The sequence below is a fragment of the Panicum virgatum genome, chromosome 4K (genome assembly GCF_016808335.1).
Source record: "Panicum virgatum strain AP13 chromosome 4K, P.virgatum_v5, whole genome shotgun sequence".
NCBI classification, from domain to species: domain Eukaryota; kingdom Viridiplantae; phylum Streptophyta; class Magnoliopsida; order Poales; family Poaceae; genus Panicum; species Panicum virgatum.
Window position 1 is genome coordinate 29,853,221 of NC_053139.1, and position 69,709 is coordinate 29,922,929.

At 48.8% G+C, this 69,709-nt stretch overlaps 5 protein-coding genes and 2 long non-coding RNA genes across 20 annotated transcripts; 4 read left to right on the top strand and 3 right to left on the bottom strand.

The window, feature by feature from the left end:
- Window positions 1–5,556: 5,556 nt before the first annotated feature.
- Window positions 5,557–10,055, top strand: LOC120704747 (glucan endo-1,3-beta-glucosidase 14-like). Its single transcript, XM_039989256.1, has 5 exons — window positions 5,557–5,940; window positions 6,124–6,712; window positions 6,793–7,261; window positions 9,013–9,199; window positions 9,506–10,055. Exons 1-4 carry the CDS (start codon window positions 5,868–5,870, stop codon window positions 9,091–9,093), a joined length of 1,212 nt encoding a protein of 403 aa, XP_039845190.1. The 5' UTR covers window positions 5,557–5,867; the 3' UTR covers window positions 9,094–9,199; window positions 9,506–10,055.
- Window positions 7,961–8,851, bottom strand: LOC120704771. Its single transcript, XR_005687671.1, has 2 exons — window positions 8,275–8,851; window positions 7,961–8,200 (listed from the first exon to the last, which is right to left on the bottom strand). It is a non-coding gene; the product is annotated as an uncharacterized LOC120704771 (long non-coding RNA).
- Window positions 10,056–11,307: 1,252 nt separating the features above from the next.
- Window positions 11,308–17,004, bottom strand: LOC120704744 (protein DJ-1 homolog A-like). 2 transcript variants are annotated; one of them, XM_039989253.1, is made up of 8 exons: window positions 16,699–17,004; window positions 16,372–16,575; window positions 14,263–14,412; window positions 13,987–14,169; window positions 12,844–12,924; window positions 12,020–12,220; window positions 11,798–11,938; window positions 11,308–11,707 (listed from the first exon to the last, which is right to left on the bottom strand). In XM_039989253.1, exons 1-8 carry the CDS (start codon window positions 16,879–16,881, stop codon window positions 11,507–11,509), a joined length of 1,344 nt encoding a protein of 447 aa, XP_039845187.1. In that variant the 5' UTR covers window positions 16,882–17,004; the 3' UTR covers window positions 11,308–11,506. The 2 variants fall into 2 exon arrangements, with proteins under 2 accessions (XP_039845187.1, XP_039845186.1); XM_039989252.1 differs by having other exon boundaries at window positions 12,835–12,924; window positions 16,699–16,951.
- A 3-nt stretch (window positions 17,005–17,007) lies between these two features.
- On the top strand, window positions 17,008–21,237 carry LOC120704743 (protein FAR1-RELATED SEQUENCE 5-like). Of its 13 annotated transcripts, XM_039989247.1 has the most exons (8): window positions 17,008–17,437; window positions 17,576–17,689; window positions 18,142–18,254; window positions 18,397–18,471; window positions 18,538–18,613; window positions 19,216–19,288; window positions 20,692–20,755; window positions 20,846–21,237. In XM_039989247.1, exons 1-7 carry the CDS (start codon window positions 17,047–17,049, stop codon window positions 20,723–20,725), a joined length of 876 nt encoding a protein of 291 aa, XP_039845181.1. In that variant the 5' UTR covers window positions 17,008–17,046; the 3' UTR covers window positions 20,726–20,755; window positions 20,846–21,237. The 13 variants fall into 13 exon arrangements, 12 of the variants coding, with proteins under 12 accessions (XP_039845181.1, XP_039845183.1, XP_039845182.1 ...); XM_039989249.1 differs by lacking the exon at window positions 19,216–19,288; XM_039989248.1 differs by lacking the exon at window positions 19,216–19,288 and having other exon boundaries at window positions 18,404–18,471.
- A 16,917-nt stretch (window positions 21,238–38,154) lies between these two features.
- LOC120702100 lies at window positions 38,155–41,046 on the top strand. Its single transcript, XM_039985867.1, has 3 exons — window positions 38,155–39,313; window positions 39,355–40,178; window positions 40,291–41,046. Exons 1-3 carry the CDS (start codon window positions 38,155–38,157, stop codon window positions 41,044–41,046), a joined length of 2,739 nt encoding a protein of 912 aa, XP_039841801.1.
- Window positions 41,047–50,949: 9,903 nt separating this feature from the next.
- Window positions 50,950–52,210, bottom strand: LOC120704767. The gene is made up of 2 exons (XR_005687666.1): window positions 51,948–52,210; window positions 50,950–51,126 (listed from the first exon to the last, which is right to left on the bottom strand). It is a non-coding gene; the product is annotated as an uncharacterized LOC120704767 (long non-coding RNA).
- Window positions 52,211–55,470: 3,260 nt separating this feature from the next.
- Window positions 55,471–57,129, top strand: LOC120704745 (protein trichome birefringence-like 38). The gene is made up of 3 exons (XM_039989254.1): window positions 55,471–55,834; window positions 55,901–56,251; window positions 56,363–57,129. Exons 1-3 carry the CDS (start codon window positions 55,542–55,544, stop codon window positions 56,880–56,882), a joined length of 1,164 nt encoding a protein of 387 aa, XP_039845188.1. The 5' UTR covers window positions 55,471–55,541; the 3' UTR covers window positions 56,883–57,129.
- The last annotated feature ends 12,580 nt before the right edge of the window (window positions 57,130–69,709 follow it).

Consider the following 69,709-nt stretch of genomic DNA (forward strand, 5'->3'; position numbering starts at 1 on the left):
GGAATGGTACATGAGTGATTTTTCATGAGTAAGATATTGTACATAGGATCTCTCGATTGGTATATTCGGGTGAGCTCAGTCAAGCTGGCGGCAGATCCTAGCTCTATTATATGTTGCTTGGCTTAAACCTTAAGTGAAGTTTTCTTTATGAACTAACCTAGCCCTAAATACCCTGCGATCGTGGGCACCTCGGGCACATAGTTGTCCTAAACATTTTTAATATGGAAAGCAGCTATGCCCTAAAGAATCTAATCACTAAAATTCCTCCTAATCAAGCATCTAGCATCTATGAATGATGAATCTTTACATCTTTGCAAGATGCGATGCACATCTCAACTGGACCATATGCATGATCATCAGTTGCAAAGGTCAGTCTTTTGCAGCACAAAGTGATCGATTAAATTATAAATATCCAAAACAAATCCCAGCATTAATTAAGTGTACATATATAAAGCAAGAACACAAGACAGAAGGGGGGACATAAAGATCTTCGGAACGTGGCCATGCACTAACCAGGAGGTGCAGAAGCTCTTAGTTTTTCACTAACCAGGAGGTGCAGAAGCTTTTAGTTTATGACTGTTTGCGTGTGGTTTGCCCTTTTATATATTGATATATAAGGGCTCTGCGCAATACTTTCGAAATCAAAAAAACAGAGTGGATCTTGAGCTGTTCATGATATTCGTATGCACAGCGCGCTGCTCTGTTCAATTCCCCATGCATATGCAAACTTCAAGTGTTGGAAGGGTCAAGAACAAGAACCATTGGTGCAGCTTAATTAGGCGCTGCAAGCTGCCATTCATGTTTAATTAAAGCCAACCTGCGGAAAATTAAATCTTGTGCCACTATCAGTGAAATCAAAATAGCTGGTACCTTGTAGTATCAGTAGTACTCTTAAAACGGACCCAAATAGTCTGATTTAATTTTTAAGAAAAATTCTAAAATTCCTACGTTTTATTTTTTTTCATAAACTTACACAAAAGGTTGAGTAATATTTTAGATAATCCTCTATTTCGTTTGACCAAACAATGTAAGGCAGGTTGACCATTGCAACATGAACTGCCGTTGAATCACTGACCACTAAAAAGATGCTTATCAAAGTTACTAGAAATATCTTGTTTTGTTAAGTGCACAGTTTCAATACTTGTCCCCTAAGTATCTCTCTTTCAAACAAATCAGAAACTATCAACTAAAGATTGAAACATGATCCATCATCTGTCTTCCTTTAAGAGTAAAAAAACCACAGCAGTCAATTTTAGGTGCCATCCTAGTCAGCTTATCATCTAATGATGATCATGAAATCTACACAGTCCATTAGAGATTGACAAATTAAAAGGCAGCTAGCGGGACAGTGCAGTCGATGTGTCTCGATCGACCTTCAACTCGCAGTTGCAGTTATGTACATGGAGGCTGAGGCCATGTTTGCTTACACTCGCTAATCATAAAAGCGCAGCGAAATACTAGCTTTGGATAGGTATCAACTGATCGATCACTTTGTTTTCTTTATCCGTCAAAAGATCGGCAACGTAGTGCAGTCTTGATCATCTGGCAAAAGTGATGATGCAATTCGGCTGCGAAAGTCTTCGTCTCTTGCCGAAGTCACCACCAAAAATTTTCTTATATATTTTTCAACACTCGTGTCCCTGAACATTGAGTAAACCAATCTTATAGTTACTTTTGCAAGATCTTGCACATAGTTCTGGACTGTTTGCTCCACTTGTGATGAAATTCCTAGAAATTTCTTTGGTCATCGGCATGCATGAACATGCTTTTAGAAGCCTATCGATCTTATCGCTTAAAACAAAGCAAAAAGCAATATACGTTGACAATATGGATTGCAAAGTGGAAGTATGAAGGAAAGCAATTATAACATGCAAGTACCAGGCAGCATGCACATCCAGCACGGGGATATATATATATATATATATATATATATATATATATATATATATATATATATATATATATATATATATATATATATATATATATATATATATATATATATAATGATCATAATAACTTCACATCACAACACATCCTTTGTAATTAACGAAAAAATAGATGAGAGACCACTATTGCAACTTTTTATTATCTAAAGGGAAGGAGAGGGCTCAACATAAGAATACTTTACTAATTAAATATTGCGAGTAATTTATCACATAATTCCAATAATCCATATTCCTATGATCTTTATTTATTAGGTCATGTTTGACCTATTTCGGTCCTCCAAAAAAAAATATTTGACCTATTTCTGTCTGTGTGCTCCTGCGCCTCCACCGTACCCTCTCCGCACAGCATCCTCCTCCCTACACCATCCTCCTCCAGCTAGACGCTGGCCACCTCTCCTACACTAATGACCATGGGTCGCCAGTGATGTTTCGCCCCTCGTCCATATACCTTCTTCGGTTACAACCTCCGCAACCCACCTCCCACTAACCAGCACCGTGGTCTACGTGGCATAAGAATTCTCCTAGTTATCTTCTACTTTCTCCGTTCCAAATTCATGCAAATCTCGCTTCCTAAGGGATCAAACAATTTTAAATTTGACTAAATTTATAAAAAAGTTATTAACTTTTGTGTCTCCAAATAGATTTAGTATAAAAATATATTACATGATTAGACTAACGATACTTAGTTTATTATATAAATATTAATTTTATTTTTATATAAATATGATCCAACTTGAAATTATTTGACTCCTCGAGAGGCGAGAGTCGACCGAGGGAGTATAGTAGAATCAGCCGGATTACTATACTATTGAGAGTAGGGTAACGGACAAACTACTGTACTCTGATTAGACTGGCATATCTGAATTAGAAGAAAGGGAATACTGCTACAAAATAATTATCTACCAAGAGAGGAAAATCCTCTCAAAACCAATCACAGATGTCCTAAATCTCCTCATGGTGCCTCCAGGCTAGGAAAATTTGTACATTACAAAATTATAAAAAAACTTATTTTCTCTTACTGATTTTAAAGGAATATTGATATTAACTGCCATCTCCTTGTGTATTGGATATATAGTTGACCACATATTATGTATGAATTATGATTGTGGCGTTTGTATGAAAATAGAACTACAATATTTTCATCAACAATTACTAAAACTATTATATGCTACATATGTACATACATTATTCCTTTTTGGTGTATATATATAGCATATTAATTTAGATTGTATTGGAGAAATTTAGTAGTTACTAAGGGTAGTCACCAACCACAACTGGTAAGTACTGTGTGTTGATTCCTTCCAAAAAAAAGTATTGTATGTAGATAACAGCAATGATACAACTAAATCTGACCTTTGGACACGGCCGTGGAAATTGACAAGACAAGAATGAACGATAACCAAATCATAATATTCGGAGAAGCATCTGTTGCCCCCACAAAAAGGCAGATTAGTACATTGCACTTGCGTGCAAGGGCAAAGCTAGACGAAAGTGCCCTTTGGGTCTTAGCATATGACTGCCACTCCTTTCCACAAATTTTCGCTGTGGCTGAGTAGAAAAACCTTGTTGAACGACTGGAAATACACAGGGTCAATCAGGAATGTGCTGCCGCTGCTGCTGATGATGATGCTGAGCCGGTGGCTACAAATTAGTGCTGATGAGAAAATAATTAAATAAGAATCAGCAAGTAGAAGATAACCCTGGTCTACAAATAATCGCTTTTCTGACTACGTGGTCTAGTCCAATTCCCACGACAAAAAGGTGCACAATTAGCTAGTCATGTGGTTAGCAGATGCATCCTGTCTTGCTATGAAGTCTATAATAGCACGAGCTAGGTTGTGCAGCCGTGTCAAAGTTTTCTTCAGCAATCACGTCCTGGAATGCTCCTGGTAATTGAAGACTACTACTAACCAGTAACCACACCAACATAAACACGTAAGCCATGTATCTGCATCATGTGACTAACCACTAACTAAGGTGAATCGTAACTTCGTAAGTACCCTCTCCATTCCAAATGGTAGGTCGTTTTGGTAAATCTATCCATTCATAATTTTTGTCATGTATCTAGATATAGTATTTATCAAGATGCATAGCAAAATCTATATATCTGATTTGCCAAAACGATCAACAATTCAGAACGGAGGGAGTAGGAAATTAAGAAAGCAGTACTAAGGCACCACCATTTTTTGTAGCATACGGTCAAAGTTCCAATCTAACAATCTCACGATGCACAATGGTGAAAAGGATAATCCCGGCACGCGTGACATAATTTTTAACTGAATCCTGCAAGACTCTGCAGCAAGATACCACAACAAGCATATTAATTAGTGACCTTAAGGGAATCTACCCACTTTAGTTTAAAAGGTTTAATGACTCCGAGACATTCAAGTTGTATTTGAATTTTGTACTTAGTCTGCGAGAGGAATTAAGGGGGGAAAGGGTATATATACAAGAAGAATGTATGAATAATCCATGTACTTTTCTGCTAACATGAGGCAGACGTCGTCATTACGAATTTGATGAACCAGCTGGCAGCTGGTCCATGGATATGTGTAGCCAGGTAGGACAAAACAGGGCGTTATTGAAAAGCCCGGGAGGAGGCTCAAAGGGCAAAGGGAAACAAGTAGCATCATGATGATCATCAGTGAGCTTACAGTGTAGCCGCAGATGCGGAGCACATTGCATGGCATGGCATGGCATGGCACGGCACGGCGAGTATACAATCCAGGCAAAGCAGGCTAAGGAAACGAGCTGCCTGGCTAGGCGTAGCAGAGGAGCATGTAGTAGCCAGCACACTTTTCTTGTCGATGTGCTGCGGATGCAAAGGGCTTAGTCGGCGCAACTTTCAACTCATGGTTAAAAAGTGGACAGGTTCTTCGAGTTGGGACCGGGGGGGGGGGGGGGGGGGGGGGGGAATCGAAAGTGAAAGGAATTGAAGAACTAGAGTGATCCAGCAGTGGAGGGATGCATGTCAGTGTCAGTTTGGGTGTGGCCTTGTTGCGTGAAAGGGGAACTGCCCGAAAATCGGTATATATATGTATATATACATAGTCAATGAATTATGGAAGTTGTACTAATAGGTCTATAATGTTGTAACTGCAGAAAAATTACTATTGAAAATCAACGTAAGTAACCCCCCACCCTTTAAATTGTCATCAATTTTACACGGTTTCCTGATGATTTACCTGATACAAAAATCACACCAGTTGCATAATACTTTTTCCATTGTCAGATATATTATATTTTGTTCAAAACAAATTATTTTTTTTCAAATGTCTGATGTTTAATATATTACGGAGTCCTTCTATTTTGTAATAAAATATTTTTTGCCCATGGCACGTAAGATAACCTCTACTCTACGTATACAAACTTTCCAGGTTGCCACTTGCCGCTAGAAAATTCCCATAACCGGGCCGCCGGGGCATTCTCTTTTGGTGGGCTTCGTTACATGAAAACATTGGGGGGGAAAAACTTATCGAAGATTCCCTCAGGTTGTCACCACAGAACAGAACCTCCTGCAAATGATAGCTCGGCTGCTTTCACACACGTCCCAGTCGGTGAACTTGTTCCCCTCGAGCATCCGCCATTTTCCTTGCTCCAAAGGGCAACCACACAAATAAGCACGGCAACGACGGAACGGAGGAAGGCGGCAGAGGCAACTCGGCCGGCTAGCTCATCGGCTCCCATCCCATCCCACCCCGGCAACGCCCTCACCCACGTAAAGAAAAGAATTATCGCCCAATTAGCTTAACCCAACCCCTCACCTACCTCCTCCCAACCTAGCTGAATTTCCGCAAGCCTTCCTCTGCACTTTGCCCGGCCGCTTGCCTATAAGTAGCCGGCACCCTCCTGCCATCCTCCCTCCCCCTTCCCTCGTCTGCCCACTCGACCACGCCCAGCTTCGTTCTTCCCGCAGCAATGGCAGCTGCATTGCTGTCGAAATCGCCGAGGCTTGTGGTCTGCGCCGTCCTCTGCATCTTTCTATTTTCAGGTACTGTGTGTGCATGTTCTGCTGCGTTATGAATCCCGTCGCGATTCCGATTCTGGAGTAACTGCGGTCGTGAACCGAACAGCATTGTCTGCCTAGTGCTGACAGTACAGATTCTTATATAGAATAGAAAGAGAGATGGAGCGAGGCTTAATTTGGTAGTATGGTCTATTGGAATGCGTGCAGAGGTCGGCGTGCCGCGGCGGGCGGCGGCGCTGGGCATCAACTACGGGCAGGTGGGGAACAACCTGCCGTCGCCGCCGCAGGTGGTGCAGCTGCTGTCGTCGCTGCGGATCGGCAAGGTGCGCATCTACGACGTGAACCCGCAGGTGCTGTCGGCGTTCGCGGGCACGGGCATCGAGCTCATCGTCACGGTCCCCGACGACCTGGTCCTGGGCATGGCCGCCAGCGCGTCCCAGGCGCTGCAGTGGCTCGCCGCCGGCGTGCGCCCCTACTTCCCGGCGACGCGCGTGACGGGCATCGCCGTGGGCAACGAGGTGTTCACGGGCGGCGACGAGCAGCTCAAGGCCAGCCTCGTGCCCGCCATGCGCAACCTGCACGCGGCGCTCGCGCAGCTGGGCATGGACGCGTACGTGCGCGTGTCCACCGCCAACTCCCTCGCCGTGCTCGCCACCTCGTACCCGCCGTCGCAGGGTGTCTTCACGCAGGACGCCGCCCCCTACATGGCGCAGCTGCTGCGCTTCCTCGCCGACACCAGCGCGCCCTTCTGGATCAATGCTTACCCCTACTTTGCCTACAAGGATGACCCCACAAAGTAAGAGGCAGATTGTTTGGACTTCGAATTCCATTGATACATTGCACATTATTTGACATGCATGTATGTTCCTGCTGCAGGGTGTCCCTGGACTACGCGCTGTCCGACCCTAGCCACGTCGGCGCCGTGGACCCCGACACGCGCCTGCAGTACACGAGCATGCTGTACGCGCAGGTGGACGCGGTGACCTTCGCGGCGGCGCGGCTGGGCTACGGCAACGTGCCCGTGCACGTCTCGGAGACCGGGTGGCCGTCCAAGGGCGACGCCAACGAGGTCGGCGCCACCGTCGAGAACGCCCGCCAGTACAACCGCAACCTGCTCATGCGCCAAATCAGCGGCGAGGGCACGCCGCTGCGGCCCAAGCTCCGGCTCGAGGTCTACCTCTTCGCGCTCTTCAACGAGGACATGAAGCCCGGGCCGACGTCGGAGAGGAACTACGGGCTGTACCAGCCGGACATGAGCATGGTGTACAACGTCGGCCTCAACCAGCAGGCGACCACGTCGGCGGCGTCGCTCTCCTCCCTCGCCACGTCGCCGGCCAGCAGGACGGTGAGGACTACCTTCACACAAGTGCTGCTTCCTTCTAGCTTAATTAGTACAAGTTCTACATATTCAGATTGCAATGCAAAGAAAATTTAAACTCAAAATGCTAACTCCAGCTGGTTAAACCTTTCGGAGAAACGGCTATGAAAGTAGGCAATGAATGCAAGGCAATACCAACATTTTAGGAGCTAGCTAGCATGTTGCAAACCTTAATTATATTAATTGTGAACTAGCATTAGGAGTACAGATGTTGTCAGGACTGCAGATTCTAATCACATTAGACGTCTTCAAGAGTTGAAGTAAGATCGCAAATTATAGGATCTCTTGAGCATAAACATTGTAAAATAGTGTAATCAGGATAGAAAAAAACATGTAAGATAGAGCCGCACATAGATTTTTTTTTTTTGAGGCGACCGCACATAGATTTTGACAACTACGACACTACGACAGCGCGACCTTAGCAGCAGTAGTCAATGTTTGCATGCATGAAAGCTAAGCTTTCTCAGAAATGTGCGTGGTAGTAGGGTTCACAATCCCGGACGGGAAGTCCGGTTTCCGGGAAAATTTCTCTTTCCCGGAACTGTCTGGGACGCATTTCCCGGTCCGGGTTTTTGGCTTCCCGGATTCCAAATTCAAAAATCTAAAAGTCAAATTTTTTGGTCAAAAACGAATCCCGGAATCACTGTAGCGGTAATGTGAACCCTGACACAACAGGGCCACTTCATTTTTCAGCCAGATCACTCACAGTGATGTTTCCTTTTAAGATTAGCATCCTCCACCGAAAAACGTCACCCGAGAGACCACATGGGTGCACTACACATGTGGAGCACCGTTGGTCCAAGCTGGAACTGTTTTCTGCAACATCATAGCCCCAACACACAATCCAAAGTGGTCCACTTGATCGATCCGATCCGTCGATCCTTTTCATACGCATCCAAGATACAGCTTCAATTCGCAAGAAAGAAACAAGAGGGAGCACGCAGCCTGGATAGTGTCTTAGGCAGCAGTTTATCATTGACCTTGCCGCACAGTTATTCCTTCTCCATGTTATCACTCAAAGTGCACACATGGTGTCGAAAACCTGCAAGGACCATCAATAGATTGCTTTCCATCATGGGGAAAAAAAGGGCACAAAAGTGGCATAGCTTATAAAGGATACAATATCCAATGACAGGGAAAATATTGGCTTTTTACAGATGGTCGAGTTCACACCATATCTTCTTGGAACTTAGGGGAGGGTTAACTGCAATGTGACCTAGCTTGCACGAGTCAAATTTGTAACGCCGTATGTGCTATTTAAAATGTGATCATCATGGGGGAGCTAGCAAAGATTTCTATATATTCCTTGCGCATTTGCGCACACAAGAATAATTCCCAAGTGTGTGCGCTTTTCACACGGTTAGTGTGTTGAGGGGCAAACTTTCATGATTGAGCAATCGGTGTTAGGTGTCAATGGGATTCTTCCGGCGAAAGACATGCCGTAGTGGAGCAAAATGATGGTTGATAATCAACTATAGGAAAATCACCGAAAGTATCAACGATTTTTTTCCCTGGACAAAAGATAGGAGGTATTATTCTTCATTGGTCAATTTAGCACCCTGGAGTTTGATAGTGGAAATGCTTCTCTGTAGATTCCAGTAAAAAGAAACAATGAAAGATTTATTATATATTTATTTTAAAAAAAGATTTATATGTGTTCTCTCTAACATTATACCCTTTGGTGACATCTAACAATACGTCATTTATTTGTCACGCAGGATGTTAGGAAGGACTTTGCCGGCCTGTGTCTCGTCACATCCCTGGCCATCCTGCTTATCACCCAATCTTTGCTCTTGTGATAGCAAAAGGCACCCAATGCCGGCCGACTGCAAGGCCAGCAAAATGGCCTTGCTTTTGTGGACCAAAAGCCTCTCCAAGACCAAAGGGGAGATGCACCATTCCAAGGTATGGCCGTGGCCCCTCCCGCCACATTCATATGACCTTGCATGACACAACATTGCATTGCCCTTGCCCAACCTCCTTTAATCTGCAGCTTTATATCACCAAGCCCCAACCATCAAACAAGAAAGGCCTCTTTTTCTAGAACCTTTTCACATGCCTCACCCATGGGACACCCCAAAAACATATGCTCAATCACAGAGAAAAGAGGGCTCATATGTTGTGATCTTTATTATTTATGCACACTTGCATTGCATACATACAACTACTGAACTACCAGCTAATGAGGGTTCCTCTTTTGCCATTGAGCAGAGGAAAAGCTGGGAGGGGGCGAGGTGGAAGGCACTATCTTGAGGACGGCAACAGCGTGTGAATATACGAGGTCATTTTCTGGCGCGGCAACTTCATTCCTTGGTTGCTTACCGAGGAGGGAGAACGAAGGAAACAGATGGGTTCAGAGATTTATGTGACGAGGAGACGGTGGTGGTGGAGGGGAAGGGAAGGGAAGGGAGGGGTGGTATGCGTCGCTTGCTTGGGCGCTAGCTGGCGTCCCTTTCTGATGAAGGCTTTATTCTCTTTGCCTTACCCAACTGCGGGTTAGGCCTTTGCTGATGCAAATTTATGCGTACATATCATTGATTCATTTATTCAATGGTAACTCCAGTTAGGCGATCATTCTTACCTGGGTGACCGGTCGAGATTAGGCGGTGGATGTAAATAAATGGAAACTTGGGGCATGAGCAGCCTCTTACTGTAATCAGTTAAAACTATATAGATTGAGATAATAATGTTCTTATTCTTTCTATGAAACAAAAACCGGCCATACAGCTGCAAGTTCAATAATAGTTCTCTTCTGGTTCAATATTGCCTATGCTTAGGCCTAGAAAGTCTAAGCGCCGCACAAGATATTCACCACAAACTGAGTGAGGTTCCTAATGGTGTGTTTAGTTGTCTTGGCTAGCTTAGAACCTAAGCTAGGCCATCTCAAGCCAGACTTATGCAATGCAATTGCTTTGTGTTTGATTTGCTGTTCTAGCTCTATCCTACCTTATCTTGATCTTTTCTGGTTGGGTGGCTTGGCTTGTGTGTTTGGATGAGGTGAGTTTTCATTCTGTCGCCTCCAGTCATCGAGGTGGCCGGCCCGCCGACGTCCCACCGTGGCTCCTTATTCTCACATAGATAGGTCCTGCGCGTAGCAGCAGCCGGCTCCGGTAATGGAGAGAACCTCCGAGTCTCCAAGGTGGCCACATGTTCCGGCAACCCGCCAACCCGTTCCTCCATCGAGCAACTGAACTCCAAGAATCAAGTCGCCATCTTGCCTCTGAAATCTGAATCCAGGCCGCAATGGAAGCACAAACGTCCCCTCATTCCTGCAGATCGACAAGAGCTACCATACACAGCTCCTCTCCGGCTCTCCCGAATCAACAAACACAGCAGCCAGCAACTCAACTTGACTCCATCCCTCACAGCCTGACGCATCCAAATCTCCAACAGCTGCTCTTCTCTGTTTATCTACACAACCAAGCTATTGGTGCTGCTCTTCCTTCCTGACTTGCGTCCAGCTCCGCTGAGGTGTCCCTAGCCGCTACAGATATGGAGCTGAGGAAGTCCGCCTACCAGCTCTACGAGGAGACTGCTGCGGATAATCGGATATGGACTATGCAGTGGTCCCAATCACGATCGGACTACTGCGTTAGTAGGTGGCAAGACAAAGAGGTGAAGTGACTCACGGGACACTGACGCCTTGTACAAGTATGGCTAACATAATACGCGGCTCAACTCTAGCGTTCTAGCGGAGCCATGCCTGAGGGGCATGTTCTTTTTGCATTTAATTGGCCTGGCTAGGCAACCAAACGCCGAGAGACAGAGACTGCATTACCCAAGCCTGTCCAGGCCCTAAGCTAGGGAACCAAACAGTCCCAAAGCTAATATTGCAGCAAGAAAGCGGGCCAACCCTATTTCCAGCTCATCAAAACCATATATAAAGCTAACCAGGTAGTATACAATGTTAAACCGTACCAAACACCCAGCTAATGCATCCTCAGCAGTCAGCCACCCAGTTCACAGTTAAGTAAGCAAACCGAAGAGCAAAAACATTTTCTTACAAGGTGAGATTTTTATGATCAGGAAACATCTATATGCATGTTCGCATCAACTTTATTTGCATATTAAACTCATTACAAGGTGTCATGTTATTGTTGCTAAAAAGGGCCTTAAAGTACATTCGACACAAGGGGAAAACATAGCATGCCTCACATTCACAAAAAGTTGGTACTCCAGGGACCTAATACATACCAACTGAAGTTGCTGAACTCAAACGAAAACCATGGTTTTGGCAAGCTCACGGGCCTTCTCCCGGCCAAAGAGTTTCTCCACTATGGCAAGAGAGAATTCCATAGAAGTGCCTGGACCTTGGCTTGTGATCAGGTTGCCGTCGACGACAACTCTGTTCTTGCACTCACTTTGGTCCGCAAGTTTGTTCCACATAGCAGGATATGATGTAGCTTTCTTTCCCTGGCATAGTAATCAAGTGTCAAGTGCCAAAATATTTCTGCATGTTATCTGTGCTAGGATGGTAGGGCTTGTGTTTGTCTCGTACTATACCTTTAGGAGGCCATGTGGTTCAAGAGCGATTGCAGGAGATGCACATATAGCGCCATACAATTTGTTTGCCTCAGCTTGCTTCTTGATCAGACCCATCAGTTTATCAGATTTTGCATAGGCTTCAGCACCACCAAGACCACCCTATCAAAAATTATTTGAATGTCAGAACATTTTGGAAGTTGTAGGTTACTTGTTCAGGGAAAATTGATCTGTCCGACTTACAGGTAGCAGAATGAGATCATATTGCTGCTTAAGAGCATCGTCTAACATCACATCAGCAACCATCTTCACTTTCCGGGATGCAACAACCTCCAACTTGTCTTCCAACGAGGCAACCACAACATTTGCTTTCGCCCTGCACAGAATGTCAATGATCATAGTTGCCTCCATCTCCTCTGTCCCATTAGCAATTGGTACAAGAATCTGCATAGGCAATCACCAAAATTTTTGAACTGTGACATACAGCACCATATATTTGAACTTAGTTTCCATTGCAACAGCCAACAGCGAAGTAAAAGCAAACAAGCCACAAGGTTGAGTGTATAACAAAATGCCTATCACTGTGGAAAGTGTAATCAAATTTATAGATATTGGACGTATTTATAGATATTGGATTGGACGTATAATAAAATGAAGGGATCATAGTAATTTACAGAACTTCAATCGCTGGAAGTGGCTACCACAACACAATCTTTTTCAGGGCTAATATGATATAATTTTAATAATGCCCAAAATCCAAAATATGTAATCATTGGTTAATTAATCCAGCTCCTCTAAAAGCCCCTCCCTTCCCTCCTTACCATAAATGAGAAATCACAGAAAGGATCACAATATCCATGAAAAAGATTCTGTCCAAGGAAAAGCAAGTTACATACGGTGCAGCCATGTGCTGTTGTGCCACGTGCCAACATGGCACGAGTCCAAAAAAAATTACTGACTAACATTAGTTATCTAGTTTCACTAGGAATCACAAAACTGTACATGGCATAAAACATGAGCAAAGGAATGCCAACTCAAAGAAATAGGCCAACACTAACAATGCTTACACTAGGTGTTTCACCAACATTCCAACTAGTTGAATTCAGCTCTTTCGTAGAGAATTCCACACCATGCTGAGGGTGCATAACCTGAAAGGATGTAATAACTTAGTCCAATAGTAAACAACAGCAGCAACAATAACCAAAAAGAAAAATTAAAGCGAAAAGACGTTTCAAACTTTAACAGAAATAGCTATTGCATCAAAAGTATGTTGACATCATGTTAAAACAAAACTCAAAAATGGAGGTAGTCATAACTAAATAGACCACCACCAATAACAAAACCTTTTAATCCCAAGCAAATTGGGATAGGCTATCATAAATGTTAAGGATATAATAGACAGGGTACTATAGCCCTTTTTATATTCCTATTTTCCCTCCTCATGTACTCCTAAATACTGGCCCATAAGGCTATTTTCCCTCCTCATGTACTAATCTCTCTGGCTCTCAAGCATTAGCAACCAGTTTCAGCTAGGATGGTGAGTTCCCTAACCTCAAAATGGATAATTTTACCTAGTACAAGAATGATAGGTGTTGATCGATCTGTGGGGAAACCTGGACGGCCAACGTTCTGAAGTGCCTCCTATTCTCAAGGATATGAAGGAGCTTGCAGGAAGTTTACTGATTCTAATTTCGTTTTTACTAGTTGATTTTGTAATAGGGTGGTGCATAAGTGTGCCAAGCAGGTCTCTTGTAAAAAGATGTGTTGTGAGTGATGTCAATTAACAGAAGCTCTTTGGTTCTCAAAAAACAATATGGAGATCCAATGATATCAAATAATACTAACAAGGATGTGTTAATTGTTAAATGAAAATCCATTAAGAAGATTCATTGTGAATATTTGAATGCAACAAAATACAATAAATCTTTTTCCTACCAATTCAGCAGGGGAGTGTAAGTTATTAAAAAAGATGGTGAACAGGATGATCCAACTCTGTTATTTGTACTAGAAGTACAAAACAACTAGACAGTGTGATTCCAAAAGCAAACAAAATGAAATACTTTTTGTAAGGAAACAATAGAGCACTGTAACTACGCCTAGGACAGCACACAATGAAAATGTGAATTTTTCAGCAATGTAAATTCGATGCAATTGATAGCAAAGATAAGTAAGTCCCGACAAATATATGCAGTGTTGAAAGCAATTCCTACCATCGGCCCAGCAACTTCTTCAGCCTTTTCCTTCCCATATAGTTGCTCAACCAAAACAATAGAATACTCCATGGCTGTTCCTGGCCCACGGCTGGTAACACACTTCCCATCAATCTGCACCCTTGATTCCACAGCATGCACCTCTGAAGGAAGTTTATCCATGAACGAAGGATGACATGTTGCCTGTCAAAAAGTTAGAATAAGCTTTAACCATGTAGTAGGTGTTGACACACTACATCACAATACTGAAAAAAGGATGAAAATTGAAAAGATTACCTTTAAGCCATTGAGCAAACCCCAAGTTCCTAGAGCCACAGCTGGTGCAGCACATATCGCAGCACAAAGCTTGCCCTTCTCTACATGTTTTCTAACCACATTCTCCAAAAGTTTGCAATCTCTAAAATTGGAAGCCCCAGGCATCCCTCCCTGCATAAATACACCCCAAATAGCTCCAAAGGTCAGAATGTCAGATTATAGTGTTTGGACAAGAGGGTTATAGGAATTTATAGGATTTCATTTATCTTATGGGCTTGGATCCAAATACTCCCTGTACAAGCAAGCACTTAATTGGAAAAGTTCCATTAATTGCATCTAGAGAGAGATGTAATATAAATGCAATGTTCAAAAAGGCGCTACTAGGCGCTCGCCCAGGCGCGCTTATGCGCTAGGCGGAGGGGTGCCGCCTCGCCTAGGGGGGTAGGCGGAGGATAGGCGCCGCTGGGAGGAGGTGGGCTGCCGGCGCGGCCAGGAGGCAGCAGGAGGAGGCAGGGGTGGGCGGCGGCGGCGGAGGAAGCAGGGGATGGGCGCCGGTGGAGGAGGAAGCAGGGGACGGGCGGCGGCGGCGGAGGAGGAGGCAGGGGACGGGTCCTGGCGGAGGAGGAGGAGGCAGGGGACCGGCGGAGGAGGCAGGTGCGGGAGCGCGGCAGGGAGGAGGCAGGGGCGGGTGTGCGGTGGCGGTCTGGCGGAGGAGGCAGGGGCGGCGGCTTCGGTCGAGAGAGGTGTGAGGCGTCGGGAACGGGAGGAGTGAGGAGATAAAGGTGGGAGGTGGGCCGTTGGGCTGGTTTTGGGCTGGTTTGATGGGTTTTTTGGGCTTTCTTTTCGACTCAAGATTTACTGGTTCTCTCTTTTTCTTTTCTTTAAGAGATATATGATGTCTATTGCAAGATATATGTATGTATATAGCACCGCCTAGAAAAACGCCTTGAAACGCCTAGTCCCGCCTAATCCCGCTTAGGCTCTAGGCGGTGGGTCACCGCCTAGATAGCGCCTAGCGCCTTTTTGAACATTGTATAAATGTCAAGCATGATGCTAGGCAATTGCATACATATGCAACAGCAGATCTGTAGGTACTGTGCATGACGATTGAAAAATGATAGAAGACAGAACATGTTCTGCTTCAAACAGAATATACATTGTTCCAGAGAAGGTCTTAAACATCAGATAAGTTATGGATCTTATTTAATCAGATATCATCTTAGGTAAACCAGATCAACTCCCACAGTAAAATATGATGCTGCAATCAATAGATGCATCTTTTTGATGCAAGATTATAATCCATGTCTCCCTACCCTCTCAAATAAGGATAAGACTTTTATCAGTATATTAGAATCTGGTATTTATCAGATTTACTCATCTTGCTGAAGATCAACCTGGAACCAATCTTCACCATTTCCATCCTAGGAGAGTAGGAGGTCTATTTCACTACTTCCACATTTCTCATCCAGTTTAACCAAGCAAACTTGTTGCATCGCCACATATTCACCCACAGGTACATGATCCATTTGATGTGGCAGGAAATCAAGGTATTCTGAGGCTGTTCAATTTTTTAGAGCAGAGCACAAGTAACCAATATAACAAATAATACAAACATTAACAACAACCTTATGAGTGCAACTACAAAAGTTCTGGCGGCTGTACTCTCAATACATATTCACAGATTTATCATATTTTGTTGATAGGAAAAAGATTCAGTTTGAATACACATCTTAAAGGAGGCAGCAAATAATCTGTGCGTCCATGTTTAATATTAGCACTCCCTCTGTTTTAATATATATGAGATTTAGGACAATCTCGTTCAAAATTGAACTAATTAGCTTGTCCCAAACGTCAAACGAAGGGAACAGATTTAAAAGCAGCTACGCCCAGTTATGGTCTCTTTTCAGCTGTTGTTCTGGGAATACAGTTATACAAATATGGTCTGAATCCACAACCCATTCGATTCAATTTCCTCCTTAGCGAATTGACAGGAGTTTCGTTTGCATCATACGGGAAACAAAATTAAAATGCCCCAACCGAGCACAACCACCTCCGATTCACTTCCATTTTGCAAGGAACTAAACATAAGAGGGACCACAGCGGGCACAGGGAAGGCAGGATGTGACTCACGGGGAGAGAGATGAGGTCGAATTCGGCGTCGGCGATGTCGGCGAGGAGCGCGTCCGCGGCGAGCTTGACGCCCCACGCCGCCGCGACGGTCGCGGAGGCCGGCTCGACGGATGCGACGGCGACGTCGGCCCCCGAGCGCCGGAGCACGTCGATGGTGATGACCGCTTCCATCGGCTCCGTCCCGTTCGCGATGGGGACCAGCACCTGCGATGCGAGAGAAATCCGACCGTTCCCCCCGGCACCAGTCAGGACACGTCGCGGGGCACAGGAGGAGGAGGTACCGAGTCCGCGGAAGAGAGCGAGAGAGAGAGAGAGGGGGGAGCTTGCCTTCTTGGGGGCCGGGGCCGGGGCCGACGCCATGGCCTGGGGAGACGAGGACGCGAGCGCGCGGGCTAGGGTTTGGAGGCGGCGGACGAGGGCAGGTGGGGAGTGGTGGGAGCCGGAGGAGGAGGAGGGGGCGCGTGGGGTTTTGGAGAGGGTGAGCGCGGTGGCGAGTGGCCGCGTGGCCATTTCCTTCCCGGTGCCGTGCTTGCTTCGTATTCCTCCCTTCGCCGCGGTGTTCCAGAAGCGCGGACACCGTGGGGGGTTTCAGCCCATTCTGGTGGATGCGGGTGGGTGTCACGTAACCACGTGTGGTCGTGTGGATGAGTGGGTGGCCGCCGGAAAAGGGTCAGGATGGGGAGAGAGCCGGTGCAACTCAGGTGGGCAGAGAGCGGATCTAGTGTTACGGAGCGCACGGGTGCTACCGTGTTACGAAGGTACGGCAGCTGTTCGATCGATTTTGGACGGATAGGATCTATCCGGCCGCCTCCACCCTTACAAATTTATTTTAAACACCCTGGAAGAAGTGATCCCTTTCAAAGAGAGCCCTCATCTATGGTACATTTACAAGGACAACCCTACATTTGTTCACCTTCCCGTTGCAGATCCTTCCCCCAATTCGAGTTCCTTCTATCTGCTTCTCTCCTCTCAGAACTCACGGCGACTGAACAGAAGCACCCAAGCAACAAAAACGAGCACTCACTGGTAGAATCTGAGCAGTTCACTCCCGTATCAGTCCAAATAGGTGGTTCTTTCACCTTGATTTTTCAATTCTGCTCCTCACATGGTTCGATTTTCCATCTAGGGTTGGTAACACCTTCCATGCCGTTCCACTAAATACATATTGATGACATGGATTTCGAATCGAGATCTCCGTCAGCAGCTGCTCTCGCTGAAGTACCGGATCTTGAAGCTGCGCGGGTAGACCGGGACATTGCTGCTGCGCCGATGGAGTTCAGTGCTGATTGGGACTTGACAGGCTTCATCTCCTTTGAAGGTATTTTTCCAAGTTCTTTGTTTGCTTCTTGTTTTTCTCTAAGGTTGTACTAGAGGGTTTATTACTTACTAGTTTGGACTTTGGATTCTTGATCTGCATTGCATTATGTGCATCTAACCGAAGATGGATAAATGTTTGATCTATACTTCCTTTGGGCAGCGTATGAGTAGCATTTCAAGATGACATACATTTTTATCTAATGATATGGCCAACTAGTGACTCAATTGAAGGCCTCCAACTGAGATACCGTACCAACAACCTGATAACATGTACTAGAACATCTAGCGCAATAGTTTGACTTGCTAAAATATTCAGTCCTGTAGGTTCGCTTTTATTAGTGCTAGGTTATGCAGTAGGCATAATTAAGGTTGTTGTTTTCTTCAACACAAATAACGTCTAATATTTATCCTTTGTCGAGTCTCCTACAAGTGATGGTTATTTTTTCTCTTCAGCAAATGAAGGGTCTGTAGAACATATGGGAAGCGAACATATGGGAAGCCTTATGCAGAGCATTGGCTCAACAAATGCATCAGGGAATGAGGATGATGCTACTAGCACATTACCGGTAATTACTTTGAGGAACTTCAACAAATGCATCAGGGAATGAGGATGATGCTACTAGCACATTACCGGTAATTACTTTGAGGAACTTATTTATTCAATAATGTTTGACCATATCACTCTATTTATTATTGGTCATCTTGTAGAGTGCAGCGAGCTCTGAAGAACATGAAGGGGATGGTTATAAAACACCAGAGACGGGAAGTAATCTGCCATATTGTGTAAGTATTTTGGTGTTCAGTTTATAGTCTGTTTTTTCATACTCTAAAATGTGTTTATCCATCCAGGGGTCAATATATGAGCCTGAATGTGATGCCAGCTTGCAGCCCTATCTTGGCATGGAGTTTGATAGTTGGGAGCAAGGTGAGGTGTTCTACAAAAACTATGCTCACCATGTTGGTTTCTCGGTTTGGAAAGCACCACATCATAAAGGTGATGGTGGTGTGCTAGTGTGGAAGCGTTTTTTTGCTCAAGGCAAGGTTGGAGGCAGGAAAAAGAAAATGTAGATGGACAAGGTAAGAAGCGTAAAAGGAAAATCAAGCTTACCAGATGTGGTTGCGATGCCATGATTGGATTTATGAGAAAACCAGACGGCAAATATGTGGTTGCCCGGTTTGTAAAAGCACACACACATGAACTTTCTTCTCCAAGCAAGACGCATCTGCTTAGGTCAAATAGAGAAGTGAGTGATGAGGTGAGGAGCAAGCTATTTGCATGTCACAAGGCAATGACTGGAACCTCTGTAGCATATCGACTTTTAAGTGTGGAGATGGGGGGACATGAAAACATAGGATGCACAAAGAAGGATGCACAAAACTATGATCGAGATTGCAAAAAGGCATTTAGTCATGGGGATGAACAGATTTTGATTGATATCATGAAAGACAAGCAAAGGCTCAATCCATCCTTTATCTTTGATTACAAATTGGACAACAGAAATAGGCTAACCCATGTTTTTTGGGCAGATGGAACTAGCAGGAAGAATTATTCATTATTTGGTGATGTTATCTCCTTCGACTCTACATATCGCTCAAACAGGTATAACCTTGTATTTACCCCTTTCACAGGAGTCAACCATCATAAGTCCTGTGTTACTTTTGGTGCTGCATTTATACCAAACGAAAAGATTGAGTCGTACAAATGGGTATTCCGGACTTTCTTAAAGGCAATGGGAGGGGTTGCACCTAAACTTATTATAACTGATGAGGATCTTAGCATGAGGGCTGCTATTAAAGATATTTTCCCAGACACTAGGCATAGATTGTGCATGTGGCATATACTTAACAAACTCCCGGAAAGAGTTGGCCGGCCTTTAATTGAAGATGATGTTTTCCTCTCTGAGTTTGTGTCATGTGTGTGGGGTTCAGAGACTCCAAATGAATTTGAGGCAAGATGGATCTCAATAATTTCCAAGTATGGTCTAAAGAACAATTCATGGCTGAGTGACAAATATCAGATGCATCAATCATGGATCCTTGCTTATTTCATGGATTTGTCTCTGGGCGGAATACTTAGGACCACTTCAAGATCTGAGAATGAGAATGCATTTTTTAGACATTTTCTGAACCGATGACTCCGATTGCTTGAGTCTGCTTTGAGACTGCTTTGGAGGAACAACGACAATTGGAACTATTGAATGATAATGCCACACTTCATTCACTGCCCATGCTAGAAACACCATGGGGCATCGAGAGCCATGCCAGGGATGTTTACACACACACAATATTTAGCATTTTCCAAGATGAGGTGATTTGTGCTAGGGATAAGTGTGATACACAAACCATGGTTCAGGTTGGTGATGAACGGATAGCGAGAATAATGGATGGCGGCGAAAAAATTAGAGAGGTTCGCTATAATACCTGCACAAGGGTGGCACAATGTTCCTGCAAGTTGTTTGAATCCATTGGCATTCTCTGTTGTCATATCATTCTTGTCCTAAAGGGTGCAGGCTGCAATGAAATCCCTGAGCATTATTTACTGTGTAGGTGGACCAAAACAGCCACCAAAAATGCTGTTTTTGATGCAAATGGGAATGTAATTGAAGGATCATGCACATCCCTTCCTCCGAACATGAGGAGGTTATGTTCTGAGACATGGTCCAAGTTTAAATCAGGAATGCAGGCTGCCAAACAATGTGAGGAGAAAATGAAATATCTTCACAAGTGTATTAGTGATGCTGTTGAGCAAATGTCAAAGATGGGCCCAAACAGTGGAAAAAGTAAGGTTTCAGAGTTTGAATCCTTTGTTGGAACACAATTTCTAGTAGAAATTAGTATCCACCCACCTGAAGTGGTGCACACGAAGGGAAACGGGAGGAGATTTAAGCGGGGTTCGGAGCAGTCATCAACCAACCACAAAAGGAAGAGGTTCTGGTTGCGATACTTAGAACCTTGAAATTTGGGTAGTTGCACGATAATTAACGTGCTTTCGTGTTCTTGCAGGTCAAGAAGCATCAAGGAGGTTGTGCAGAATTAGTTGTTGTAAATTTTGTACCTTATGGATATGGTCAGTACTTATGTTTTATACGCATTTCTGGAGCTACCTCAACAAATATTCTAATATACCAGAATTGGAATTTTTTTCTCTCCCGTGCAGGGCAATGTGCTTTTACAATCACTATCTGCTGCTCTAGACCAACAACTTGATGGACTTGCATCAAGTATCGTCATGGCCATCTTCAGAGAGTCCTTGATTTGGTGTATTTTGTAATATATTATCAACCATCAACTTCTGTAGGTTAGGCTATGATGCCAACTCGTTGCACCTGTGTTAACTATGAGTGTAAACAATGTTTTTAAATCGCCTAGTCGTCTGATCGAACAATGGGTGGACCAGACGACTAATCGTGATTAGTCGTCGACTAGGGTCGACTAGTCGGGTCTGATCGACCCTAGGCGTCCACTAGTCGTCCAGGACATTTAGGATCCATATATATATATATATATATATATATATATATATATATATATATATATATATATTAGCTTCAACAAAGAAGGACAAAGGAAAGGAAGGAGACAATTTCTGAAAACTTACTAGGACTTTTTCTATCTCTATCTCTTATTGCTCCTTGCTTATCTGGAGCTCGCCGGACCAGTCACCCGTGCTCACGCTCGCGCGCCGGCAGAAGGAGGTTGCCAGTCGGGGTAGCTCACCGGAGAGAACAGAGGGAAGAAGGGAGCTCGCCGGAGGGAAAGGAGGGAAGGAGGTCGCGAAGGCCAGGAGATGAGGGGCCGGACAGCGGCCTGGAGAGGAGGGTTCGACAGCGGCAGCAACCTGTGCTCAAGAAAATCAATTAATACGCGCTAAGCTTTGAGGCTTTGTGCTAGGGAATTGGATGAGTGGCGAGAGCAGAGCGAGGCGCATTGGATTGTCCGGCTGATCTGAGCTAGAAGGTGAGGGAACGGCAGCGCGGGGTGGAGCTCCCCGTTGGCGAGCAGCGGGAGGTCGCAGGAGCCGCCCCCTGTCGAGACGAGTGGCTACCGACAACCCTAGACGCGGCCGTGCCCCTCCAGTTTTGTTTCTAACCAAGTGGGCTTGGGCCTCTCACTCTCCAGTCCAGCCCACAAGCAAACCAGCTACACAAACCTAGTCGAGATCACGCCTAGTCGGACGATTAATCACTTCTAGTTGCCGATTAGTCGGTCGACCGGTCGATCATGGTGCCTGATCGAGTCGTGGAGCCTAGTCGAGCACGCTGGACCGATAAGGTCGATTAATCGCGATTAATCGCGATTAGTCGCGCGATTTGAAAACATTGAGTGTAAATATATTTGACTGAGAATTGTTGCAAACTTAATGCTACGATTCAACGTGCATGTTCGGTACCAGATGCAGTAACACCTAAGAATATTCCTGAATTTGTTGAACATGAGTTCTAGAACATATTATATATATGTTCCAATTGGTGTGTTTAATGCTTCCTGAACGGAAGTTGAAATGATTCACATCTGAAAGTTACTAAATGCTCCATATCTGAAAAAATAGCACTTCACTTGAACACAAGAGTGCATGGATAAAAACATTGCCATTTCTGTCAGACATTATGTCCCTTTTCTGATAAGGATATAGAACAGAGAATGAAGTTGCAATAACAGTCATTGATGGTCATCGTTTGAAGCCCATTGTTGTTTTTAGATCAAGATAAGATCCATGCCTGTTACAATGTCACTGAAGTTTTCAGGTTATTACAATCTTTTTCAGGTTCAACACGAATTTCAATATCATTGTAACAAAATTACAATTGTCACATAAGTTGTCAACCAGGAACATACACTACAGGATTACTATTATCTTTTGTGTACTGAACATACGCAACTCGCAGGTTGCCAAAAAGCTCACCTATCCATCACAAGTTTGCAAACCAGATATGAACAAAGACTAACGACGTTACTGTTGACAGCCAAAATTGGCACCTGTCGAGGCCGACCGATTTGACCGGTCTGGGTCTGTGTAATCTGAGTAGAATTAGGGGTTTTGTAAAGAGTCCTTTTGTAATCCTACTCGTGAAGGGGTACGTCTTCCCCGGCCTATAAATATAAAGGCTAAGGCCGATTGAGGTTATTCCAAATCGAATCAATACAAAAATCACATTACTTTTTTATCTTTCAAACCCTAGCCTTTTCCAATCCTAGATTATTTTCTTCCTTCGTCTCGATGGTGTTTGAAGACATTCTGAGTGGCCTGCCGACCTCAGGACAACCCTACGCTCACGAGCTCTGACGGGGTCCCTCCCGAGCTCGCTGATCTAGGCCTTTGCGAGTTCCCTGCCTGCGCCGGTCAGACCGGTCGGTGAAACCGGTCAAACTGGTCCGCCCAGGGTTTTCGTTGTGTTGATTGTTTTGACGATCGTCGCGCGTTCTAGCGCATTGAGGTGTGTTTGGCGCGATTCTATGTCAACATACTTTTTGGCGACTCCGCTGGGGAAGAGATTAATCAGGTTGCCAAAACCGATCTAATCTAGTTTCTCCAACAAGATGGGTGACAAATCTGAAATCAGTGGAGCTAACGTCATCAAGGCGACCATGGAGGAGTTCACCGATGACGAGCGCCAAGCCTACCTCATCGCTGAAGAGCACCTGAAAGAGAACTTCCTTCAAGGATTCAAGAAGGAGCGAGGAGGCCTGTTCAAGAGGGTTGGGGAGTTCGTGATGCCATCCTTCTAGCTGAACAAAGACAAGATTGAGGTACTCCCTAATGACCCTTCTGAATTAGTTAAGCAATTTCTCTCATGGTATATTCGAAAATATCTGCTGCACAAGTAGCTGTGGGAGAGACTTTGCTGGGCTTAACGATGAAATCGCGGCACTAAAAAAGGGCAAAAGTGTTGAGGGTGGCACTTATTTTCCAGAAGCGAATTCGGCTGGCACATCTGCTACCCAAGCTCAGTTCCATGGGATGACGCCGAACTCGTTCCCAAGGCAAACACCGCCACCGTCTACTGTCCACACACCATCGGTCCAACTGGTCCCGCCGACCGGTCAGACCGGTGCAGGCGGTCAGATCGGTCCTATGACCGGTCAGACCAGTCTGACGGGGCAGTATTCGTCGCCCCCGGTACCGCACACTTCTATCCCTAGTTCAGCAGCCCCTAGCCAAACTAGTGAGATGGTGTTGCATACAGGACGTCATGGTACATCACAGCAGGGATCTGGACCTCACCAAGGACTGATTCCTAATACCAACATGGCTTACACCGGTCCTAGCACACAACGTGTTTCATCCTCTTTACATGGTTTGGCGAGTTGTACCTATCAGGCCGATTTCACTAGATTTAAGGATGATTTGGCCGGTGTACTTAAATCTAAATTTGGGATTGATTTGGGTGGTTCGCGTTTATATCAAAAACTGTATCCTCCCGAGTTTGATTTTGTTTCATATCCTGATGGTTGGCGTGTCCCCGAGTTCGTTAAATTTAATGGTGATGATTCTCGTACAACTTGGGAGCATGTTAGCCAGTATGTCTTGCAATTGGGAGAAGCGGGTCTTAATGATGCTTTGCGGGTTCGCCTATTTTTTTTATCTTTGACCGGGACCGCTTTCTCTTGGTTTTCCTCGCTTGCGCCGGGTTCGATTTTAAATTGGAATCAATTAGAGCGCAAATTTCATGATCACTTCTTTAGTGGGGAAACCGAAATTAGATTGCTAGACTTGACATCGGTTAAACAAAACCGAGATGAATCGATTTTAGGTTACTTCCAAAGGCTTAAAGCTTTGAAAAATCGATGCTTTAATTCATCTCTTTCGAAAAAGGATTTGGCGGATTTAGCATACAATGGCTTACGTTCTTATTTGAAAGAAAAACTTGAGGGTTTCGATTTCCTTACTGTTAATCATTTGCAAATGCATGCCATTGGTGTTGAATTTAAGTATAAAAATTTCAAAGATTCTTTGAAGCCTCATCGGTCCAACACACATGTTGTTGAGAATGATTCCGACTGTTCGGACGATGAGGAAAAGGGAGTGTATGCCACTGAATTTGTTTGGCCATCAAAGAACAAACCTTCTACATGTCCTTCGCTTAAGACGATTCAAAAGAATCGGCAGAATGAAATGAAATTTACTTTTGATGTTTCCAAGTGTGATAGAATTTTTTGATGAATTACTTAAGTATGGAAACATTCGTTTATCTCATGCTATACCGCCGCCGGAAGAACTAAAAAGACATGCAAATTATAAGTGGCATAATTCTTTCTCGCATGCTACTAATGATTGTAATGTTTTTCGTCGACAGATCCAATCGGCTGTAGATGAAAGATGATTGGTACTTTCTGAGATGCAAATGGACAAGACCCCCTTCCCTGTCCACACTTTGGAACTGAACAATCCAAAGGTTCTCCTTCGGCCGGAGCAAGTCGAAGGGGCTCAAGGGAAGAATGTTGTGATTGGAGATCCGAGGCTGATGAATGCAAATGACATGATTCTGGCCAGAGAAGTCGTTGCTGAGAAGATTCCTGATGGGAAGCCAACTTTGAGGATTTTTGTGAATGCTCCTAAGCCTGGGGGGCAAGCAAGTTCATCCAATCAGCCTGCTGTCCAGGCGCGACCGGTCAGACCGGTGGCATCGACCGGTCAGACCGGGTCCAATGACCGGTTAGACCAGCCCAGAGAGCAGCCCCGGACCTTCAAGCCAAAGCGTCTAGAAGAGGGTACTTGAAAAACAAATGTACTGAAGTTGCAAGGAAAGCGTACAAATCAGGGGCCTACCTTCGGACAGTTGCTGAACAAGTACACTAAGGCCGTTCAACAAGATCAGCCATTAAAAAAGAGACCTCGCTCACCACCGCGTCGGGGCAATGCTTCGCCTCCAAGGAGAGAGTTCATCAGGCGCAGGGGTGATCATCCGCAGTTCCCTCCGCAGAAGGTGTATGCTACCATGCCTTGGTCCCCACCGGCATCAAATGCAGTTAATACGGTGTGGGAGCATGAGGGAATTTGGCTCCAATGCTTTGCAATGCCATACCCACCACCACATCAGAGGGAGGAAGGATCCAGGATGCCAGTACACGACCGATCGGGGCCACGCCAATCTGGTCCGGTGCTGCAGCCCCAACCGGTCAAACCATTCGTCTATGACCGGTCAGACCAGTCTTAGCAGAGACCGGCGTGATTTGTTCCTCCGCGGGTTGAGTATCTGTTAATGCTCGCTAACGACTCATTTCAGACATCATCTTAAGCCTAAAATCATGAGGATAAAGTTCGGACAAGGACTTGATGGAAATTCGAACGCAGACTGGAGAAAATAAGGCACCGGATTTTAGAGTGGATAATGAGGGAACTTTATGGTATAAAAATAGGATTTCGGCCTACTCCATCCACCTAGGATTCACCAAGATGTACATGGACTTAAAACAAAAATATTGGTGGAAAGGAATGAAGGCGGACATTGCACGGTTTGTCGCCCATTGTGATACTTGCCAAAGGATCAATGCCGAACATCAGAAGCCAGCAGGATTGTTGCAACCCCTACCCATTCTGGTTTGGAAATGGGATGAGATAGGAATGGACTTTGTAGTGGGTTTGTCCAGAACACAGAAAGGACATGACTCCATATGGGTAATAGTGGACCGACTCACTAAAGCGGCTCATTTCATACCCGTACGGACCAATTACGGTGGAGAAAAGCTAGCAAAGCTTTATGTGGAAAACATAGTAAAGTTGCATGGTGTGCCTAGCAGAATTGTTTCAGATAGAGGGACCTAATTCACCTCTAGGTTTTGGAAAAGTTTGCATAAAGCCATGGGCACCAAATTGGATTTCAGCTCCGCTTATCACCCGCAAACGGATGGCCAGACAGAAAGGGTGAATCAGATCATGGAAGATATGTTGAGAGCATGTGTCCTTACCTATGGCAATGATTGGGAGCAAAGTTTACCCTATGTGGAATTTTCATACAACAACGGTTATCAAGCGAGTTTAGGCATGTCACCATTTGAAGCTCTTTATGGCAGAAAATGCAGAACTCCCCTGATGTGGTCAGACATTGGAGAACGTGACCTAGTCGGACCCGCACTCATAAAGGAAGTAGAAGAAAGAGTTGCCGAGATTAGAGAAAAGCTGAAAGCAGCCCAGTCTCGATAGAAGAGCTACGCGGACAAGAATAGACGGGAAATAAGTTTCAACCTAGGAGATTTCGTTTATCTCAAGGTTTCACCCATTCGAGGAACCCGAAGGTTTCAGGTACAAAGAAAGTTGGCCCCTCGGTACATTGGACCATACCGAGTTCTGAAGAAAGTCGGAGCCGTAGCATACCGACTGGAGTTACCAGAAGGAATGTCGGATCTACACCCAGTGTTCCATGTGTCCCAGCTAAGGAGATGCTTAAGAGTACCGGAGAAAGAGCATGTGCTGGAATAAGAGATAGATCTACAGACAGACCTTCGGTACCAGGAAATACCTGTCAAGATTTTGGACACTGTCACTAGGAGGACAAGAAACTCCGAGGTACGGATTTGCAGAGTTCAGTGGAGCAGACATAGAGTAGAAGAAGTTACATGGGAACGCGAAGATGTTTTGAAAAAGGAATTTCCCATATGTTTAGGAGCCAGCCGAATCTCGGGGACAAGATTCATTTTAAGTGGGGTGGTTTGTAACATCCCGAAAATTTACCAAATAAATCGCACGCTAAAAATAATTTTTCAAAATTCTTTTCGTCGTTGAGCTCAATCCTTCCAAAAAAAAATTCCCTGACCCGACACCCGATTCCGACCGCTATCCCGTCTCTCTTTTTCTCCTCGCTCCGCGTGCGTCGTCCGACCGGACATCGTGGCGCGCATGGCCGGCCAGGCCGCAGTGGCCGCCACGAATTCCGCTGGTGTGCGCTCGCTTTCTCTCCCTTTCTCTCCCTCTCTCTCTCTTCTTCTCTTTTTCTTTTTTTCTTTTGCTCTTTTTCCATTTTCCCTCTTTTTCTTTTTTTCCTTCTCCTCCTTCCTTCCTTCCTCTCTCTCCTTCCTTCCTCTCCTGTGCTGCACGCCCCGAGCGTCGCTCGGCTCACCGTCGCCCTTGCCTCATGCACCGCCGCGCACACCCCGCTCCTGTGCACGCGCGCGTGTGCGAACACCCCTGCACGCCAAGCTCCTCGCCACCTCGACGCACGCCCTGGCCGCGCATGTGCACGTCCACCGCATGCCCGCGCCACTCGCCGCGCTGCCCGTCGCTGACGGCCGCCCTGCTCGCCTGCCCACGCGCCGCGCGCGCGCAGCACGCGTTCCACGCGCCCCCGAGCTTCACCGGACCGCCACCGCCCTCCTGTGCCACCTCGCCACTCGCGCTCCCGCAGAGCACAGGGCCGCCGCCTCGCCGCTCACGCTGCTCGGCGACAAGCACAGCGTCCCCCCCCCGCATGTGCCACAATGCTCGGCGCACCGCTCGCCGTTGCCCGAGTGGTCTTGTCAGCCATGTGCCACCGCGAATCGAGCTGCCGCGGCGCCAATCGCCATTAATGGCGCCCGTGGAGCTCGCCGGCCGACCGCACCACGGCCACCGCCCCACGGCTCTCCCCGCCGCCTTATTTCGCCTATAAAAGGGGCCCTCGCGTCGTCCTTCACCTCCACGACCTCCACCGCCGCTCCAAGCCTCCTCCCGAGCTCCCAACGCCTCCGCCCACCATTGCCGCCGCCCCAGGACGCTGGCCACCGCGGAGCTCCCCTCCCCGCTGCACCCCAGCCCAAACCAAGGTAGCCAATAGAGCCCCCGAGGTTCCTTTCCCCTTTTCCCCTAGGTCCGGGCCACCGACGAGCTTTGCAGCGCCGCTCCCACGCTCTCCGCCGCCCGCTGCCCGCCGGCCACCATGGCCAGGCCACCCCGGACCACCTCTGGCTGAGCTGCGGCCGAGGATCGGCCCCACGGACCTCCCTGCTCCTTTTCCCCCTCCTCCCGTCCGCTATCGTGGCCCAGGGTCGCCGGCCAAGCGCCGCCGACGACCGCCCCCTCCATTCCTCTGTTTCCCGTGGAGGGAGGAGGAAGAAGATGGCATCCTTGGCAAAAACCCCCTCCCCTTCCCTCTATTTACTAAAGAACCCCCCTTGTAACCCTTTTTCCCAAAAAGGCCCTTCCTGTTTTCCTTTTTGCAAACAAACCCTCCCACCACATATACTTAATTTTAAATAAACTCCTACACCTTTTAGTATGTCCAGGATATTTCCAGAAATTACAATTAGGCCCTTCCACTCTCATAAATAATTACAAATGGGTCCCTGACTCCTTATTTAAACCCTAAACCTTTATATAATCTATCATTTTATGTGCCAAACAACCTCCGATCGATCTGAAACATTACCACACCATTTCTAGCATAGTTTTGGCCATGCCATTAGGAAATCGCCCAAAAATATTACTTCTATCTCCATACCTTATTTGTTTCCGAATCGAGCTCAACGATATAGCTTTTATTTCTTTTCTTGATTGTGTGCTTGTTTGTATACGTCGTAGATCACGGTGTGAACGAAGGAGAGCCCGTCGACGAGCAGTACTGCGAGCAAGCGAATGAGGACCAGTTCTGTGACCCCGAGCCCGAAGGACAGCACTTCAATCAGGAACCCCCGGAAGGATTTGTGGACGGCAAGTTCAATCCCACCCTTTGATGCATGTTTTGTCCTAGTTTTATAAACACAACCCATTGGCCTGTTTTATAAAATTGCATGTATTTTGCCTGTTGAAAACATGGTTGGATAGCCACCCCTTGATTTGTTATAACCATTCTTTGACCACCTAGATTAATGTCTGAATGTGTTTTGTTTGGATGTTAATCGCTGCTAGAAAGCTTAGGACCTTATACACAATACAACTTGTTTTACAAAGAAAAGGTGTGCGTGTGTGGGAAGGGAGAAAAGTGGAATTTGGAAAGATGAATTTAGACGAGATGGATGGCATTTCTGTGTGATTTGCCGACGGGTGTGCTCGTGCCTGTGTGGCAGAGCAAGGAAGGGAGATATCCATCTTGTCACAATTAAGGACCGAGTTGGTGTGTCATCTCACCTAACTCCACTATCGTGCAAACCACTCGACCGTTGAATGGGCAACGGCTTAGCATAAACCCCACTAGTTAGTCTGATAGCCATCAAGAGAGCTGAGAGCAACGGGTGATCAAGGAGAAGGGATTAGCTCTGTGTGACTTATGCCCCGGTTAAAACCTCTGTGATAGGTCAATGACCCCTTGGTGGATCCCGTGATGGCTAGTCAGGTCTAGCTATAGTGGGTAATGACTTTGTTGGGATCTACACCGACACTACAGTGTTCGAGCTGTGGTACCCCGCTTGTGGGTTGTTGACGCTCCTTAGCGCCCCCGATTTATATACCGCAAGCGCACGGTTTCGTGTAGCTTTTCCCTTAGAGTATTCCCCCAAGGTTTATTAATCCACGGAACCAAAGAAACAAGAAACAATCTACTAGCATAGAGATTCCTTTGTGTGAGATGGTGAAAACGAATCTAATCTACTAAAAACACGACAAACGCCGAAGGTAGCAAGAGAAAGTTAGAGATAACCAATCTAGATCACCTAGATCATGCATATATTGTAGTTCCAGCTAGATAAAGTGAAGTAAGATAGATGTGAATCTCAATGAAAAGCCTCTTTAAACCCAAAATCTCCAATCCGATCCCTCGATACCCCACCTACTAAGTGGCAACGGCCTGTCACGACGCCACCCCTTTCAACGAGATACCCTGAAGCAAGTCGAACCCCCTTTGGTAGTTCCGCCATGAACCTCTAGCCACCATGACTACAAGATCATGCTAAGTGATCTATCTCGATAATAGATCTAGGATGAAGCGAACCCAAAGAAAAGAACGAAATCGAAAGAGGAGAACATGGTCGCTAAACATTCGGAAACACAAATAACTTCACCATGAATGATAGTACATCACAAGATCACAACCGGGGCCCTACCTTGATCTTGATGATCCTAGCTCCAGAACTCCGACGTGGTCTTCCTTGCAAGGTTCCCACGTCAGCTAGGGCGAACCCTAGACAACTAGCACGACCCTCGGCTCTCCGAGAGGTGTCCCTCTATCTTCTCTGCTCCTTGGCGTCGTCTCCCGAATTGATCTCTGCGTGAACCTTGGGGAGGGGTCTTTAAATAGCCTCAGGGAACCCTCGGTCAAAGGGGAGGTCGAACCGACCTAAAAAAGGTCTGGGCCGGCCGGCCCAATGAGCCTAGGCCGGCAGGCCTGGGACTTTCCTTCGCCGGCTTGTGCTCAACTTTCTCCCCAAGTCTCCTGGAGTCTTCTAGAGTTTATGTCTGGGCCGGCCGGCCCAATGAGCCTAGGTTGGCATGAGTTGTTTTGGGAAAAGTGTCCGGCAGTTGTGCCGTGTGCTACGGTGGATGAGGAGTCCGGTAGCAGCTTAAAAATTGGGGTCTTGTGTGGGCCAACATTATGTGTTATTCGGTACAAAGAAAACTTGCTTTGAAAATCCTTTCTTTCAAATGAACCCATGCATAAAAGATTGCTTTCCGCAAATTAAACCCTAGCCTTATCCTTGTTTTGTCCTGTGCATTATATTTTGTTTATACCCCCTCCGTGGGTGTGGTTGGACTTGCTGAGTACGTTTGTACTCACCCCATTCTTAATTTTTTTAAGAGGAAGATCCAGACTACGTTCCCGAAGACGTCGAGTAGGGTACCGTCCTGCACCCAGCCTTGCCTGTGGATAGGGTCACCTGCACGAAGTTTTGTATGGTGCAGACTCTGATGACCCCCTCTTCATAGTTAATGTAGTTGTGTGGGTTTTAGTTGTAATCCTCGCGATAGTGGCGCTTCACTGCCCATTACCGCGTAGAGTTGTATGGTGATGAACCATCTGATGTTGGTATCACATTTAAGTCTTCTCTTACGAGAGGACGCTTCATGATGTTATCAAGAAAGAGCCAATTTCACGTTTCCTCTTAGAAATTTTACTATATCGGAATTCGGGCAGAAATGCAGGTAAAACAGGGTCCAAGCGTCAAGAGACAAACCCGACCATCAGAGCAAGCCATCAGTTCCTGCATGAGCATATGAAAGACGAGCATCAACACTAGTGGTAGGAGTTATTACTAATGAGTTCCACAAAGTGTTGGTGTACATTTATGTGCAGGTTGCTTATGCTTAGAAATGGGAGGAGAATGCACCCCGAAAGCAAGGTGACATGTCGTTGATCTGAGGCAACAACTTCTCGACAAATCAGACACGTTCACGAGGATCTACAGGCCCGCCAGAGCACCAAAACCAACTTAAGATAGGCCCTTACCCATATACATGACATGGGGGCCCACCTAGCAGCCATATGACCGAAGACCGGGCCAAACGGGCCCAGCCCACGGTCGGCCGACCTCCCAGGTCGGCCGACCTAGTGGTGGCAGCCCACAGGCCCCACAGACTTATAGAGGACACGTGGCGTCTTGTGGTTGCTGCTCCATGGTGGTTTGGGTCGATTCCCGGGCAAGATGAGGGTGGCTCCCTCCTATAAATGCAAGGGGAGGGGGTGAGAATTAGGACACACACTCACACATCACACCTTCTTCTCTTGAGTTCTCACTTGAGTGAGAGTTGTCTTAGGGAGTTAGGAGTAGAGGTACTTAGGAGGGGCACCGGTAATGGCGCTCTTCTCCAATTAGTACCACAACAAGAGAGTGAGGAGGAGTCGGGGATGTGCCGGGCTTGTCGGCGCTCTTCTCCGCTTGTACCTCGACGGATGCTTATTCGGTTGTAAGTGTTCGAGGCTTTCTTATTTAGAATTCGAGTTTAGATCGCAAGTTATCATCTCTGCCTTATATTAGTTGATGTGTATGCTTAGCGAGTAGCATTTGACTCTAGAGTTGGGCTCCGGATAGAAAAGGATAACCTTGTACGCCTCTAGAGTTAATAGAAATAGGCGTGGACGTGGTGTCTAGGCTGGACTATACCACTCAGTTGCCCGATAGTCCCACGGTTTGTAGAGGTAGCCGGCAGGTGGTGACAGCCCTGTTTGAGCCCTAGTAATCCTCCACGTTCGGATATCGGATAGAGCACTATTACTGGAGCTATCGGCTTGTTTAAGCCGGTCGAAACCGGTAGCTCGAAGTATAACGGCGACGTGATCTCTTCTTCTAGGCATATATTCTAAATTTTAGTCCTCTCTATCCTATCCTTCCCACACCAGTGTGTGTGTCCTTGGACTGTTCGAACCCGTAGATAGTGTACTCACGTTCCCCAGTGGATATGATACCCTGGAATACTCTTGGGTGAAAGCTACAACGGTATCCGTGCGCTTGCGGATTTTATTCGTTACGTTACAAAATACCAACAGTATCGCGTGAAGGAAAAGAAATCAGTGGTACAACCAGGAACTACTCCAGAGAAGGCCAAGGCCGATATTGTTGTTCAGATCGGTGAAATCAAAGTGGTTTTACAAGACAAGGGTAAGGAGCCGATGGTGATTGATAAATCAGCTACTTCTTCTGCTCCTCCTGTCCAGAAATCTTTTACTGCTAACAATCATGAAACTAGTGGCAGCAAGGTGGCGGACAAATACCATCAACCCCGTTGGTGTCCCGAGGGGTTGACGCATACCCAAAAAAGGAAGCTCCAATGCCTTCGCAATAAGGAGAAGAGGGAGCAGGAGGAAGAGAAGGCGAGGGACGAATGCTTCAACTAGTACAAGCCTATGATCCCTCAAGGCAAGGTGTGGCAGGTCAATACAGTTGACCAGCTAGCAGAAGGACCGGTTGGACCAACCCCGGCGACCGGTCAGACCGGTATTCCTGACCGGTCAGACCACCCTAAGCCACCGGTCAGACCGGTTGAGCCCAGTGCAGAGAGTACAGCCGAATCAGCGGTGCATGTTTCGGCTTCTCGTGTTGATGAAGTGGAACCAGCTCCTCCAGCAAAGGAAGATGAAGAACTGGTGGAATACGAGGCATCTTCGGAGTGCAACAATTTGGAAATAAATGTTGTGCATATGTCTTTGGATTACCTCATAATTCCTGAAGAGGTGGTGGCTCATCTTCAATTTAGGCCTCGTGATGCTGTATTCCAGAAGCCCAACGAATCGGACAACTACTTGAAAGCTCTCTACATGATAGGACATGTTAATGGAAAGCCGATTTCCTGCTCGTGGATGGTGGGGCTATTGTAAATCTTATACCCTACTCATTGTACAAGAAGCTTGGCGGGAAGGACGAGGAGCTGATCAAAACCAACATGACTGTTAGCGGCGTGGGTGGAGGTGATCCCACTGGTGCCAAGGGGGTTGCGTCCATGGAGTTGACCGTTGAAAGCAAGACGCTCGCCACAGCCTTCTTCGTCTCGGAGGTGCAAGGTAACTTCAGTTTAATACTTGGGCGTGTTTGGATTCATGCCAATCAATGTGTTCCGTCTACCTTGCATCAATTTCTTATTCAGTGGATTGGCGATGAGGTTGAGATAGTACATGGTGATACTTCTTCCTTCATTGCTACCGCCGATTCTAACTCCATTGGTGCCAATGACAACATCAAGTGCTTATCGGGCTTGGATCTGTCCGATTATGAGCTTATCAGTTGCACCAAGGAGGGTTTTGTTCCTGCTACTCTAAAGCCGATGGAGAATCGGCTCCAGCAGGTGACTCGGGCACAACCGGTCAGACTGGGTGACGGAGGTACACCCGGGTACCTCCCAGCCGATTAGTTGTCTCCCGACTGGGTACCTACTCGGCTAGGACTACTCTGCACGACTACCCGGCGGACAGGCACTCGGCTGGACGTCGGAAGGTTCCTCCGAGGATCAGGATCAAGGCGCGGATATGGATTCTGGATATCTAGGGATCTCAACCGACCTGATTCCATGTAACAACCCAAGTAGATATCCTCCCTTACTTGTAACCAACGACACCTGGCCTATAAAGGTGCCATGAGGAGACCCATAGAATGCATTAACTCATCTTTCATCGTCAAGCTCATACAATACACACAACATAGGACGTAGGGTATTACGCTCCCGAGCGGCCCGAACCTGTCTAAACCCTAGCGTCATCTCACAACCATCTAGCTCTTGGCTCCGGAATCCCCAATTCACCTACAAATCTACCGCCGGGCATACCCCTGGTGGACTTGCCGGATAAGCAATCCAACAGTTGGCGCGCCAGGTAGAGGAGATTTCTCAGGAGTCCTTACAGCGAGCTCAATGGCATCAAGATCCGGCATCTTCTTCTTCGCCAACGTCAGCATCCAGATAGAGGCCGCCGCCGGATTCGCCTTCACCTTCGGTAGTTTCCCTTAAAACTACGGTTCCCCGGAACCCACCCACCAGCCCCTCGAGCACCAACAGCGGCAATTCCATAAGCGTCAGATCCGATCTGACAGCGCAAAGCTCCATCATTCATCGAGTTTCTGAACTCGACATCAATGATCCTCTGATCGTTCGCCCCAGGGCAACGCATCGCCCTGTCATCTCCAATACCAATCTAATCTCCGGAATAGGTCGCATAACTAGATCCATCGCCGAGTGCATACAACTCGGCGAGAGCGTGCTGGGTCGTCCAGGTGACTCGGCCATTGTACCACACGAGCAACGCAACAACTCGGCGGTGTACTCGGATCAAGTACGAGTACGTATGGGCAACCTGTGCATCACTGAGTTGGATCAGTCCGACTCGGAGCAGATCTGATTTGATTCGCCCTCATCCCCCGAGGCTGACTATCAGGTCGCCATCTTCACCCTCCCGCCCAACCGCAACAACGCCGATGGCCGGTGCCAGATCTCGGTCGTCTCGCTGGACTCCAAGTCCCTCAGCGGCGAGGACGACCAACAGCGGGCAGAGCATCTTCACTCGCAATACCCTTCGTGCTAACCACCGGGCCAACGAGGAAGTCATCCGGCGTGGCGAAGAAGACCTCGAGAACGCTGAGCGCCGCAACCACCAAGGCCCAGGAACTTCGAACACGAGTTCGTCCTAGATTACGACGGCCATGAAGTCTTCGCCATGCCATCTGCAAACATGGCTGTTGTACTCCAGGTATTTGAGGGTCTCCCTCAAACTCCAGAGATTGCAAAAGCCCGTGCTCGTCTCCAGGTTGCAGCAACTCAGTCTCAAGGCCTGAGGAAGGAGTACTCCAACTATCGAGCGCAGTCGAGCTCCAACCGCTCGGTACGTCCTCATCGTCGCGAGGAGGAGGTCGACCAGCCAGATCTTCGTGCCCGCCTCGACCGCCGCAATCTTCGACCCTGCATCACCAACCGCCATCGCGAGCAGGACGACGCCGAGCAGGAATGACGTCGCCGCTACGACGAAGAGCATGGCGCACCTGGCGCCAACCACAACAACCATGATCATCAACTCCGTGGCAACAACTACGACCCTGCGAATGACCTCGATGGCTTCTCCGCCTTCTCCAACAGGTTGCGAGCCATCCAATGGCCTGCGAGCTTCAAGCCGATCGGCATCGAGAAATTCGACGGCGAATCCGACCCCAAAACATGGCTGCGCACCTACACCATCGCCGTTCGAGCTGCCATTGGCAACAACGACATCATGGCGGCCTACTTCCCAGCGATGATCACCTGCCAGGTGCTCAACTGGCTAGAATCCCTTCCTACCGGCTTGATCAATAGCTGGCAGGATCACTGCACCGCCTTCGTCTAGTACTACCAAGCAGCCTACCCGAGTCCCAAAACTAGATGGGATCTGGGCAGCATCACGCAGCTCCCCTCCGAGTCCCCGTGTGACTACATCAAAAGGTACATTGCTAACCGTAACACGATTACCGAGGTTGATGATAGGGATGTGATCTACCACTTCCACCAAGGCCTCCATAGTATCGAACTATGGAGGAAGATGTTCGAGAACAATCCCAAGACCGTCTCTAACATGATGGCCGTCATCAACAAACACGCCGACATGGAGGACGCCGAGCGCACACACCGTCGCCACAAGGACCGCTGCGACCCCGTCGACCGTCCTCGCCAAAGGGACGACGACTCAGCGCATCCAGGCGGCAATCGTCCTCCATGATATGGCAAGAACTGCGACCGCGCCGAGTCATCCAAGGCTTGCGAGCGCAAGCGCGGCCCCGACAACACCGTCGCAGTCGCCGATCGGCCCCAGCAGCACACCTCCCTCGACCAGGAGGAGCTCGACAGGCTCCTTGATGCCAAGTGCCCCTGGCACAAGGACGCCAACCACACGGTGCGCAAGTGCCACGCCCTCTCCAACAGTGTTGCCCCAGAAGAGCCGTAGCGACCCAGGGTCGATGATCGCGATAGGCCGGGTAGCTCCAGAAGCTCCCGTGGCTGTGGCCGCAGGAACCGCTCACCCAGGTGAGACGAGGACAATCAGCAAGGCAACAGATCACCCGGCACTTTCCAGGAGGAGCAACGGGTGGTCAACATCATCTTCAGAGGCTCCAGTGTGTTGTCCTGCCAGCGCAGCATCAAGCTGCACAACCGCGACATCAACTTAGTGTTCAGGCACCCGGTTGAGCCCCTCCTCTGGTCGGAGGTCCCGATCACCTTCGACCGACGCGACCACTGGGTACATCTACCCAGGACGGGTGCTTACCCCCTCGTGGTAAACTCGGTGATTCGCCAGATCCGTCTGGCCAGGGTGCTCATCGATGGAGGCAGCGCCCTCAACATCATCTTCGCCAGGACCCTGGAGGACATGGGCTTCGACATGACCAAACTGGTCCCCTCAGACTAGGCCTTCTACGGCATCATCCCGGGTGCCGGCTCGACTCTATTCGGCAAACTCACCCTCCCGGTTACCTTCGGCACTCGGGACAACTACCCCATGGAGTCCATCATCTTCGAGGTGGCGCCATTCGAGACCTCCTACCACGCCATACTTGGGAGACCAGATCTCGCCAAGTTTATGGCAATCCCAAATCACACGTATCTTCTCCGGAAGTTTCCCGCTCCGAACGGAGTCCTTTCCATCCGCGGCGACATCCAGACGTCTCACTCCTGTGAGATGAAGAACATCAACACCGCCGAAGCCATGGAAAGGAGCAGCAACCAGGCCTTGGTCGCCCAGGCGACAAAGGCCCTCGCGAAGGATCAACTCAAGATACCTTCCAATGACTCGGCATCAGGGCTGCAGCCACCCTGACAGCCAGACGAAGGCGATCGTCCTCAGTGACAACCACCGCGACAAGACCGCCTTGATCGGGGCCGTGCTCGACTTTGCATAGGAACTCGCGCTCACCTCCTTCCACTGCGCCAACTGGGACATCTTCGCATGGAAGCCCTCCGACATGCTAGGCGTACCGAGGGAGGAGGCTGAGCACTCGTTGGATCTCAACGAGAAGGCACGGCCCGTCAAGCAACGACTGCGTCGCTTTGCTCAAGATCGGAAGGAGGCTATTTGGGTAGAAGTAACCCGGCTCCTAGCCGCTAGTTTTATCCGAGAAGTCACAAATCCAGAATGGCTGGCAAACCCAGTCCTTGTAAAAAAGAAAAATGGCGAATGGATAATGTGTGTTGACTATACAGATCTCAACAAGCACTGCCCTAAAGATCCTTTTCCTCTCCCGCGCATTGACTGGGTTGTTGATTCTACAGCCGGGTGTGCACTCCTCTCTTTTCTTGATTGCTACTCAGGCTACCATCAGATCGCTTTGAAGAAGTCGGATCAAGAGAAGACCTCCTTCATTACGCCCTTTGGGGCGTACTTCTACAACGCCATGACATCCAGCCTCAATAACGTGGGTGCTACCTACCAGGAGGCCATCCAGAAATGCCTCCAGGGGCAGATCGGGTGCAACGCCGAGGCCTACATAGATGACATCATCATCAAAATAAGGTCCAATGATCAGTTCATTGCCGACCTCCAAGAAACATTTGAAAATCTCAGGAGATTCAAATTGAAGCTAAACCCCACCAAGTGCGTGTTTGGCGTCCCGTCCGAGAAGCTACTCAGCTTCATCGTAAGCAGCCGGGGCATCGAAGCTAACCCAACGAAGATCAACACTATCAGATTCATGAAGCCACCCAGGTGCAAGAAGGATCTGATGAAGCTTACAGGGTGCATGGCGGCCCTGAGCTGGTTCATCAGCCGGCTAGGCGACAAAGGCCTGCCCTTCTTCAAACTTCTCAGGAAGTCAGACAAGTTCGAGTGGAACGAGGAAGCTGCCGTAGCATTTCAGCAGCTCAAAAACTTCCTCACAACTCCACCCGTCCTCACAACTCTAGAAGATGGGGAGACGCTACTCCTCTACATCGCAGCAACCACGCACGTGGTCAGCACCGCCCTAGTCGTCGAACGAGACGAGCCAGGCCATGTCTACAAGGTACAGCGACCCGTCTACTTCATTAGTGAAGTACTCGGCGAGTCCAAGCTGCACTACCCCCAGGTGCAGAAACTCCTCTACGCGATACTCATCACGTCTAGGAAGTTGTGCCACTACTTCCAGGCGCATAATGTCAAGGTGGTCTCCTCCTTCCCACTCGGCGATATACTTCACAACAGAGACACCAACGGCTGGGTCATCAAGTGGTCGGTGGAGTTAGGGGCCCTATCCATCGAGTTCCTCTCTCGCTTCACCATCAAGTCACTGGCCCGGCCGACTTCATCGCTGAGTGGACATAGATCCAAGACCCACCACCCGATGAACGACCCGAGCATTGGATCATGTACTTCAACGGTGCCCTCAACCTCGAGGGCGCCGGTGCAGGCATCCTCTTCATCTCCCCGAGAAGTGAGCAGCTAAAGTATGTCCTACAGCTACTCTTCAAGGCCACCAACAACGCGGCCGAATACGAGGCTCATATCCACGGTCTCAGGATCACTACCTTCCTTGGCATTAAGAGGCTCCTCGCATACGGCGACTCCAATGTCATCATCCAGCAAGTTAACAAGGATTGGGACTGCACTGTGGAGAAGATGGACGACTACTGCAAGGAGATACGCAAGGTAGAGGCCTACTTCTACGGCCTGGAATTCCACCACGTCCTCCGGGACTACAATGTGGCAGCCGACATACTCTCCAAGCTTGGCTCCAAACGGGCACTCATCCCAGCCGGAGTTTTTGTACAGGCTCTCAACTTCCCCACTGTCAAGATCGAAGAAGAACCTCCCACTAAGCCTGACCTAGCACCAGCCCCAGGCCAGGAAGTACTGGTCACCGATCTAGATTGGCGAGCCCCGATACTCGACTTCATCATCAACAACAAGTCCTATCCGAAGTACAAGGAGCACGAGAGACTCGCCCGTCGAACCGCAAACTACGTCGTCATCGGAATCGAGTTGTTTAGGCACTCGGCCTCCTCGAGAACCCTTTCCAAGTGCATCTCCCAGCAAAATGGAGTTCGACTGCTCGGCGAGATCCACTCGGGAATCTGCGGAAACCACGCAGGAGCATCAACCCTGGTTGGCAAAGCTTTCAGATCGGGCTTCTACTGGCCGACGGCCCTGGCTGACGCCCAGGCCATCATCAGACAATGCCCAGGGTGCCAGTTCTTCTCTAAGCAGCAGCACGTCCCGACTCAGGCCCTGCAGGCTATCCCTCCATCCTGGCCATTCACCTGTTGGGGACTCGACTCGGTGGGACAACTCAGGACGGCACAAGGCGGCTATACTCATATTCATCGCCATCGACAAATTCACCAAGTGGATTGAGGTGAAGCCGGTCTCATCTACGTCAGCAGCCAAGGCAGCCGAGTTCATTGAAGAAATAACGCACAGGTTCGGAGTGCCCAACCGGATTATCACAGACTTGGGCTCCTCCTTCACCGAATCAGAATTATGGGACTTCTGCCAGAAGAGCTGCATAGATATATACTACGCCTCCGTGGCTCACCCACGATGCAATGGCCAGGTGGAACGGGCCAACAGCTTGATCCTTCAGGGGCTCAAAGCTAGGATCTTTGATCCGATCGAAAAATATGGCTCCAAATGGATCCAAGAACTACCCAAAGTAGTATGGGGGCTGCGCACGCAGAGAAGTCGGGCCACCGGCTACTCCCCCTTCTTCATGGTCTACGGTTCTGAGGCTATCCTCCTGACGGACATTGCCTTTGGTGCTCCGCACACCCAGAACTACGATGAAGGCGAGGCCAAAACAACTCGGCGAAGTGATCTCGACTCGGCCGAGGAGCACCGTCTAACGGCATCCATCCAGCATGCCCGGTATGAGCAGCAGCTCCATTGTTATCATGACAAAAACGTCCAACAGCGCGACTTCAACGTCGGCGACCTAGTACTCCGACCGGTCCAGTCCACTGGAGGCAAGCTAACTTCCCCATGGGAAGGCCCCTTCATCGTGAGCAGTGTAGTCATCCCAGGAACCTACAGGCTCCAGCGCAAAGATGGAGCGGACGTGGGCAACCCATGGAACATCGAGTACCTTCATCGCTTCTATCCATAGAAGAATGATAAATAAAGCTATGTACTCAACTCATCAGTTATTAATAAAGTTCAAAGTTTTTAGTTACTTGTACTTGTTTCATCTTTTTCTCCCCGACTTGTTCAACACACTCGGGGGCTGCACGTCGGTCAGCCCGACCCGCCTGCCACACTCGGGGGCTGGGCTCGGACAGCCCGATCCGCCCAAATCTGCTTAGCGTAGACACCCCCAACGCATCCAGCTGTTGCGAGCACAACCCTGCTAGTACTAGAACCACCCTGTGTCACCTCTTATTGCTCGCGCGCTTGATGACCAACTCTCAACCCGACAAGTAAAGGCACATCGCATGGTCGTCTTTCCTAACTACTCGGCCAACTCGGCAACTTCTCGGATTGCGGAATCAAACACAAACACAAACAAATTTATTTACATACAAAATAAATATTCTTCATTGGCCATCTGCTGACCATTTTCCTAGCTTCTACAGTTACAGGTTGAGGTCGGCCGCCATGCGCTCCGCGATCGGTCGGGCGTCGGTGAGGTAGTCGGACCAGGCAAGGTCCGAGGTGTCTGGCGCCATCCCGTCACCCACCGGCTCCAAGTTGGCCTCCGGGTAGTGGGACTTCACAAGTCCCAGGGTGTACTAGGATGCATCCTCGGCGACCTTACATGTTGAGGTCGGCCTCCAGCTCCTCCGCCGCGGCCGTGCCTTCCGGCTCAAAGGCGGCGAGGACGGCGTCCACCTTGCCAGTGAGCCGCCCCAGGGCTGCGAGCGCCTCAGCCAGCTGAGCATCCGCACCCGCCAGCAAGGTCTCACTTCAAATCCACGCGAGTTCATTCCAAAGGAAAACTAGGTAGTTTCCGAACCATACCTCCGCACGCTTGGCGCTCCAGGCGGAGTTTGCCCTCGGTGGCATCCTCCCTCGCCTCCGCGGCCTCCCGACCCTTCTTCAGATCGGTATTGGCCTTCTCACAGTCGCCAGGTCACGCTTCAGGGTGCAGACCTCCTTCTCCAGTCCTGAGAGGGTACCGACTAGCCTGAACACAAAGGAGTCGGAGTAAAGCGCGGCATATTCCTTACCCCGCTTCTCCTCCGTGAGCGCCCTCTCGGTCTCCGCCCGCTGCCTCTCCAGCTCGGCCAAGAAGTACAATAGTGATCACCATGTTTTTGTGACTGCTTGATAATATATTCTTCCCTAGCTCAGGAGGAGGAGCAAATCGTTGTCGTAGGACCTCCTTAATCTCATACCAAGAAGTACAATAGTGACCACCATGTTTCCGTCGCAAACTCCACAACCATAATGACACATTAGGAGAGAAACTTTGCTTTGCCAAATTTGCCAACTGGTCTAATGACAATTCACCAATCATATAACAATTGATAATAGCATCCTCCCACTTATAGTACTCAGATCGAGAAGTTGTTGAATATAGTGTGGGCACAAACGCAGCATATACGTCCAAATTATAAGAATCCATCACCTCAAACTAGCACAATGTACCGTGAGCAACCCAGCAAAACTGATACCACCTGATAAGGACACGGCTACGATGTCCAAATATTTTGTCCCAATCTTTCACGGTACAATATTTATATCGATTCGATATTTAGAATATCCACTAGCCCAAACACTAGAATAATCCCAGCTGTAATTAATCAATGTAATTGACGGCCCGCCACAATTACAAGAGCAGACACAACTCTCACGGTCAACGATAATCACACACCACCAAAACGGTTTCTCAATTGAACAGCTTATTATAGTATAACTTCAGGGGCAACCATCAATGGATCTCACGCATGTGCACAAGTAGTAGCCAATAGCAATTGAACTTCTTTTCCACAAAGAATAAAGTAAGATTCAAAAGGCTGGTAAGATATAGATGAATTCGGCTTACAGAGAGTTGCAAACCAAACCAATAAAATTCCTCCACCCGTGTTCTCAATCAACACGATCAGAAGAAAAGGATTTCCACAGGAAACCCAGACGAGCATAGATCGATGATCAACCTGCTCACGCCCTCCGCGATCCAGGACTGGATTAACTTCAATTCTTGATAGTAGACGGCATCGCCATCTAGGGTTCTGCCGCCACGGCTCGACAGAAGGAATAAAATCCACGATAAAAACTCCCGTACATGAGCGTCATGCCCAGCTATATGGCTCGCAGGCCAGCCATCAGGTTAGACATGACCCACTAATTAAAGGCCCATATGAATAAATAAAACAACTCTAGTTAAAGCCCAGATAATACACGCATGCATATATAATAAATAATCTAGCACCTGTGCTAATTCTATTCCAACACCACGTGATGAGATGATGCCTCTTATCTCATGGCGTCAATACAGGTGGAGCCCACCAATATTTTCTTGCATGAAATTTCCATATCTTCTTTATAATTTACCAGCATAGAACCAATATTGATATATTTATTTATCCCCTTATCTTCTTTCTTCAACAGATTAATTCCTTGGAACATTTTTTTTATCAGGCCTTTTAGGAATAACTTGAGGATCCATGGTCTCATCAACCTCCCTTTCTCGAGTCAAAGCCGTCCTTGGCTTTGGAATATTTTCAAACTTCTGCTGACAAGAGACAGGAAGTACCCAACTCATATTAGAGTCAATTCTTGTTTGATCCTTGTCCACAATATATTCTGGCTTCACAATATTAGATATAGAACCAAACTGAGCATGAGAATTATTTGGATCCATGTAGCTAATTTGAGACACAGTAGCAATATTGTGACAATTTAAAGCCGCATTACTTACCCTCCACTGTGGCGCGCGACGAAGGACATCTTCAACGGCGCGGCGGGCGGCTGTGACCGGGGCACGAGCAGAGGAGACCCGATGCCTCCCATGCGTGTTACCCCAGCGCCGTCTCTCCTTCCGCTCGGCCGGCGCCGGCACCGGCGCCTTCTCCAAACAATTCGGGGGCGTCCTCCGCCCCCGGCTCTTCGATGCGCAACCTCGAGGCGGCGGCGGGGCCCCCCTTGGGCAGGGAACCCCTCATGCCGGCCGTAGAGGCCGAGATCTTGCGGATGGCCCGCCTCCTCCTTCGCTGTCCCAGCGCGGACGAGTTAGGAGGGACAGTGGCCCCCACAACTTCAATATCCGACTCGCCCCCAACGGACAAGTCGGATGACGCTTCCAGACCGGCCGCCTCCGGCTCCTTCAGATTGGCCGGGGCGGCGGCGTCCTTCCCTGCATCCCCCTCTTGTAGGGGAGCGGGAGACCAGAACTCCTGAACTTTGGCCTGCAAGCAAGAAGACATTCCAAGTTCATTACAACCCAACGGGTGCGCTGCCTACGGAAAGCAGGGTGAAAACAGAACAACTCGGAACAAAAACATAACAACACGGAAAGGCGAAGAATACTTACGGCTCTGGTCGGCCGCTTCAAGCAATGTGCCTTCGGGCACCCTTTGTCGCGGATCGCCCCTTGCATCATGCAGGTGACCCGGTTCGAAGCTTCTTCCCTGGGGACCTTTCGGTTCTGCCCCCGGGTTGGGTCTTGGTGACCCCAGTACTCGAAGCCGGGGTGCACCCTGTCCTGAATCGGCTGCACCAGCCGCTTACTGAAGGACAGGGCCACCACAGCGCATGTCCGCCCCTGGGCCGACAGGCTGGTGATCTCGTCGAAGAGGAGATTCACTTGGATCATCTCCTCCTCACTCGGCAGCTCCTCATAGCACGCGCGGGACTCCGGTGCGCGGCGGTGCGAGTGGGCAGACAGGGAGCCGGGTTCGACACCACGAACCACTCCTTGTCCCACCCCTTGTTGCTATCATAGAGCTCAAGGGCCGAATACGATCGGCCTTGGCGCAGAGAGAAAGCGGCGCCGCCCACCACATTGCGGCAGGCGGCGGACGGGTGCCCCCTCAGATGGTACAGCGCCTGCCACAGGTTGAAGTGCGGGGCGATTCCTAGGAATGCCTCGCACAGGTGGATAAAGATCGCGATCAGCGCGATTGAGTTCGGCTTGAGATGCGTTACCTCAAGCCCGGTGAAGAAAAGGAGCCCGCGGAAGAAGGCCCCCGCGGGCAAGGTGAAGCCCTTCTCGTAGAAGGACCGGAAGACCACCATCTCCGTCCGGTCCTCCATCCGGAAGATGCACTTCCACCCCAAGATTGCCTTCTCGGGGAGGAGGCCGCGCTCCACCAGATCCTGAATATCCCCCTCACGGAGGGCGCTCGGCGCCCATGCTTCAGAAAGTGGCGGCACTTCACCGGCGCTCCCCGACACGGAGGAGGACGACTTCGGCGAGTCGCATGCCATTTCTGGTGGCGGCAAGAGGATTGGATCTACGAAGGCGCAGAGAGATGACTGACGGCGAGGTGGCAAGAAAGCGAGAACTGGAAGGCAAGGGAACGGGCAGCCCTCTGCGGGCTGGGTCCTTCCCCTTTTAAAGAGGATTAGACACGCGTGCAACGGCAACCCCGAAGATCGCGCGGAATTCAAATCGACTTTCCAGAAACTGCCCGAGTCGTACTTGACAAGGAGCGGGCCCCCAATAGTAACTTTCTGCCTGTTGCAGTAAACACCAACGGTAAAAATACAAACTACCTGGGCGCTGCAACTACTCGACGCCTCTCCGTGACTCCGCCCAGCCCCCGAGCAACTACTCGTCGTGTCTCCGCGACTCTGCCAGCCACCCTGCTCGGGGGCTAGGCGCCACAACTACTTGACATGTCTCCGCGACTCCGCCAGCCACCCTGCTCGGGGGCTGGGCGCCACAACTACTTGGCATGCCTCCACGACTCCGCCAGCCACCCTGCTCGGGGGCTGGGCACCACAACTACTCGGCATGTCTCCGCGACTCCGCCAGCCACCCTACTCGGGGATTGGGCGACGTGTGACTTCTGGGTCAAATGAACCTAGTCTGACGAACGACTGGGAAGACGATAAGGTGACAAGGCGATCTGAGTACTCAGGTAGCTCGGAGATCCAGGCGGACAGTATTTCTTCCGAGGCTCGGGGGCTGCACCCAACGGGTGCGGCTAGGGGCGCATCCCGTTGAAGACTAAAGGGAGACAAGATTCATCAATTGAGACTCGAAGAACTTCTCACAAGTCAACCATCAAGATTTGGCTCAAGCTCTTCAGCACTCGGGGGCTTGACGGAGGTACACCCGGGTACCTCCCAGCCGAGTAGTTATCTCCCGACTAGGTACCCTACTCGGCCAGGACTACTCTGCACGACTACCTGGCGGACAGGCACTCGGCTGGACGTCGGAAGGTTCCTCCGAGGATAAGGATCAAGGTGCGGATATGGTTTCCAGATATCTAGGGATCTCAACCGACCTAATTTCATGTAACAACCTGAGTAGATATCCTCCCTTACTTGTAACCCACGGCACCTAGCCTATAAAGGTGCCGTGAGGACACCCATAGAACGCATTAACTCATCTCTTGTCGTCAAGCTCATACAATACACACAACACAGGACGTAGGGTATTACGCTCCCGAGCGACCCGAACCTGTCTAAACATTAGCTCCGGAATCCCCTCTTCACCTACAAATCTACCGCCGGGCATACCCCTAGTGGACTTGCCAGATAAGCAATCCGACACTGGGTCCCGCAACCGGTCAGATCGGTCTTCTCCAAATCGGCCGCCAGAGCCGATCAGTCAAACCGGTGGGTCAGACCGGTGCAACGCAGAGTGGCTCCAGCAGCGCATTGAGCATTATCGGGCGCGTACGAATGATATGTGCGAAACTATTAAAGAGTCAGAAGACATGGAAAAGCTGGGCCAAGGTTTTACATCGGCTGATCCTTTAAAAAAGGTAGATCTAGGTGAAGGTACTATTCCTAGGCCGACTTTTTATCAAAAATTTATCGACTGAGTTTAAAGCCGATTTAATAAAGTTATTGAAAGAATATATCGATTGTTTTGCTTGGGAGTACTCTGAAATGCCGGGATTGAGTCGTGATCTTGTTGAGCATCGTTTACCAATCAAAGTCAGTTTTAAACCTTATAAACAACTGGCTAGACGTTTCAATCCTAGTATTTATGACCGAATTAAAGAGCAGATTAACTGATTATTAGATGCTGGTTTTATTCGGTCTTGTCGTTATGCGGATTGGATCTCTAATATTGTGCCCGTTGAAAAGAAGGATTCGGGCAAGATTCGTGTTTGCATTGATTTTAGAGATCTCAATAAAGCTAAAGATGAATATCCTATGCCTATAGCCGATATGTTGATTAATGAAGCATCGGGACATCGTGTTATTAGTTTTCTTGATGGTAACACGGGTTACAATCAAATATTCGTGGCCGAAGAAGACACGTCTAAAACGGCTTTTGTATGTCCCAGATTTGTTGGTTTGTTTGAGTGGGTGGTTATGACTTTTGGTTTGAAAAATGCCGGTGCAACTTATCAAAGAGCTATGAACTTAATCTTCCATGATTTGCTTGGCGTCATATTGGAAGTATATATTGATGATATTGATATTAAATCGGCCGGTCTAGATCATCATTTAGCCGATTTGAGACTTGCTCTTGAAAGGATGCGTCAGTATGGTTTAAAGATGAATCCACTCAAATATGCTTTTGGAGTATCGGCTGAAAAATTTCTTGGTTTCATTATTCATCAGAAGGGCATAGAGATTGATCCTAAAAGAATTGAGGCCATGAGGAAAGTTGAGGCCCTAACTTACAAAAAAGACTTGCAAAAGTTTCTAGGCAAGGTAAATTACTTGAAAAGATTTATTTCTAACTTGTCTGGAAAGATTGATGCTTTTACTCCTATTCTTCAGTTAAAGAATGAAGCCGAATCGACTTGGGGGGGGGCAAAATAGCAAGAGGCTTTTGAGAAGATTAAATATTACTTGTCTTCGCTGCCGGTTCTTCAAGCATCTAGGAGAGGTGTTCCTTTTAAACTTTATATAGAGGCTGAAGATAAAGTTATTAGAGCTGTTTTGACTCAAGAGACCGAAGGGAAGGAGTATGTTGTTACCTACATAGGCCGACAACTTATTGATGTAAAAATAAGGTATACTTTTATTGAAAAGTTGTGCTTATCTTTATATCATGCTTGTACTAAATTGCGACATTATCTACTATCTAGTACTTGCATAGTAGTATGTCAAACCGATGTGATAAAACATATGTTGCAAAAGCCGATTTTGAGTGGTAGAATCGACAAATGGGCATATGCTTTGATAGAGTATGATTTGGCTTGTGAACCTTTGAAATCTATGAAAGGCCAAATTATAGCGGATTTCATTGTTGAGCATCAGATTAATAATGAGCATGATTTAGAAATCGGCCATATTTTTTGCACACCATGGAAGCTTTATATTGGTGGATCGGTTTGTGGCGATGGGAGAGGAATTGGTGCTGTCCTTTTATCTCCGAGTGGTGCTGTTTTTGAATTCTCAAACCAATTAGAAGAATATTGCACAAATAACCAAGTTGAGTATGATGCATTATTATTTGGTTTGGAGATTTTACAATCCATAGGTGTGAAGCATGTTGAAGTTTTTGGTGATTCGCTTCTCGTTGTGCAGCAAGTATCCAAGGTATGCCAATGATATAATGGATCATTAAACGCATATCTTGATAAGTGCCTCAACATTATTTCTTCTTTTGATGAGTTTGTTATAAGACATTTGCTAAGAGAAGAAAATAGACAGGCTAACGCTCTGGCTCAGCAAGCATCTGGTTATAATGTTAGAAGAGGAAAATTTAACATTAGAAAGCCGATGCAAATTGAAACCAAGCTGTAGGTTCTGGACGAACCGGTCCGACCAGTTGACGCGACCGGTCTGACCGCCCAGTCGGCAGAGAATGCCGATTCGGCCGTGAAAAGGGCCGAAGATTAGGATTGGAGAGTTCCTATAATCTCCTATCTTAAAGATCCTGGTCGTGGTGCAGAGAGAAATATTCGGCGTGCAGCGTTCAACTATATTTTAATTGATAATGAACTTTATCGTCGAATCACCAAAGATTTGCTTCTCAAGTGTTTAGACTCGGATCGGGCCAAAGTTGTTATGGGGGAAGTTCATGAAGGCATCTATGGTACACATCAATCGGCTCCTAAAATGAAGTGGTTACTTAGGAGAGCCGGTTTTTATTGGCCTTCCATAATTTCGGATTGCTTTAAGTATTATAAAGGGTGCGAAGAGTGTCAACGGTTTGGAGATTTGCAATTGGTACCTGCTGCATCATTGCATCCTATCATTAAACTATGGCCGTTCCAAGGTTGGGGTTGGATTTTATTGGACAAATTAATCCTCCATCTTCAAAGGTTCTTCATTCGTATCAAAGATTTATAACTAAGTGGACCGAAGCAATTCCTTTGAAGAATATGACATATGGAGAGGTGATTGAGTTTATAACTGAGCATATTATTCATGGATTCCGTATTCCTCAAACTTTGACTATGAATCAAGGTTCTTCATTCGTATCAAAGAAGGTACGCGCATTTAACAAATCTTACAAGATCAAGTTGCTCAATTCATCTCCATATTATGCTCAGGCCAATGGGCAGGCAGAGTCAAGTAATAAGATTTTGATCAAGCTTATTAAGAAGAAAATAGAAGAAAATCCTAAGATGTGGCATGAAGTGTTATCCGAAACATTGTGAGCTCATCGTATATCTCATCATGGTGCTACTAAGATTACTCCTTTTGAGCTTGTGTATGGTCAAGATGCCATTTAACCCGTTGAGGTAAAGCTGGACGCTTATAGATTGACTAAGCAAAATGATCTTTCTGCCGTTGATTATTATAATTCAATGATGGATAATATTGAGGAGGGGACCGACAAGCGGATGAAGACTTTAAAAGAGATTGAAAAGGACAAGCTTCGGGTTGCTAGAGCTTACAACAAGAAGGTAAAAGATAAATCTTTTCAGAATGGAGATCTAGTTTAGAAGACAATATTACCTCTTGGGATGAAAAGCAATAAGTTTGGTAAGTTGTCACCAAGTTGGAAGGGCCCGTATAGAGTTGTTAAAGTTATCTTCGGGAATTCCTACATGATGGAGACGCTCTAAGGAGATCGACTACCTAGAGCTATCAATGGGAAGTACTTGAAGAAATTCTACCCCAGCGTGTGGCAAGATGCGTGAAGAAAATATGGCCGATTCATGAAAATCGTCCTCAGCAGTATTTTTTAGGCCCTAGTGTTACATAGAATACTTCTGTTTTTTGCTTTTTAGCTTGTAAACTCACTAAAAAGCAGGGGGACATATGTTGAATACCAAAATTGGCACCTGCCGAGGCCGACCGGTTTGGGTCTGTGTAATCTGAGTAGAATTGGGATTTTTTAAAGAGTCCTTTTGTAATCCTACTCGTGAAGGGGTATTTCTTTTTCGGCCTATAAATATAAAGGCTAAGGCCGATTGAGGTTATTCCCAATCCAATCAATACAAAAATTGCATTACTTTTTATCTTTCAAACCCTAGCCTTTTCCAACCCTAGATTGCTTTCTTCCTTCGTCTCGACAGTGTTTGAAGATGTTCTGAGTGGTCTGCCGACCTCAGAACAACCCTACACTCACGAGCTCCGATGGGGTCCCTCCCGAGCTCGCTGATCTAGGTCTTTGCGAGTTCCCTGCCTGTGCCGGTCAGACCGGTCGGAGAAACCGTCAAACTGGTCCGCCCAGGGTTGTCGTTGTGTTGATCGTTTTAACGATCGTCGCACGTTCTAGCGCATTCAGGTGTGTTTGACGCGATTCTGTGTCAACAGTTACTATCCCTGTTGGCCTTAGCCTCCCCTACTGACTCTATTCTCCAGACACAAACCATTTAGTTGTTGCTTTATGTTGAAGATCATCCATGGATCGCCATAATGCATCCGAGATGGCCCTATTGTTGGTGGAAATTCAGAGCAGGACCTGCAACATAGCTGCTCCTCCCTGCATCTGAGTCCACAAGCTTCTGTAGACCTGCCTAGTATTTCAAGTGCCTCCTTTTCAAAACACACTTTATTTCTCAATTTTCAGATTGCCCAGCAAACAGAAACTGGACCAGTTATATGTAACTGTACTCTGTTGGTACAGTCATATGCATCCAGGTACAGTATTGATCAATACAGTTAGGCAACTTGCACTAGCTAACTCTTGGCAATTTCCATGGTGCCTCCTGACCTGTAAGCACAAATTAGCAGATTCGTTGGTGTATCATAGAGTTAGAAATGCAGGCTCAAGCCTTCCACATTCTAGTTGGAAATGCATCAAAACAAGGCATCAAGGGTTCATGGCAGCTTGTGGATATTTCTAGCTGGAAAATGCATGCAACGGAAACATGATCTCATTGACAAATTTTCAGGTACGAGAGACATGCATCATTTGTTCTCCTGAAAAATTAACTTGCAAGGTCAAACAGACCTCAATGCCCAACTTACGATTGCCCAAGCTGACTGAATAACTACCTTATGGAACATATGGATTATAATATCAGGAAATATATGACTCAAGGGTGAGATGCCATAAAATTGCTTCCATTAACCATAATATGGACAACATTCCTTTTTTTTTCAAGCTAGTCTCGCCATGTAAATATGGGTATACAAGTGCAACAGATGACAACTTATTGCTCAAAACAAAAGGAACGTTTTGATAGCAACTGATATCCTGTTTTAATAGTTGACATAAAAGTGTGTGTTTTTCATCTCAACTCGCAAGAAATGCACTTGTTAGAGTGCTGAAATATTTTATATCTTCTTCTTGTCGATTAAATACAAGTACATTGAGCGGAAATTTGAATGATGCCTGAGGCTTATGGTAAGCCCAGGATGGTACACTGTAAATATGAACCGACCATCAACTGATAAGTCATAGTCTAAAGCAACATTTTAAGAGGAACTTGGTACTGAGAGAAACACATGGTTTTCATTCAAATCAAGCAACAAGCGGCCACGAACTGAAGAAGAAGATGAGATCGAGAACGGGGAAGGGGATTAACTCACTGGAGTTCGCTGGAGCCTGGATCTGCATCGCTCGTCGTTGGCGGCCCGCGAGCACGGACGGAGGCTCGTCGCCGGTCGGCGGCGGCTGGCGGCCGGCGAGCGGGGCTGCGGCGTCACGAGGTGGGGATGCGGCGCGAGCTACGGCCGTGCAGGGATGCGCAGGGACGTAGGCGTGCGGGATTACGGCGAGTCGAGTCGCCATGATTCGCCTGTTGAGAGAGAAATATCTGAGAGAAGAAGACACGGAGGTAAAATGAAATGTACATAAATCTAAGGGACTAAATGCAAAATGTACTCTTTGGAAGGATATAAATAAGAGGAATGGGTTCTTTTCAGGGGTGTATACATAAAATGGATTGCGAAACTGTTGCACGCCCGCATCTAAACGCTTCGCTTCCACACAAACGGTCACGATTCTCCGGTATCACGGTAACACCCATGCGGTCTGTAACAAGAGATATGTTCTCCCAGGTGCGCATTCGGTTCTTTGGTTCAGTTTCTCTATTTTTTAAGAAATTCGATTTCAAAAAGTAGAAACAGATCGATTTCAAAAAAATTCAAGAACCGAGTATTTTAGTTTTTGGTTCGGTTTCGATTCTAACCAAACTTTTTTACCGAAAGCTAAAATAACAAGAAAATCATACATGTCCTATAGCAATTTTAGATAATATTTCCTCTATTTTAGAGAATAATAATTAAGAAGGGAACAATAATGATATAGTAAAAGAAATACATATCAATTGAAGTATGAACATATAAACTAAATATACTCTTACAAAATACAAGGTTTATGTAATTTGATTCTTTCGGTTAATTCGGTTACTCGAGAGCAAGAACTGAACTTTTTTCAATTATTTTGGTTCCATGTTTTCTGGAACCGAATAGGAAACTGATTTTTTTTTCTTTTGTATTGGTTTGTTTTTCGGTTCTCGGTTAATTATGCTCCTGACGTGCAACTCAGTTGGGATTTAGGAATTTGGTATAAGGAGAGAGAAATGAGATAGGATAAAAAGAGGCGGGTATGCGATTTGGATAGCAGATTTTATACCCATACCTACGTAGGGCAAGGGCTATGCTTATTGCCAAACCGGTCTACAATGGTAGGTCCCATGTGAGTGGGTTACAGTCTATTTCATTTTCCACAATGAGAAGTCAATAAGCATGGGACCCACAAGATGGGAGTAAAGACTATTGCAGCAACAGGAGAGAGATAATATTATTTTTTATTCCATATGGCGAGCCCATAGCTCTATGGGTGCCTTTAGCCTCTGACACATATAAAGACCACTTTCATAGTTACCTACAAGAGCTTAAGGACTGCCCTTATTTCCACATTGTGATCACCATTATGTTTGCTATATATATGGATTGGGATAGTGATATAGGATAAAATTTAATTGATTAAAATGCCCTTTGCATGAAACTACCAAATGGATATGAAAGGTAGGGTAGAAGCTTTATGTGCAGAAAGGTCAAAGTAGTAATTTCATGTTATTTTGCAGCTATCCAACCCAAACCCGCCCCACCGGTGGGTTTTGAACGCTGGGATGAGGGGCCCTTCTATCCCAATCCACAAGCTCCTCCATATCTCTAATCTTGTACCCAAACAAAGGATCAATGTTATCCCAAACTATATCCCTATCCCACAATCCATTTTCAAGAATCCAAACGCCTTGGGGCATAAGAGAATCTATGGGCAATTAGAATCCTCATCACTTTTTCATGGCCACCTTTTATTTTACTATTATATTTATGTTTACTCATTTTTAATTAATTTTATCATTTCTTTCCATTTTCAATTATTTATGTTGTTCGCAACATAAATTATTTCATTCAATTATTTTTGCAACAAAGAAATCAAATGGTATTGAAACTATCTCTACAATGCATAATTTCATAACGTGGTTTCCATAGGCTCCAAATAGCATTTAGACTCAACAAGAGTTGGTATCTGTGTATACGTGATTTCATCTAGATGAAAATGATTTGCTCTCTCTATTTTTAATTTTGATGCCATATCATCAAGAAATTCTATATGACATGCTAATTAATGAAAATAAAATCTCATAAAACTTCCCATTAGAAATAGCCTCATGAACATCGTGAAAAACGCATTTCACCATATTTTACTGACTGCTAGGGGGCGGATCTAGAAGGTAGGCCATGTGGGTCCAGACCACCCTAAGGTTTTACCTGCGGAGCAAACCCACCCTTGGATTTGGCCCCTAACGAAGAAACTAGGGCCCTGTTTAGTTATTGATTTTGATACTGTAGCACATTTTGTTGTTACTTGACAAATAATGTCCAATTATGAACTAATTAGGTTTAAAAGATTCATCTCATGCTAATCAGTTAGACTGTGTAATTAGTTATTTTTTTCAGCTGCATTTAATGCTTTATGCATGTGTCCGAATATTCAATGTGACGGGTACTATAGAAAATTTTTTGGGAACTAAACAGGGCCTAGACTGCATAGTGCTCCTAAAAGCATGACCGCGCCCAATCTATCAGTGAATCGTGAAATCCAGCCAAATCTTGCAGTAAGTGATGTTGTGCTGCATGTTGTAGGCTTCTAGTTCTAGTTTCATATTGCAATTTGTAACTTCTTGCACTATTGTAGTGAGATTGTCGAAACATGAGTGGGTATGCTTGATTTCATGCCGATTTTTTTACTTAATTGTGGATTTACATACATTTGTAAAGGTGCTTTATCAATTATTTATAATATTTAAAAATTTCACTCGAGGGACCACCCTAATTGGCCACTCCTGAGTCCTGACTGCAAAGACACAATTGGTTCCTTGATTGCCAATGGCTGGTACCTGTGGGGGTAGACTAAAATACGTTGGTTTGGGGGCTACTTGTGGTCACACAGTGACCTAAAGTGGACCTGTCACAATAGCCCACCTCTTCACAGATTTGTGTTTTGAGTCTAAAACCGGCTCAACAAATAGATTCACTCGTGTTTTGATGTTGGAATAATTTTTTTCGTTGTCGTGATATTTTTTTATTATGTTTCAATTGTTCTAAAAATCTGTTCTGTAACAACAAATATTTCATCTTGTACGATGATTTGACTGTCACTCACATCTATAATTCCTAATATTTGTCCGTCGGTTCTCCTCGATTGCACGCTTCTAATCCACTCCACCAAGCACTTGAGATCCACGCTCGGCGAATTCTTTTGGCGGAAACTCCACGCTGGACGTTACCTCCACACGCAGCCGTTCACGTGGCTCGTCCGGATTAGCGGGGCCGTCGTCAACCCCCGGTCCACTCCCTTCTCCCTCGCTCGCTCACATGATCGACCTACAGGGCTACAGAGATTCACAATTCCCATATTTCGAGCTCTCATGATCAGTAACTTCCGTAGCACTCCAAGCAGATCTGTCCTACGCAACGTTCGACCGATCCAAGAGAATGCGTGCGCGCGCGCAGCAGTAGCCGCCTCGGAAAACAGCAGCGAGCTGAGCCATGCTTCGGAGCCAAGCGACCCATACATCCATACATGCTACCGCCCCGGCCGGTGCCCCCCATATATATGGCGCGCCAGCGCCGTCGTCTCGCCGCTCGACCGATCGGCGATCGCCATCCATGGCGCCGGAACGGTGGGCGCTGTGCCGCTGTGGCTGGGTGCTGATGACGACCATGGCCCTTGCCGCGGCCGCTCTCCCCGGCGCGAGAGGGAGCTCCTCGGGCTCGGCGGCCGCCACCGCCGCGGGCTGCGACCTGTTCCAGGGGAGGTGGGTGGCGGACAAGTCGTACCCGCTGTACGACGCGTCGGCGTGCCCGTTCGTGCCAGACGTCTTCGACTGCCGCCGCAACGGCCGCCCCGACAACGCGTACCTCAAGTTCCGGTGGAGCCCGGCCAACTGCCAGCTGCCCAGGTATTACGAGTCCTATAGCTCATGTCAACGGCCGGTCAGCGTAAACCAATCAATGTGATCGAGCAGGTTCGACGGCGCGGATTTCCTGCGGCGGTGGCGCGGGAAGACGGTGATGTTCGTGGGGGACTCGCTGAGCATGAACCAGTGGGTGTCCCTCGCCTGCCTGCTCCACGCCGCCGCGCCGGCTCCCGTCCGCGCCACCCTGACCGCCGGCGAGCCCGTCTCCTCCGTGCGCTTCGAGGACTACGACCTGCAGGTGGTGCTGTACCACACGGCGTTCCTGGTGGACGTGGTGCAGGAGGACGCCGGCCGGGTGCTCAAGCTCGACTCCATGCGCAACGCCACCGCCTGGCTCGCCGCGCACCTGCTCGTCTTCAACACCTGGCACTGGTGGACCTACAGGGGCGCCAGCCAAGTGTAATCAATTACGCTGCTGATCGAGAAATTAATTGCTTCTGCTTCAGTTCTTTTGGACGAATTAATTTCTCTTCTTAAGAAGAAGCCATTGCCGTGCTCGCGTACGTGCAGGTGGGACTTCGTGCAGGACGGGAACAGCACGTACCGGGACATGGACCGGCTCACGGCCTTCTCCAAGGGCCTCTCCACATGGGCGCACTGGGTGGACGCCAACGTCGACGCGTCCAGTACCAGGGTCTTCTTCCAGGGCATCTCCCCCAGCCACTACATGTCGAAGCAGCAGGAGGGCGAGGCCGGCGCGGCGGCGAGGGCGAGGACGGCGACCGGGGGAGGCGGCGGCGGCAGCTGCCTGAAGCAGACGCGGCCGCTGCAGGAGGCCACGGACGCCGCGGCGGGCGGGGGCACGGCGCCGGAGCAGGGCGTGGTGCGGGGCGTGATCGGCGCCATGGCGTCGCCGGTGGCGCTGCTGGACATCACGGCGCTGTCGCAGCTCAGGATCGACGCGCACCCGTCCGTGTACGCCGGGCCGGGGCGGGACGGCATGGACTGCACGCACTGGTGCATCGCGGGGCTCCCCGACGCGTGGAACCAGATCATGTACGCCATGCTCCTCCGGCAGCACCAGGGATGAGACAGATCAGACGACGACGCGCTTGATCGCGGATGGTGAATTGATTTCTGATTTATTATTTGTAACCCACTCGGCATTTGTTTAGGTGTTGCTAGTCTCTCACTCTCTGGGAGAACACTAATGTTGTGCGCAATTCTTCTAGCTAGGGTGATGGGAGTGGAACCTGAAACTGCAAATTGCAGTGTGGCGTGATGATAGGTTTAGCTGACGGGCTGTTTCAGACTTATAATAAATAAAAAAGGATTTGATTCTATTTCTAGTATCCTCCACTTGAAGACGGAGATCAATCTGAGATGCATCCACCCCTTTATGGCCACCAATTGGACCTAAAATTTTAAATTAATAGGGAGAGGTGGGCAAAATTCACTTACTGCCTCCATCCCATGAAAAGTGTAACCCAACATTCGAAAAAAAAGTCCCACAAAGAGTGCAATTCTAAAGATTAGAACTTAGTTACCTGCCTAATTAAGTGGTGAGGTTTGAATTACGTGCCAAAACTAATCGCATGTGGAAAATAAATAAGTACATGAGAGCTTTTTCACGCCACCACTAATCTGTCTCAAAAGAACATAGAGTTGTGCACTCTTCATAGGATGGAGGGAGTATACTTCAACAGTGAGAAACACAAGCGAAATATTGCCACTCGCAATCGAGTTGGGCCTCCCATTTGCATAAGTGATCATATTGGCCTTGAATAATGGGCATAATTTAAATGCTATAGATCGATCCAGACACTATGCGTATGGCTAAAATGTTTTTTTGTTGAATACCTCATATATAGTGCACTTGTGAAGTAAAAATAGCTGGCTTGCCAAACATTTAAAGGTTCACCGAGCTGCCACACTTCCGAATAATAAAATCGAAACGAATATACAGTCGACGAAATTTTGAAAGAACCTGCAGGCCCACCAGCTACTCTGCTCCCTGTTTCTGGGCGCTGATGGGCCTGGCCCGGCGCCCCAGCCTCTGTCGAGATTGCATGGCCAAGATCTGTCGAGCGCCACGCGGCCTGCGCTTCTTCCGGCCACCGGTCTGAGCCCACGCGGACTGCTTCCTCCCTCGCACTCCCTCGCTCGACCGTCTGTATATATGTCCAGAAAGCACAAGGCCTGATAGACCGACACGAGGCATGACTTTTTGGCTCGGTCCAAACACGACACGGCCGGATAACCTACGGGCTCAGGCCGGCACGGTTTACCGGGCCGTGCTTGGGTTGGCGTCTCAACCTGTCGGGCGGCACGAGCCCGGCTCGATTAAAAGAGCAGGTCGAACATGGCCCGTTAACTTCTCAAACAGACAACAACCCAAATAAAATCCCAGCCCACTAATCCACTAACCCACCCCTTGCCCTAACGCACGCACCCCACCCGAGACACCATGCCGCCACTCGCCTCCCCAGGTACCCCATCGCAGGCGCTCGGCTCTTCCGGCCTTCCCTCCCGATCCTCCCCCTCCCCTCCACTAAGAGATCTGGCAAGCAGAGCGGGTGGCGCTGGCCGGGGGCGCAGCAGGCGAGAGCGCGCGGGGGGGGGGGGGGGGTTGTAGCTTGCAGCGGGAGGCGCAGGGGCCGGCGCCGGCGCCGGCGGGAGTTGCAGCGGGAGGTGCGGGGGCGGCGTCAGCGGGCGCTGCAGCCTACAGCGGGAGGCGCACGCGGCCGTCGGGGGCGCGACGGCGGTGACGACAGCCTGCGGTGCAGCCGGCTCCATCGAGCTTGAGAGCGGCGGGCGGCACGGGCACGACGGGAGTTCCCGTGCTTTTCGGGCCAGCACGGCACGAAATCAGCCCGTGGGCTCGTGCTTGGGCCGAGGATGCGGCACGACAGGCGGCACGACCTAGCCCGTTAGTCTGGTCGTGCCGGGCCTGGCCAGATCAGTTCGGGCTCGGGCTAACCTAGGCTCGGGTCGGGCCGGGCCGGGCCGCCCGAATGGCCATCTATAGCTGTTTGCGACTCGGCAATGCCGAGATGACGACGACGCCACTAGCGCCGACGCTGTCGTCCCGACTGAGGCGCGACCACTATACCGGCGCGTGTCCATGCCACTGATCCCTGATGTCCCTGTTCCAGTGGAGGTTCAAGTAGGATAAGCATGGAAAAAGTGCTCACCGCGGTGATCCCGTGGATAGCCGCAGCGAACGAGGAGAAGAAAGTGATATGGGGCTGGAAGCCGATCCGGACGTTGCCGCACATCGGCAAGCACCGCGTGGGCTGCCTTTTCCCTCTCGAGGTGGTGGCGGGCTGGCGGCGCAGCAGGGCCTGGCCATGCCCATGAACAGGCTCCGCCAATTTTTTTATTTTTAACCTTTTTTTAAATAATATTTTATGTTTAACCCGTATCGGGTTTTATTTGCATGAAATAGCCTGTTTGATCGCGCCACTTGCGCGACAGATAGGCATTATCACGCCACATGCAATGGCGCGATAGGGTCACCACGCTGGCGTGCCGAGCCAGTGCTGCGCTAGACGGACGCTGACGTGGCCCATCCTGTCGCACCACGTGCAATGGCGCGGCAAGGTTGTCGCGCCATGCAGGATGACGCGGCAAGGTTGTCGCGCCATGCAGGATGGCGCGACAAGGCCAATGTCCTGGGCCCGCGCCAGCCCCTTCTCCCCCACCCTCCCACTGATTCCCTCCTCCTCCCTGACCCAAGCTCCGCCCAGTCGCTACCGCCGCCGCCCCCCAAATCCGGCGTTTTGGTGGGGGGAAACATTCTCCACCCTTCTCCGAAGGTATTGCTCCCATTTTCTCTTCCTCTAACCATGCACATTTGTAGTTATTAGTGGATTGTGGTGTTTAGGGTTTGATTTTTGATGTGAGAAATAGTGGTATTGTTGTTAGTGTAACCATGATTGGAGGTTTAGGTGATACACAGATGGTACTCTGCTTGCGATTTTGACGTGAGGAATTACTTGCATCACTCGATTAATATAATTTGTAGGATTGAGTAGTGGAAAGGATAATATGAGTTTGATTCAATTTTATTCCATAGTTTTACGAATGTACACAATATAGTTTTACGAATGTATATAGTTTGTTTTCTTGAGTATTTTGGTTATTTTACATGGCAATGGAATTTGTGTAGCTACAATGAACGATGCCCGGTACAAGTTGCTTGGTGGTGGGCAGTACCCATCCGAGTATGATGAGGATACCCCAGTCCCTCCTACCCTTCCAGTTCCAGTCTATTGTTGTGAACCGGGCAATCAACTAGCAGTAGTGAAGCAATCAAGGCATTCTACGACCGCCGGTAGAGCATTCTACATATGCAAGTGGAATGATCTATTGAATCCTTGCCACTGCTTTTTTTTTTGTGGATTGATGGTCCAGATAAGTTCGACCCTAGAATCTGGCTGTTCTCTTATTGTCCCCTTTGAGTCGTGGCCGTACAATGAGTTTAGACGATGGGTGCCTCCCCCACCAAATCCAGCACCTATGATAGAGGAAGAGAAGGAAGAAGCTGCCATATATCGTGTGAACAATCCTCCCAAATGTCATTGAGGTCGGCAATGCTGGAATGATTCAACACATTGGGGAAAACACCAGAACACCCTTTGTAAAACATGCTTGTACACTCCGTTGTGAGGGAGCATCATGTTTTCCGTGTATGTGAACCATCTAATGCCTGGATTGAAGAGGGACATGCCCGTCAAGACCCTTGGCACCCTAGCATATGACTCTAGCCAATCTTTCCACAATAGAGCTATAGCATGTTGTTTTGCACACCATGCTTTTGAGTACTTCACCCGGTAAGAACATATCGACTCCATAAGGGAAGGAACCGATGTGTCACTGTCCTTCTAGACAATACCAAGAATCCGATAAGGGAGGTAACGTGCGGTGCACTATGCATGAACTTGCTTCGACTTCAAGAATGCACATATGTGAGCCTGCCTTACATTGGTGATCTTCCACTGACCAGTGCCTCTAACAATATGTACCCAAACACCCAAAGGCATCCCTGCTTGCAGAGGACATCGTAGCATACCCTCTTATCCGAATGAACCACATTAAATGGCCGGTGGTGACGCACTGCATAATCAGCTAAGAAAAATTGTAACTCTAGAGAATTAAACTTCATGCCCCTGCGAATCTCTATACTGTCACTATCAATTACACACTCACTTTTAAAAATAGTTGAGTCACAAATGGCTCTATCGAGGCTGCTAAGGTCCCTAGCATTTGAAACCGCAGGGACTTCAACGTGGGCTAGCTTCAACACGCGCAACTCTTCGGCAGTATAACTAAACCGTTGATCATCATTATTAACAATCCTACCCATTAACCCATCCATGCACTCCTCATCTCCACCTCTTTCCTCATCAATTGCGTTGGATCCATAGCCGCCATTATTTTTCTGCTCTACTTGGCCTCAACAGCATTACCCTCCGATTCCTCTTCCTCGATGTCTTCACCAATGTCGTCGGCATCACTACTATCGTATTCACTATCCTCCAAACCTAAAAAAATTTCATCATCATCTGCACCATTCTTGTCATCCTGTGCCTCGAAGGTATCTGGACCGAAATGATCGGAAGCGACGGCCATATCGTAATCCGAAACAAAAGAAGCAGCACAAGTGGGATTTGGGACATCTTCTACAAAGGTTGACTCTTGAGTCATATTCTCAATACGAAATAGAATTTCATCTACTCTCCCAACTTGTCCTTGTGATCTTGTTCTACGGGTTATTTCAACAACCACCTCCCAACAACTTACATTTGCACGAGCTACTATATCTTTGTACTTTCTCCAATGCATCTCCGATTCCAATGTTAACAAAACATACTGTGCTCTAGCTATACCACAATCAAATCTGTCCCTCAGAGATATTTCATCAATTCCACATGAATATTTTGAAATCACCCGGTCTACCAAATCCTTAAACATTGGAGGACTATTAAACAGTTCAACATCCTCTATCATATTCTCAAACTCTCCATTTTTCTTAACCATACCACCGTGAAAAAACCGAACTAATTCGTCCATCTACAACAAAAACAAATCTTTTTACCTACATCACTTATACAAAGAAAGCTACTACACAAAGAAAATCACGGTGCCTATTATCCATGAATGAAACCCATATTAACATTCCCACTACTCAATCCTAAAATTCATATTAATCGATGCATGCACGTACTACCTCATGTCCAAATCGCGAGCAGAGTATCATCTACGTACCATCTAAGGCTCTAATCATGAGTACAATATCAACTACAACATCATTTCTCAAATCAAGAACCAAACCCTAATCACCAAGAATCACTAATAACTACTAATATACATGGTTAAAGGAAGAGAAAATAGAGGCAATACCTTCGGGGAAGGGTGGGGAACATTTCCCTCCACTCCCCCACTCCCAAAATGCCGGATTTGGGGGGTGGATCTGGGGGGCAGCGGCCGGCGGCGACGCCCTGGGCGGCGCTCGGGTTGGGGTGGGTGGGGGGAGTGAGGGAAAGAAAGAGAGAGTGGGGGAGAAGGGGCTGACGCGGGCCCAGGACACTGGCCTTGTCGCGCCAGTCCACATGGCGCGACAGGCTGGGCCACATTAGCGTCCCTCTGGCGCAACGCTGGCTCGGCCCGCCAGCGTGGCGACCCTGTCATGCCACATGCAGTGGCGCGACAGAGACTATCCGTCACGTAAGTACCGGTGGCGCGACCAAATAGGCTATGGGGTGCAAATAAAATCTGGTACGGTTTAAACTTAAAATATTAATTAAAAAAGGGTTAAAAATAAAAAAAAATTCCTCTGCCTCACGGTGGCCGTGCACAGGAAGGAGGCCTGCGACGGCTCCACGCGACCATGCATGCCGGCGCGCCTGCACAACGGCGCCGCCGACTTCGACGAGACGCTCTTCGTCCGGTGCCACCTCTACTGCAGTATAGTAACTTGTGCTGTTGTACCGTAAGTTGTTCAACCTTCAACGTATACACATTGATCAGGAAAAAGGGTCAACAATGTGTTTCCCAAAAAACAAATAATGCACAACTGAATTGAGTACATATACTAAATATACTAAAGGGCCAAGAATCGGCGCAACGCCGTGAGTGGTGGCCCACGTGGGGCCGTGCACTGTTCATGCGGATCCCACACACTATTCACGTGGGGCCCACGTGGCCCCACGTACTATTTAGGTGGGACCCACGCACTATTCAGGCGGGACTCACGTGGGGCTCACGATTCTATTAAGTTAGTCTCTTTATCTTAAAAAAATGTTTTCCTTCCATTATTTGACAATATAAAATATATTTAACTACTTCCTACATACAAAAAATAATAACTAAATTTTGTATACTACATTTACATGTGGTAGTTGTACTACTTCTTGGATTTTGATTTGCCTCCGTAAACCCAAAAATATAATTAAACTGTTCAATCATTTCTAATCTTACTTTTTTTCCTACAAAAGTAATTAAACTATACCTATTGACACAAAAAAAATTCTAAGGAAAAATTATCTGTACCTCTATACTACAATGCTTGAGATTGGCGCGCTCTCAGACACAAACTACTATACCACTTTACTGTAATTTTTAGATCTAACTCAATATATCAATACGATGTTGGTTCGAATATAGTAACAGATAATATCTTTTTATTAATATTTTAGATCCATGTTTTTGGTATAGGCCCGCTTAGCGCGTCAAGCTGACTAGTAAATATAATTTCTCAAGCCGTTGCAGAAATGCAATGCAATCCGCTCCGGCCTTGGACTCGAAACACGTTCGGATTCCGAAGTCGAATCCAGCTCGGGGTCGGCGGCGCGGTGCTCCCGTTCCGGCGATCCCAAATAGGAAGCGCGCGAGGGTCACACGCCGCTCTCGCCCTCTCGCGTCGTCCTCGATTTTTTTCGAAAGAAACAAGTGCCCCCCGGCCCTCACGCGCGCCGATGGCGGAGGAGAAGCCGGCGGCCCACCGGTGCGGCGGCTGCGCGGCGCCGCTGCCGTGGGCGGCGCTCGGGCGCGGGACCCTCATGTTCGAGACCGCGGAGACGAGGGGCCTCTGCGCGCGGTGCACCCTGGAGTACTACCGCAGAACCGGCGGCCTCGGCGCGGGCGGCAGGAGCACGGGCACAGCAGCTGGCCGCGCAACTTTCCCTTTCTCCTTCGCTGCCGGCGCGGCGCCACCGGCTGAGACGGCGGCGAAGAAGAAGCCCGGCAGGTGCGTGCGCCGCGTGCCGGAGGAAGGTGGGCCTCCTCGGGTTCGCGTGCCGGTGCGGCGGCACCTTCTGCCCGGCGCACCGCCACGCGGAGTCGCACGGCTGCGGCTTCGACTACCGGGGGCTCGGCCGGGACTGGATCGCCGGCGAGAACCCGCCCGTCGCGGCGCCGAAGGTCGCCAGGATTTAATTTGGTCGGAACGGGAAGGCGAACTGGACTAGTCGCGTGACTCGCGTCGCGTGCGTGCGCACACGTGCGGCATGCTTTGTTGGTTGGACGTGACGGGGTCAGTCAGCAGGAGGCAGGAGCTCGCCGTGGAAGCTGGACCTGGGTGAACGATTGGATCAAGCAGATGCAGCTAGGGGTGGTAATGGGTCATAGCCCTAATGGCCTCTTCACAGCCCAATAAAGCCCTTAAAATTTTTAGTTCAAAAATACATATGTTTAGAGCCCGGCCCTTTTAGGGCCCGATCCTTAGATTTTCTAGTTCAAAATGTTGGGCCCTTTACCACCCCTAGATGCAGCCCGTCCGAGGCTCGCTCGAGAATACTCGCGGTCTGCTGGTAATGCAATGCAGCCCACCGTAGGTGGTGAGTATAGATGTCCATTCGGGCGGCCCGGTCCGGCCCGAGCCCGGGTCCACCCTGGCCCGGTCATCTCCGGGCCGTGCCTGGCCCGGCCCTATCTCTTAGCGGGCCGTGCCGGGTCAGACCACGGGCTGGGGTGACGGCCCAGGCACGGGCCCACGGGCCTTTTTCGTGACGGGCCAGTCCGCGGAGCCCGGCCTGCTTGTCGGGCTCGGGCCAGTCCGCGGAGCCCGGCCTGCTTGTCGGGCTCGGGCCGCCCGCGGCCCACGATGGGGGCGTCGCGCCGCAGGAGGCGGCGAGCGTGTAGCTCGGAGCGGCGGACCTGCCAGCATGCGCCATCGCCGGATCCACTGCCGGGGAGGTCCAATCTGAGCCCGCCACCATGCGCCGCCGCCGGGGAGGTTGGATCCGCTGCGTCGCCGCCGGATCCGCTGCGGGGAGGTCCATGCGCCGCCAGCATGCGCCATCGCCGGATCCACTGCCGGGGAGGTCCAATCCGAGCCCGCCACCATGCGCCGCCGCCGGGGAGGTTGGATCCGCTGCGTCGCCGCCGGATCCGCTGCGGGGAGGTCCATGCGCCGCCAGCATGCGCCATCGCCGGATCCACTGCCGGGGAGGTCCAATCCGAGCCCGCCACCATGCGCCGCCGCCGGGGAGGTTGGATCCGCTGCGTCGCCGCCGGATCCGCTGCGGGGAGGTCCATGCGCCGCCGCCGTCGCTGGAGGAGCTCTGGCCTCTGGGCCGCTCGGCCGCCGCCGCGTACGCGGTCCGCCTCGGCGCGGCTCCGGCCTCCGGGCCGCTCGGCCGCCGCCGCGTACGCGGTCCGCCTCGGCGCGGCTCCGGCCTCCGGGCCGCTCGGCCGCCGCCGCCGCCGCGCCTGCTGGCCGCCGCCGCAGGTGAGCGAGACGACGGGGGAGCCGGGGGTTGGCCGGTTGGGGGCTTGCCGGCTTGGGGCGGGTGGGGAATTGGGGTCGGGGTCTGGTGATGACGGATGAGTTAGGGTTGGGCTGTGGGGGTCGGCCGGTCGGGGCAGTGTGTGTGGGGGGGGGCGCCGCGCTGTGTTCTGTGTGTGTGGGATGGGCTGTGGAAGTTACCGGGCCGCCTACGGGCCGGCCTATAACTTCCGTGCCGGGCCGTGCCGGCCCACGGGCGGGGGGTGCGGCCCAAGCCCGAGCACGGGGAGCGGGCCGGGCCAGCCCGGGCACGGTTTGGACCGGGCCGGGCCGTGCTTGGGCCGGGCCAAATTAGCCGTGCTTCGGGCGGGCTAACGGGCTGCGGGCTGCATGGACATCTATAGAGGTGAGGGTGACTGGGTGAGAATGAATGGCTGGATGGCTGATCCGGGCATCCGGCGGTTGTCGTTCGCCGAGTGCAGAGGTCACATTGCTTCGTGGTCGACGGATGGTGCTGCCGCCACGCAAGCTGGAGCCATACCTCCTGTCGTTGGAGTGCTTGTAAATGCGTGTGAAGAGTACACACTCCGTTTCAAGTTATTGGTCATCAGTAGACAAACCTTTGAGCTCTTTCTTCTAGAGCACTGTCGAAGATTGCGCGCCCAAACCATGAAGAGAAAATTCCTTGCAAGCCCCCAAACAAAATAGCTGTTCCTTCTATGGCCCTGAAAAAATAAAAGTTCCTTATATGACCCCATTCTATTTTCTATACTTTGTATGACCCTACCGTTAATTCGGTTAGCAACTTCCGTTAGCACTAGACATCCACCGTTGCTCACGGTGTGGCTCCTAGCTCATCCCGGCGCTCGGGCAGAAGGTGACCAGGTAGTCCGCGCCGTCGTTGCAGGTGAAGGTGCTGCTCCCATCGTGGGCATATCTATACGCCTGCGGGCACTGCACCTTGAACAGCCCCCAGTACCCGCTCGGCCTGCATGTCGCCGACGATGCGAACCGCCGGCGGCGGCAGTACTAGTCCGTTCCGAACACAAGGCACGCGCTCTTGCAGCCCACCACCGGGCCGCCGCCGTTCCTCGCCACCATCTCGCTCGAGCACACCCGGTTGATGTCTGCTGGGCACGACGTCCGCTGGACCGCCCGCCGGCGCCGGCCGCGGGCTCGATGTCCACGGGTAGGTTGAAGCCATCGACGTTGCGCACGTCGTAGAAGTCATTGGCGTCGCCGCCGAGTGTGAACTCGGCCAGCATCCATGGTGACTCTCCTAGACGAGGTGCTCGCTACCGTCCTGGGCCTGCTCCCGGCGCACAGCCTCGTGGTGTCGCGTTGCGTCCGCCAGGCATGGCGCGGCCTTGTGGCACCGGCGCGGCCTTGTCGACGAGCGATAGCTGCTCCTCCTGCACCTCCTGCCGCACGCGGTGTGCGCCATCTTCATCAACTACGCCGACCATAGCCGGTCGCACTTCTTCGCCAGCCTGACGCCGGCCGGCTGCCGGATTGACGGGAGCGAGTCGAGTGAGAAGAAGAGCTGCGGCTGGGAGAGGAAGCGCACGTGATGCGGCGACCTCGGTGTGGGGATCTGGGCATTGTAGGGCGACGGGAGGCGTGTGCCAGCGGGCGGAGCGAGGGTGAGAGGCGGCGGTATCCGGCGGCCGCGGCGGAGGCCAGGTCGAGCGGGTCCGGGGAGCGCGCGCGGCACTGGTGGCTGTGGTCTGGTGACCGGCTGTGGCGAGAGGTGGTGGCGCGCGGCGGGGTTGGCGGCGCCTGGGTCGTCCATGGGGGGGGGGTCGCGAGCTCCTAGAAGGCCCAACCCGGGGAGAGCAGGAGCGGCCGGTGCGGTGAGCGGCGCGGCCGGCAGGGGCGGCGGGTGACAGAAGGCGTGCGTGTTGAAGCTGACTGGAGGAGTTTTTTTTTTTTGAACTCTGCTGACCGGAGGAGTTGGTGGGTGATACGGGGATGAACCTGTGAGGCAGAGCAGAGCGAGCGCGGAAGGCACGGAGCAACGGTGGATATCTGGTGATAACAGAAGTTGCTAACAGAATTAACGGTAGGATCATACAAGGTATAGAAAATAGAATGGAGGTCGTATAGGGAACTTTTATTTTTCCAGGGCCATAGAAGGAACAGCTATTTTGTCTAGGGCCTTCCAAGAAATTTTCTCAACCATGAAACGATACCTCTTCTTTTTCGTTTTAGACCAGTCCCAACTTTCCTACTAGAATAGTTTCTATAGCATTAATGAGGATGCCGCATAATCAATTTGGTGACGTGACAAGTGAGTTAATGAAAGAAAAGATAGATATAATTTCTCATGCAAGACACCATGTCTACACAAGAACAAGAAAGAGAGAAGAGTGATTGGATGAGGCAAGGAGAGAGAAAAAAGAGGATTGGATGTGATTTATTTTCTTCATTTGTTATAGAAACTATGCATTGTGGAGGTAGTGTCTATTAGTAGTTTTTTACTTTTTTTCAATAGACACTAACTATAGACACTATGAATTGGAGATGGCCTTATCGGGCCGACAGAAAGAAGGAAAGAACTGCGTGCCTGTGCTGCCTTTGCAGCCAAACGCTTGCAATTCAGGAACTTGGTGCTCACCCAGTTGCTCTCCTTTTCCTCCAGGGCACACACTTGGTCTTGTTTAGTTCGTGAAATTTTTTGAATTTTGACACTGTAGTACTTTCATTGTTATTTAGTAATTAATGTCTAATTATAGATTAATTAGGTCTAAAAGATTTGTATCATACTAATCAGTTAGACTGTGTAATTAGTTATCTTTTTTCAACTATATTTAATACTTCATGCATGTGTTCAAAAATTCGATGTGACCAGTACTGTTGAAGATTTTTTGGAAACTAAACAGGTCCTAAGCCTACTCCTTTTCCTTTCCTTTTTATCGATATGCTAATGTACTTCATTTCGTTCCCCTTGACAATTGTCACAGGGGCGGGCCCCGGATTTGAAGTGTGGGTATTCAAATTTTCCTATGGTATAATTTTTTTTAACATACTAGCTTACAGATTCATGACCCAAAAATCAAATGGTAACACAATTATTCATGACACCGTAATAAAATCCTCTCTCGTGTTTCCGGCTTCGCACGCCTCTGCCGCTCTACGATCTGTGCCTCTGCGGACTTGCGGAGGCCGGAGAGGAGTGGCCGAGTGGGCCAGTGGGGACAGGAGCCACGATGATGGGCTGGGCTGGGGCCTGGGGACGGGAAACTTGGTCCAGGTATCGATTTAGGCCTGTCTATTTTGCTTATTTCATATATATGCATGGTATATAGTATGTATACAAAATTTTCTTCCTAAAATAATGGGTATTCAGCTGAATACCCATGAATACATGTGGGCCCGCCCCTGAATTGTCAGCACTACAACTCCCACACACGTATAGGCGCAGTACGTAAGACCGGCGAAAAGATGACACTATGTTTCATTTCCATTTTTTCCCTTTCTTTTTCCTTCCTAAATATTTCCTTTCTAAAAATAATATAATTGAAATCATCAGTACTATAATTCGCAAAAAATAAATAATCAGTACTATAAAAATAGCGACTTTCCTGGCTGAATAATGGGATGCCGATACCTAAGGTGACTAAATAGTATTAAGAGCATCTCCAAAAACTTAGCTAAAAGCCCTAGCTAAATGAAGAGGCAAAAGCATGTGTAAAAAAGTAAATAGCTTCTCAAGGGGTAGGAAAACCAACAATTTATTCAAACTATTCTGCAAATCACCTCCCTCCCGTCCCCCTCCCTCCCGCGGGGCCGAGCTCCGCCGCCGGCGGGTAGGGGTGGTAAAGAACCCAAGATTTTAAACTAGAAAGTCTAAGGGCCGGCCTCTAAAAGGGTCAGACTCTAATCTTATACAATTTTGAGTTAAATAATTTAAAGACTTTGTTGGGTTGTGAAGAGGCCACTAGGGCCATGACCCATTATCACCCCTACCGCCAGGGCATCGTGGGGCCGAGCTCCGCCGCCGGTTCGGGCGCGAGCTCCACCGACGGCGCGAGCTCCGCCGCCGGCGGCGCGCGAGCTCCCCCGCAGCGGGTCCGAGCTCCCGCCGCGAGTGTGCGCTCCGCCGCCGGGCCGAGTCCGAGCTCCCATCGCGAGCGCGAGCTCTGCCGCCGGCGGGCGCGAGCTCCCCCACCGGCGGGTCCGAGCTC

Bases quoted from the DNA above. Each gene is read 5' to 3' on its own strand.
- LOC120704743 (XM_039989238.1), top strand. From the start codon at position 17,248: ATGGTACATTTACAAGGACAACCCTACATTTGTTCACCTTCCCGTTGC. The intron at 17,690-18,141 runs GTATTTTTCCAA...TTTTCTCTTCAG, and splicing joins AGGCTTCATCTCCTTTGAAG to CAAATGAAGGGTCTGTAGAA. The intron at 18,472-18,537 runs GTAAGTATTTTG...TTATCCATCCAG, and splicing joins GAAGTAATCTGCCATATTGT to GGGTCAATATATGAGCCTGA.
- LOC120704745 (XM_039989254.1), top strand. From the start codon at position 55,542: ATGGCGCCGGAACGGTGGGCGCTGTGCCGCTGTGGCTGGGTGCTGATG. The intron at 55,835-55,900 runs GTATTACGAGTC...GTGATCGAGCAG, and splicing joins GCCAACTGCCAGCTGCCCAG to GTTCGACGGCGCGGATTTCC. The intron at 56,252-56,362 runs GTAATCAATTAC...GCGTACGTGCAG, and splicing joins TACAGGGGCGCCAGCCAAGT to GTGGGACTTCGTGCAGGACG.
- LOC120704744 (XM_039989252.1), bottom strand. From the start codon at position 16,881: ATGGCCACGCGGCCACTCGCCACCGCGCTCACCCTCTCCAAAACCCCA. The intron at 16,576-16,698 runs GCAAGCTCCCCC...CTCGCATCGCAG, and splicing joins CGGCCCCGGCCCCCAAGAAG to GTGCTGGTCCCCATCGCGAA. The intron at 11,939-12,019 runs GTAAGTCGGACA...AATTTTTGATAG, and splicing joins ATGATCTCATTCTGCTACCT to GGTGGTCTTGGTGGTGCTGA.
- LOC120702100 (XM_039985867.1), top strand. From the start codon at position 38,155: ATGTGTGTTGACTATACAGATCTCAACAAGCACTGCCCTAAAGATCCT. The intron at 39,314-39,354 runs GTACTTCAACGG...GCGCCGGTGCAG, and splicing joins CGACCCGAGCATTGGATCAT to GCATCCTCTTCATCTCCCCG. The intron at 40,179-40,290 runs GCTATCCCTCCA...AAATTCACCAAG, and splicing joins TCCCGACTCAGGCCCTGCAG to TGGATTGAGGTGAAGCCGGT.
- LOC120704747 (XM_039989256.1), top strand. From the start codon at position 5,868: ATGGCAGCTGCATTGCTGTCGAAATCGCCGAGGCTTGTGGTCTGCGCC. The intron at 6,713-6,792 runs GTAAGAGGCAGA...TTCCTGCTGCAG, and splicing joins TACAAGGATGACCCCACAAA to GGTGTCCCTGGACTACGCGC. The intron at 7,262-9,012 runs GTGAGGACTACC...TTTGTCACGCAG, and splicing joins CGTCGCCGGCCAGCAGGACG to GATGTTAGGAAGGACTTTGC.